We start from the raw sequence: 70906 nt of genomic DNA, 5'->3' as shown, positions 1-70906 counted from the left end.
TTGGGGGATTTTTCCAGAGAATAGATGAATTGTGGAGAGTATGTATATAGATGGGAGGGGAAATTACAGCCCCTCTCCCCCGACCAAGAGGCTTCTGGTTCATTAGGTCTCCAGACAGAGAACCCAGGAGAGAAGAGAGCCTGTTCTACCCTCTACTGAGTAAAGCACCTCCCCTGGGATCACACGGATTCGCCAGTCTCCAGAGACAGCCTTAAGGGATCTTGCCTCCCAAAATCCACTCCCCTGGGGTCCGCTCCCACATGGAATCGGGGCTGGCCCATGACTCACTGTAGGATGGAGCAGAAGTTACTCTGTGCCTGTCCCAGGTCAGTGTCTCAAAAAGGCCTGGCACCTTCTACTCCTGCACTTTCAGGAGTCCTAAGTCACGATCAGTAGTATGGCTGCCCTACGGGAGAAGCCCCAACACTCTACAGAGATGGAGAGAAAAGCCCAGTCGTCCTAAGGAAGCCGGTGAGCACAGCCTTCTGGGTATCCCCACACAGGCACCACATACGTGATTCAGCTGTCTGGAAGCTCTCTGGCGCAGTGAAGCCCCAGCCATCATGCGGAGCTAAAGATTCACCTGGCTGAGCCCAGCTGACACTCGCTACAAGAGGTAATAAAACGGTTTTTGTTTTAAGCCACGAAGTTTTGGGATAGTTTGTTACATGGCAGCAGGTACGCAGTGACTCGAGTCAGGCCATGTGAGTGGCCTTTGCTGCCTTGCATTTCCAGACCCCTCAGCCTCTCTCATTGCAGGGAAAACCAAGGGTGATGTTGCAACCAGACGCCCCGAGGGCCAGGGACGGGAATTCACCAGGCTTTCTTGCGTGGGGGGAGGTGGGGGAGTCTCGGTGGCCCAGAGGCTGAGCTCACTCGCTTGTCTCCATTCCTCTTCTTGATTGGCACTTTAATGAGGGCAGAAGGGGCTGACCCCCTGCCAGGGGGCCAGTTCATGCCCCGTTTATCTCACAGCTCCAGGCAGACTAGAACAACACTGCAGGCGAGCGGCAGGCCAGGAGCCCCCGCCCTCGGTGATGGATTGAGTGACCGCAGCGAGTTGGCAGCTGAAGTGTGTGGTGGCTGCACCGTCCTGTCAGCGTGCAACAAAGGGGCCGGCCTGGCCCTACTCACAAGCTGCTCTTCTAGGGGCTGGGCAAGAATGACAAGCAGCTCTCTCGGAGGGGCCGAGTTCCCTCCGCCTGGAGCCCCGTTTGCTGGAGAAACTGTCATGAGGTCCAGGGGTGGTGCATGGCTTTGGGGAATTCTTGGCTTACAGGGAGAGCTGGTACAGGAGACTTCTTCCTCTCTGGCTCCTAGCTTCTGGGTCCAAGATTGGGCTAGGTTCTCAGCAAATACCCTCCACCCGGGCTATGCTGGGCCTTTTACTTGCTGTGCAATCTTGAGTGAGTCTGACAACCTCTCTGGGCCTGAGACCCCTCATCTGTAAGAGGCTAATACTACTTATATCACCAGGTTCTTGTGAGGATGAAATGACACTTGTGGGTCCTGCAAGCGAGGCCCCAATTTACCTACGACCATCTCCCCAGCCTCCAGATCTCAGTCTAATGACTTGCTGAGAGCAGCCAGCGGTGGCAACGCTCCCTCTCCCCGAACTACTGCCAGTAACCATCACCAGGCACCAAACATCAGTACCACAGCCCCGCAGGGTAAGGTGAACCCATTTTAACACGTGGAGAAACTGAGGCTCAAGAAGTAAATCTGCTCAGAGTCCCACAGAGAGTAGAGATGGATCAGAAATTCCAACCCAGAGTTGTCTGGCTCCAAAGTCTATGCAGACGTTCCTGAGGCCCCAAGTTATGTGCTGGAATTTCCCTGTAAGGACTATGGGAAGCCAATGACAGCCCTGGGTGCTGCCGAGGGAGCGAGCCAAAGCTTCATTTATAGAACACACTGCAAAGCCTGACATGCTCCAGGTGGCCATCGCTCTCATGGTCCTGTGGCCACAGAGTGAACTTGAGCTCTGAGCTGGTCCCTGCGCCTCGAGGGAAATGCTCAGGGGACTTGCAGTGTTCTGGCCTCAGCCCCGCAATCCCCAGGTGTCCGTCCTCCCCCCAAGCCCATGCCCAGGACAGGGCAGTCATGGGGGCCCCTGCTGCCTGGTCCCTAGCGCTGGGGAGGGGAGAGGTCAGAGTGGACACCCTTCCTGGCCTTTCCAGGCCTCCCTGGGGGGGAAGAAACCAGTCTCCGCTGGGAGGAGACTTCACCTCCCCGTGAACTCAAGAAGGCGGGAGGCCACGCCCCCACTGAGGTCAGAGAAAGTACCAGGGTGACAGCCAGGTTCCACATGGCCCTCCCTCGCTCTCTGCCATGTGTCCTCCAAAAGTGAGCTTCTGACACCTCTCCTGCCATCAGACGAGAGGGGGGCTGCCCAGGCACGGCAGGGGCGGATGGGGCCCTGAGGGTGGGCTAAACCATGAGAGGGGTTCCCTAAACACTGACCCTGCCTTTCATCCCAGAGTCCCAGTGGCCAACCCTGGACCCAGCTGACTGTTTCTTCCACCCCAAGGACTTTGCATGTGCTGTTCCCTTTGTTGTAAAAAAACATTTTCCCCCTTTGCCTGGTTAACTCCCAGTCAGCCTTCAGAGCTCACCTCCAATGTTACCTCCTCCGGGAAGCCTTCCTTAACTGATACCCCTCCTTCCCCTCAGACCCTCAGTCAGAATAGGTCACATCCTGGTGTCATAGCCTTCAGAGCTCCACCAGCCCTTCCTTCATAAGTCAGACATGTTATATGTCACTCTCTATTTACCTGTGTGGTTGTGTGGTTAATGGTGGGCCATCTCTGTGCACCTGGGTGTCCCCCGCCCCTAGCAGACAGCCTGGCACATAGCACATGCTCAATAAGTACTCACTGACTAGATGACATCAGCCAGTGTGTGTCTCCCTGTAAACAGTGGGCTCCATTACGGCAGGGACATATCTATTTTGTTCACCATCATGTCCCCAAATTCAGCATTTTGCACATAGAAGGCTCTCATTGGATACTCGATGCATGCATGAATTTGCTGCAAAAGGAAAAATAAAGCAAGAACAACCACCACAAAATCAAGAAAACTGCCCTCGTTTGGGACAAGAGCCCCTCAGAATGTGGAGATTCTGAGTCCTTTCATTTCAAAAGAATTGTTCCACATGCTTCAATGAGCCAAGTCCGCTTAGACAATTGAGGGACAGGGTGACCCTAATGCAAACCAGGGCAGCTCTGGGGAAGGAGCAGATGTCAAAAACCACAAATTTCCCAACATTCTAAATGTTGTGACCAAAGGAAAATGTCAGGAAACATGAGCTAAAGGCAGAGTGGCTACCATATATAAAGAGCCCATAAAAACAAACAAGAAAAACACATCAAGAGTCCAATATATGTGAGCAAAGAACATGAAAAGATCATTGACATACAAAGAAACTGGAGTACAGCAGTTGGCATTCATTGAGCATTTATCCCATGACAAGCACTGCATTAAGAGTTTTACATCTCATTTAATTGTCACAGAAAGTACAAGAAAATTCAACCCACAAATGTGAAGTTTGGCGACTGTGACATGTTCTTAATTTTTTCTGTATTACCTGTGAAATGCTGTAACCCTTTTGCTTGTCCCAACAAAACTCTTCCATTGCTGTCTTCATAAAATCTCTCCAACTAAGGAGGGTTCTGCAGCGCGTCACCCATCCATTCAGGTGTGAATGGCTGGAAAAGATGTACATATTCACAACCCAGATAACTGTGTCTGGAATAAAAGTAATTTATTTCTGAGTTGTCTGGATTCTCTAGATAATGGAGTTACTACCGTATATTTAAGCTACTCTTAAAAGACTCACATAGGGCAGTTCTGAGAAATACTGGAAATATGAACATAGATTGTCCGCTTTCAGGGCAAAGACCAGGTTTTCATTTTGGTACTCTTGAAAGCACTGCCCATGGCTACAGCTCCTATAAATATGCAAATACAAAGACAATGATTGGCTGAGTTGGAAAAAAAAAAAAGGATCACAAGTGATGCCATAAGGAGGTGGTATCATCCGGTTTATGTCTGACAGTCTGGGGCTGAAGGTTAAAGAACCGGCCAAACTCACGTGCTCTGAACCACCACTAGGGGAAAGGTTTACCCTCACTAATAATCGAAGAAGAGCAGCCTGCAGCAGCACCGAGAGACTATTTTATATTTACTACCATGTATCCCCGAAAATAAGACCAGGTATTATATTAAGTTTTGCTCCAAAAGACACATTAGGGCATATTTTCAGGGGATGTCTTATTTTTTTCATGTACAACAATCTACATTTATTCAAATACAGTTAAGTTGTCTTCCGGAAAATCGTCAAAACGTACTAAATGCGTCCGTCTGGCAGACGATCTTAACTGGGGCTTATTTTGGGGGTAGGTCTTATTTTCAGGGACACACAGTATGTTAGCAAAAAAAAAAAAAAGAAAAGAAAAATGTTTTTAAGGCCACACCCAGCATTGGCAAGAGTGCAGAGAAATTCGGATCCTTACTCTGCTGCCGATGGCACTACACAGTGATGTTGCCTTTGGAAAGGAAACGAGATGACGCCCAGAAAAGAAGCCATAAAACTATTTATGTTCTTAGTCTCTGTAACCCTCTATTAGAATTCATCCCACAGAAAAGGTTTAAAAGACACAAAAGCCACAGCTGCTAAATTACATACGATTGTGCTGTTGTCAACGGCCAAAATAACAAACAAAAAAAACGGACACACCCCTATACGGCCATTAGGGAAAGAACTGTCTAAAAATACGGGACAGCCTCATGAAGGAATAGTATAAAGCCATTAAAATGACTTTTCAAGTGTGAATTTTAAAGGTTATGTGGAAATACAGAAAACCTCTATTAAAGTGTTAAGTAAAACTGTATATTGTAAACATAAGTTCAAGAAAAAAAACCACAAAACTGCAGCTCTGTACGAATTTGTGCTGAGCTGGGTCCCGAGGACCATCTGCAGGCAGGAAGATAGCGTTAGCTCGGGCAGTTGGTGAATGCCCAATATCCTTTTCTTTCGTTATGTTTTTTTCTTTCGTTTTTCTCTTTCTTGTCACGACACCATCTTTTGAATAATACTAAATAAATATTTTAAAACAATGAGCCCATGGACAGACCATCTGCTCTGGGAAGCCCCTGGCCGGGGAACTGTGGGAAAGACAGGAAGCAGAAAGGTCACCGAGCCCCAGGGAAATCCCACTGTGTGACAGCCCGGCATTAAGGAACCTGTTTCTTTGGGGGGGCAGGATGCTGATAACCCGCATTGACCCATTCTTAAAGCAATCAGCTCTCTGTGAAGGATCACATAAGTTCATCCCCCCATTCACTCATTCATTCACTCATTCAACACATCAGAACGGGCTCTTCTGTGACAGATTCAGCTGTCCTGGGATGGGGGTGGGAGCTCAGGGAAGGCCCGTGGCAGTGAGACAGCTACTGAGACCTGCTTGTGTTTCAACATTATTTCAATTTTTAAAAATAATGAGTATATATTATTTTTCTAATCAGGAAACACAGAGCTAATTTTATGTTAGGAGACGAAAGAAGGATGGCGGTTTGTGGACCCTAAGAAGAGTCTCTGAGATCAGGGGTCTCTTTGGAGGAGAGTCAGATTCCATCCCTCCCCTCCTGGGCCCACGCTCTCTGTCTTGTGGCTCCGGTCTAGGATTATGGGGTGAGGCCCACAGGGTCCACCCCAGCACCTTCCTGTCCACCGGCTGCCAGGCTCCTGATCCGTAGAAGGACGGGGTGAGAGGAAATGACTCTTACCTGTGAGGCAGAGTCCCTCTTAGGAGTGCAACTCGAGGGACCAGGTTCTCCACATTATTTGGCCTGAAATGAGATACATTTGTTGGATGGGAAAGACAGCTCTGGGTCCAGCGAAGGAGCAGGCTGCTTCTCAGAGTCCACGGTCACGGAGCGACAGACGTTGGAGGTGAACAAGAGGTCCTCCAGCCTCCCTTTCTACAGACACCTCAGGCCTCTGGGCACCGTGTGCATGATGGCAGGGCCCAAAGCCGTCAAGTTCTCGTTTCCTGCATGGGGTGTGGGCTGTGTTCAAATGTCTGTGGCGATAAGAACGGGGGCCACATGCCCACACTCTCCTGCCAAGCTGCAAGCTCAGTTCTACCCCCTGCACCCCACTCCCCGGAGGAATGCATACTCCCTAGGAAGCTGCATTCTTTTACTCTTCCTCGCATTGAGTTCCTTCCCATTTTACAGAAATCTAAACTGAGGCTCCGAGGATGAAGTCAGGTGCCCAAGTCACCCAGACGGCAAGTAAAAGAGCTGAGGCTCCATGTAGGCCACCCACTTCTACCAGGCTCATCGATTCTTAGCCCCCCATGGTGGGGAGGGCCAGGTGGTGTCCCTGTCAGGGAGGTGGGAGTGCCTCAAACTGACAACAAGAGGACAATCTACCAGGAGAGCCAAGGACATGTCTAAGGTCAACACCTTGGCCTGGCCTCTGACGCTGCCCATCAGCCCTGGGCTCCGGGCCCGCCCAGCTCCCCACCTCACCTCACATTACTCCCCTTACAAGATTGTCCCCTTCTTATCATTCTGACTTCAGCTCAGATGTCACCTCCTCCTCAGCCCTTCACTGACCACCCCAGTCATGGTCTGGTATTTGCCCTTGTGCTTGGTCTGTGTATCTGCCTGTCCATCTCTCTCACCTGCCATCCTCCCACGCTATAGGCTCTGCTCTGTGATCGTGGCACCTAGCCTGGCTCACTCTGTGTCCCTGGCACCGAGCCCAGTGCTCAGGACCAAGCAGGCATGAGTCTCAATGTGCCCATGGAGTGAACACCAGGTGACTTCCAGCCCCCACTGCAGGGTGTCCCGCGTGTCCTGACGGGATCGCCCGCCCTTCCCCTCTTGGCCAGCTCACCCGTACTTTCCGTAACGCATTTACTCCGAGCACCATCTGTGTATCCAGGCGGGGCAGCCACCAGTGAATGTGACAGTGGGAGGACACGGCCAAGTAACTGGGTCTCAGGACCTCCGCCAGCTCTTCTGCGGACCCCTTTCCTGGTCATCCTCCCTGGGTTTGGACTGGTCCCCATGCCCTCCTCTGGCACACACCTTGTAGCCTGATGGCCGGTGAGGCCCTCCTTCCCAGGGGGCCAGGCTCAGAGAGGGCTCTGGTGACCCAGGGGCAAGCCTGTTTGTGGCAGGGAGCCTCGGGCAATGGCCTGTGCTTGGGTCACCCCTTGAGCCCACATTGCCATAGAGAGGGCCTTTGCCTTTGCTCCCTGAGGATGGAGCTGGTTTCCCAAAGGGTTGCTCAGGCCAGAAACAAGCAAAGAGAAGGAGAGTTGGGTAGAAGGTTGTGCTGGAGAACCTGCCTAAACCCTTAGGGCTAATTTCGGATAGACAAGCATCCCCCGCCCCCGGTGGCCCTGTCAAAGTCAGGTGCTGGGTCTGATAGAATCGTGTGCCCCACTCGGAGTGAGGGTGTTGGGTGAGGAGAGGAAGAAGAATGGGGTAGTTGCTATCCTGCCCAAGTTTGAACTTCAGTCTGGATGAAATCCCCAAGTTTCTAAATGAGACTCTGTGACCTGAAAGCCTGTCCTGGGTGCTCTAGCCTCAGCCTGTCACCTGGGGTGGCAGTGGCGGTACTTGGGGAAAGAGGCAGGTGACAACCCCCCCGAGAGGTGACAGCCACATGCGGGAGCTGCCGCCACCTGAGAGTGGGCGAGGAGCAGGTTAGCTGGGTGAAAAGTTCACTGCGAGGGGAGCTGTCTGTTTCCCTCGCCTAATTTATCCACTATTTGGCTAACCTTGCTCTGAACCCCGGCCCGGAGACCCCTTTCCTCTCTCCCCCGCCTCCCCACTGGGCTTCCGAGCTGCCACCACCAGACCTCCCGCCCCGTGCTGAGAGGAGGGGGACACACTGGCCTTGAAGAGGCCTCAGGCCTGCGGGCCGCCCTGAGGGAGAGGCTGGCTGCCCAGCCAGCCAGTAATTTATGACCTGAACCTTCCCATCCTTAGTAACCAAAATAAAGTCCTGTTGCTGGTGAGGTCCAGGCCCCCAAACAACAGACATGGACCAAGCAGGCGCTAAGCAGGCGCTCCACCCCGCAGGCCTCCGCCAAACACACAACTGCTCCCAAGACAGTGACCTTTCCTTCGGGGGCCATCTGTCATCCTGGCCTGGGCAGGAGATGAACGTATTGACCAGCGGTCTTGGAAGAGAGGCTGGCCTCCTTCCCTGGCCCTGGGGTGGCCGCTGCCCGGGGCTTCCCTCCGTTCTGGACTCTCCAGGGCCAATCACACAGACCCCTCATTTTAGCCTCCTTTTTTCTGACATATGCCCTGGGGATGTGGAAGGAAGGAATAGAGGCAGATAGGTGGGGGGAAGGAAGGGAGAGGACAGCTATCACAACAGTGACAGCCACCCCGCGCTGTGCAAAGCACTTGACACACGTGATCTGCCATAATCCACGCGGCAGCCCCATTTTACGGCTGAAAGAGGGGGCTGGCGTGGGCCGAGTCACCCCCCTTAGGTCTGCTAGTTGTCGATGACAGAACAAGGGTTCTAACCCAGGTCGCTCTGACCCCAAAGCCAGCACTCGCAGCCGCTGCACTCACTTTCCTTGTCTCAACTTTTCATTCCTTAAAATCCCCTTTCAGAACTATAAGAGTGACCGCGTTACAATGACCAGTGAAAACACAAAGACGCATCAGGAATGAGTTGCCCCATCCCGCCCTCCCCCATATCTCAAGTGACTGTCCTCCACTTTCTGCGTACACACGAATGCACACAGACCCAGCATGCATGGGTGCGTGTGTGCATGAGGGAATCCCTCGTTTGTACAATCACGAGATCCTACTGTGTGCGTTCCTCGGCAGCTGCTCACTAGGCACAGCATGGGGCAGCCCCAGGCCTGTTGGTCCCAGCTCTGGCCATCCCTCAAATCACCCTCCTCTTTACATGTGCCCTCTCCTGCTCTGGGCCACCTCCCTCTCCCTCTGGACACTGAACCACTCCCCACTTCCACCTGTGTCCCCCCAAATCAGTTCTGTCTGGATCTGGAGTGACTTTTCAAGAATGCAAGTCTGATCATGTCACTGCCCTTGGGAGAAGGTCCCAGCTCTTGACCAGAGCCTCACCGTGTCCTCTGTGCTTTGGCCTCACTGACTCTCCACAGTATGGTGGCTCCTCTCCCTGCACCCTTTACTCCAACCGCTCCAACCTTCTTCATTGCCTGAAACACCCCTGGAGCTGGGCCTTCTCTCTGCTCCTCCGGAGGAACACTCGCCGGGGTCGAGGCTTACCCACCACCCTCTGGAGGGCCACCCCACTTTCATCTCACACCCATCACAGCTCATACCGCATCACGTGACTTGGGCCCCTTCCCTGATGAGCTGAAAACTCAGGGAGGACACGCTCTGCCCGTCACGTTCATTGCCACAGCCCCGTGCCTGACCGCAGTGGGCCTGTCACAGCAATCTGTTGGAAATTGAGTGACACCAAATGAGCAAGGTAAACCCTGCCCCCATTCTAATATTTCCCGAATCCGTGCACACCAGGGTCGCCGTGCTTGGCACTCCTGGCCCGATGGCCTCGTGCTCCCCAGGACAGGAAGTCCTGCTGCCACTCAGGGACAAAAGGCTTCTGTAAGCGGGGGTGCAAGGTGGTGCAGAGGGGCAGAGGCAGAGCGATGGTGTGGACCCCAGGAGATTTCCCTCCCTACCTCAGGGCAGCCCCATGAGGGACGGCCAGACAGGACTGGTCAACTGCCGAGCACTGGGCCAGCCAACGGCCCCCGGGGTACCCACCGATGGTCGTCGGGAGGGGCCAGGGGTCAGGAGGAGGGCCGCCAACTGCCTCTCACCACACTTGCCAACTGTCAGTCAGGGGAGGCCGAAGTCCCATTCTGGGAACTTGGGACTGCCTGGCCAGCTGTCATTCTGAAAGGCCCTGGGCAAGTCAGGAAGTCCACCAATGGTCATTCTGCTCACAGCTGATTTTGCTACCCAGATTGTTTTCCCCTCTCCCAGCTAGGGCGCCCTACTGGACTTTGGGGAACAACCCTTCTACTCTCAGTCCATATGCTTCAGGGAGTTCAATGTCCTCCCAGGCTGCAAAGACAGAACAAGTGACTCAGACGGGTCGGATCAGAGCACTGCATTTCTCTAGTCACTGTGATTGGTTCACATGCGACTCACATCAAGCCAATCAGAACCAACTCTGGATGACTGCGAGGAAACGGTTTTTTTTGGTTGGTTGGTTGGTTGGATTTTTTTTTTTGCTGCTGCCCTTGAACCTGGGAGGGTGTGAGGCTGGAGCTGAGCAGCCAGTTTGCCTTCCCTAGAACAAGATGTCTGAGAGTGAAGCCAGTCCAGAGGATGTGGGACTGAAGGACACATAGAAACTGGTAGAGAAACTGGTCCAGAGCCAGGTCCTGGAAACACTGTGTGAACTCCTGGATCTAGCCATACCTGAAACCGGTGTCATTGAGCTTTCCAGTATGTGAACTAATAACTCCTTCCTTTTGCCTAAGCCAAACTTGTTGTGGGTGGGACCAGGAGTCACTCAGGGAGTATGCCAGGGTGCCACGGGGGGGCCATCTGCTAGGCAGGGCGCCAGGCCTTGCCTGAGGCTCAGTGTGGATCCAGAGGAACCGAGACTGACAGCCACAGACAAAGAGGCTCCACATTTGTTTTCCCTGCTCCTGGCCACTGAGATGTAGGCATCCAATGTAGGCATTCAACTCCACCAACCACAAGCTTCCCCCAGCCTTTGAGCAAACAGCTGATGCAGAGAAGTGGGGCGGGCTCTCTTCCGTGGTGGTAGCAGCGGGTCAGACTGTCCTGTGACAGGGTGGGGAGGCTGTGGTCCGCCTGCATTGCTCAGCCTCTGCCCACTTGTCAAACCTGGCTTTTTGGTCTGCCAGGCTCCCAACTCTGAGCTCCCAACATCCATTCCAGAAACTCTGCAGGCAGAGTCTGTGTCTGTTGCTGGGGGCCTGGACAAAGAAACCACCAACGCTTTGCACCCCTCAGCGAGGGCTGAGGACCAGGGGGAGCTGGGCAAAAGACGGGAAGGAAGCTCCTAGCTCGGGGACTGGCAGGACCGCTTCACCACCGTTCACGCCCTCAGCAGGCACCCTGTGAGTTAAGTGTCCCTCAAGGCATCTGGCAGAGTACTAGGAACTTTTTTTGTTTTTTAAGATCTTTATTTTGTTTATTGGGGAACAGGACTTTATTGGGGAACAGTGTGCACTTCCAGGACTTTTTTCCAAGTCAAGTTGTTGTCCTTTCAGTCTTAGTTGTGGAGGGCGCAGCTCAGCTCCAGGTCCAGTTGCAGGGGGCACAGCCCACCATCCCTTGTGGGAGTCGAACCAGCAACCTTGTGGTTGAGAGCCTGCGCTCCCACCAACTGAGCCATCCGGGAGCTCAGCGGCAGCTCAGCTCAAGGAGCCGTGTTCAATCTTAGTTGCAGGGGGCAGAGCCCACCATCCCTTGTGGGAGTCGAGGAATTGAACTGGCCACCTTGTGGTTGAGAGCCCACTGGCCCATGTGGGAATCGAACCGGCAGCCCTCGGAGTTAGGAGCACGGAGCTCTAACCGCCTGAGCCACCGGGCCAGCCCTAGGAACTTTTTAGGGGTTGAAAATTGGCTAGGGGGAGCAATCTGCCATGGGTACCAGCTTTGTGCCAAGCCCTGCTAGCCCGAGAGAGCGAGAAAGAGAGAGAGAGAGAGAGAGAGAGAGAGAGAGAGAGAGAGAGAGAGAGACTGTGCACATGTGTGTCTGAGGATGTGTTGGGGCACTGGAGAAGTGGAAACAGCTCACTCTCAGGCCCACAGCCAAGGGGGCAGAGCAGACCCCCAGGAGCTCTGAAAGAAGACCCACCTTGAACATGTCTGCCTGAGGCTGGCTGCCTTGGCTTACCTGCAACCAGGAGCAAGCAGTGGGCCAAGACTTCCTGGAATCTGGCCACGCCGTGGACATGGATGGGCCAGGAAGCGGCCTGGGTGCATAGCCAGAGATGAATAATGACAAGTATTATATACTACGCTCTTTGCATACTCAGCTTCTTATTCAAGAGACCATGAAACCCAGGGGATAAGCACAAGGGCTTTGCAACTAGAATCTGGATTCAAATCCCGGTTCTGCCAGTTGCTAGCTGTGTAGTGAGCCCTGGGCAGGTGACTTCATCTCTCACTGTCTCTGTTTCCTGTACAGTGTTGGTGGGTTTCAATTATTAAATACATACGAAGCACTGAGGATGTGTCATGTACCAAGTATACAACCATTAACTTACAACTTTTATAATAAAACAAATGTAACATAATATAAATCTATTAATGTGTTAATACCAAGCACACATGCATTAATTTATGTGTATTACTCCCTTGATTTTCTCAAACAGCTCCACAGAGGCCGGGGCTGTGGATCGCATCCTGCAGATGAGGAAACAGGCTCAGGGAGGTTCAGTGACCTGCTCAAGGCCTCACAGAGCCAGAGTTTGGAATCTCAAGCAGATACAGCTCCAAAGAACAGCCTCTCCCCGTCTCTGCACGCTCCACGGCCCCCAGCAGGACTGGCCAAGTTGGCTCCCCCAAGTCAGCAGCTGGCCCTCAGCCAGTGGGCACCTGGCGTGGCTGAGAAGGTGCGGGCCCAGCCAGAACTCCCAACAAGAAGCCCACTGCCACAGGAATCCATCGTGACACTTGGGGGACATTTTGCCTCATCTCACTCTCAACATGCCAAGACTGGAAGTTCTGCCCACAGCCAGGCACTGCTCACGGTCCCAGTGTGACCTCTCCAAGCAGGATCCAGTTACATCGCAGCAGCAGCTAAGGAACAAACACAGCTTGTGTCTTCCTCCCAGTGCTTATTTCCTTTGTCTTGTGAACATTGAAAAATGAAAGGAATGATAAGGATTTAGGGGGCGGGGGAGAGGCAGGCCGGAAAATTCTGCAATGTTGGCTTAACTCACCAAGAGGGCGGCGTGAGGGAGTTTGAAACGGAGCCCAAAGAGAGACACACAAGGGGTGACCTGGCAGGCCCGAGGGAGGATGGAGGTCTTCTTGATTCCTGGCTCCTTCCTGGGGGTGAAGGGCCCATCCCTGGGGGCTGGGGGCAGGAGCTCCATCCTCGTGGGTTCCATAGCTGGTCTCTCCGCGGTCAGCCACTAAACCTCTCTGGGCCTCAGGTTCCTTTGCTAGTCAATGGCAATCCCTTCTGCTCTGGGTTGTGTTGAAAAAGAAATGAGAAAATGTGTGCAGGCCAGGGGTTCTTGACTGGACTTGAATTAGCACCTTGGGGGACATTTTTGAAACCTGTTTTGGTTGTCACGACTAGGAGGAGGGGAAGGTACTACTCGCATCTAGAGGGTAGAGACCGGAGATGCTGCCAAACATCCTCCAGGGTAGAGGACGGCTTCTGACAACAGAGGATGATCCCCACTGAAATGCCTCGTGCCACGGTGAGAAGCACTGGGGTGGCGCCTGAGGGTTCAATGATAAATGCTGCTGTGATTATTCAGGGGCCCCGTCTGGAAGTGTAAGGGAAGGTGGATGGGAGAACGGGTGTGTTGGGAAGAAGGCCACACACCGACGTTAGCTGTCTCTGGCAAAGGTCCTGTCCCTCTTCATTCAGACAGCAAATATTTACCCAGTGTCATCTGTGCCACACACTCCTAGGTGCTGAGCGGAAGTGGACCTGTCCCTTTTCTCATGGACTGTCTGGTCTAGAGGGGAAGAGACAGTCAGACAGAAGAAGAGAACAAGGAAGGAACAATGGCCCCGAATGTCCTTCAAGAGTGAGGACTGGGTAAACACAGTGTGGTGACACACAATGGGAGACCGCTCAGCCGTGAAAAGGAACCTAATGCTTAGTGAAAGAAGCTAGACACACAAGACCACATCCTGTAAGTGTGTTCCAAAAGGTGTCTGTGGTCACAGTTGCACAACCCTGTGAATATACTAAGCACATTGAATTGTACACTTTAAATGGGTGAATTGTGGGTATGTGAATTATATCTCAATGAAGCTATTATATATGAAAATGATAATAATGAGAAACAGTGAGACGGGCGTTGAATGTAGTAAGTGAAAGGCTGAGATGGAGTGACCCAGGTGTCAGGTGAGACGCCTCTGGGAGGAGACGTCTGAGGTGGGCTTGCAGGTGGAGAGGGGAGGAGCGAGCTGCAAAGAGCTCCAGGAATTCTCGGTGGCTGGTCTGTGAGCTGGGCTGGACAGGGGGCCGAGGGCATCTAGGCTTCAGGGCCTTGCAGAAACGTTCCCTCACAGCTGCTTCAGTCCAGAGAAGTCGTGACCCCTGGGTCACACAGCTGTGCACTTGGCCAGCCTCCGGGGTAGACCAAGCTGTCCTGCACGGGCCTTCCCTGTCCGCTAGTTTGGGATGGTGGCTCTGAGGGTGCTGCCTCTGAGGCCTGCTGTCCACCTGAAGGGATCTGAGTTCTGAGAGCAGGGCAATGGTCGTCCTAGCCACCCCCAGCAGTGCCTTCTCATGGGACTTCTGTGTTTGTTTTCATCCTGAGCCATGGAGAGACTTGGGTGCAAAGGGCCTGGCCAGAGCCAGCAATGGTGGGAGGTGACAGAGTAATGTCCTACCCCGCCCATGTGAGCTGCAGAACAGCAATCCCCATTCCTGATGAGGCACCTCCCCTCTGCCCTCCCCCAGCCCCTGCACCCACTGCCCAGGTTGGGGTCTTCTGAGGTATAGCTTCCTCCCACTCCGACCACAAGGGAGCCAGCCGGGCCTGGAAGGGTGCTGCTCTCACAGGCCAGACCAAGACAGTGACCCTATGTGTCCCAAAGGCGGTGGGGTCCTGACTAGGACCCACGGAGCTGCCAGCATCACATTGTCCCCTCAAGTTTCTACTGTATTCTTCACACTGGATACAGGAGAGCAGGTACATCTCGTCTATCCTGCAGGTGAGGAAAGGTAATGCCCAACTGGAGGGAGCAGAGCCTGTGGAACTCCAGCTCTGGATTTCTGCCCCCAGATACTGGGGACTCCCACTTCTTGGGGAGCTTCCTGGCCTCATGGTGACCTGGGAGCAGAGCTGGGCACTCAGGGGTCTGTTGGGTTGCTGGAAACCAAGGGCCTCAGGGAACCATGAGAGGGGAGGGGAGACAGCTGGATCCTGCACAGCCCAGGGGCAGTGGTCTCTAGACCACAGCAGGCAGCTCTCCGTTTAGGAAGCGAAACGTGTTAACGAATGTTGGTAAATCAAATCAGTCTAACAGCCCTATTCAAAGGCCACAAAGCTGTTCCCGGGCTTCCTTCTGCAAGGAGGGACAGTCACCTCCTGGCTTTGCCTGAAGCAAGGGTTATCTGATCTCTGTGTTCTTATTAACGATCCTGCCAACACTTTGGAAGGCCTTTCCTGAAAAGAAAACCCCTCTGAGGGAGAAGTTCCTGGTATGCTGTGGTGGGAGGCAGGAGGCCCCCAGGGGCCCTGAAATGACCCACCCCACCCCACCCCATCTACCCACCTGCAATTGTTCTCTTCTCTCCTTAGTCCTTGAGCAGCAGGATTTGTTTGTTTGTGACCTGGCTCCTTTTTTCTTTTTGTCCCCATCAGCCTGGGACATCCCCGGGGGCAAGGGCTCTCTGCCCCACCTGAGGGGCTGGAAGTGGGGGTCAGCCCAGAAGCTTTCTTCACTCTGATCCCTACTGGCCATCAGTTTGGTCTAAGAAAGGCAAAATATTCTGGTCCTGGGAGAGGGAAGGTGGCCACAGGACTCATTCCTGACCACTTGTCAGGCCAGAGAGCCTGGTCCCCTGGAACTATGTCAGGATGTGCTTGGGTCTGGCGTCTCCCTGGGCCTGGTGCCCACCCGTAAATCTGGTTCTCTTTGGAGATGGGGAGGAGCCCCAGGCATAGCAACTGGGTCGTTTCCCAGGGCCCACGTTTTCTTCACAGGATTGGCCCCTCAGGGGTGCAGGGAGCCAGACTTCAGTACTTGTCACTCTCCTTCGCTTGGCTGCCTCTGAGGGACAGAGCTAAGGGACAGAATTAGCTCCCCACTCTCACTCTCAAGGCTCTCCAAGCAGCCCAACCATCCAGGGGAGGGACCAGGACGGGCCTCCTGGGAATCTGCCCAAGGCTTTTTCTCTGGTTCCTCTGGCATAAGATCCAGAAAAAGACTAAAAGTATCCCAGCGGAGAGGGAAGTGGTAGGGTGGGACCAGGCCCTGCCCTGCTGTTAGGAGAAGCCCCTGGGGCTCTGGGAACCACAGGTCCCACCGCAGCCAAGGCTGCGATTCTGTTCTCAGTGGCCCTGGGGGAGGAACGGGGGGGGGGAGGGGGAGGCCTGGGCCCGAGTTCACTCAGACCCCTTGGGATCCCCACTGCGTTCCTGGCCTGCAGGCCAAATGCAACTTCATGGAAACCTCAGAAGTCAAATCCTGTCCAAAGGCCTGGCCTGTAGCCAGGCTAGGAGCACAGAGATCTGCCTGCTGCTCAAGGATGGTAGGAACGTCAGCAGCCACGACCCCCACTTCCTCCTCCTCTATCCCTGCTCACCAGAGATGGTTCTACCCCTAATTTAGCTCCTGTGAGAGCCGGGGACAGACACCTGGATGGCGGTGCGAGGACAGCAGTGGGGCAGCCCGAGCCCAGGGGAACCCCCCCTGGTCGTCCAGACGCGTCAAAGTGGGGTCATGTGCATGGCTGTGGACACACCAGGCCTGACCTCCCCAGGTTGGCAAAGGTGCCAGGAGGACCCCTTTTGCAGCTTTCTGTCCCCCGCATACTTTGGTGGCACATGTCCTCTAGGACCAACACCAAGGTGACAGTCAGAAGGGGGTTTGTGGATCAGGCAGAGCGGAGTTCAAACTCTGGCTGTGCCACTCACAAGCCCCACCATCCTGGGCGTGCAATTTCGGTGCTCTGAGCCTGTTTTCTCAGCTGCAGAATGGTCTTTCCCATACCATCATCCCCCGCAAAGGTCAGCGCTTTTTTGGCGCTCTGCTCAGCACCTGGTGTGGACCACTGAGCGGTTACCAGGTCCAGGGCAGTTATCTGCCTGCTTCCTCCATACTCTGCCTACATTCAACGTTCCCTTATGTTCTTGTGGATAACTTCTTCCACGGTGTGGCAGATTGCATTATAGTTCAACATTACAGACGACTCCTCCAAGGGGATTTTCATGCCCAGCTGCGTTCATGGCAGGCTTGACCACATGACCTGTTCCAGCCAATGAAATGTGAGCGGAACTGCCTTACATTGTTGCCTGGCAGAAATTTTCAGAGCCGGTGCGCAGGTGGCCAGGTGTGTCTACCTCTGCTACGAGAGGACATCGTTCCAGACGGAGGCTCCTGTCACTCGGGTTCCCAGAGTGAAGATGACCCAGAGCAGAGCTGCAGCCACCCTCGAAGGACAGGCGGCAATCATAAGACAAACCTTTATCGTTAGAAGCCATTGAGACCTGGGGGTCATACCTCAGCTGACACACAAGGTGGCTGTTGGAAGTCTCTAAAGGGGTTCCTGAGAGCTGTTTTTCAGTCTTTGGCTGCTGCTGGGGGCAGTGGATAATTATCAGTGAAATGTGTCTCGGGACTTGGCGGCCCTTGGTAGAGAGGCTCAGTTAACAGTGGATGTAATCCTGGATTGGCATTTCTGCACACAGACCAGACTGATGATTGTCCAGCCTCCAAGATTCATGTCCCTCTAACTGAGTGGTGTGTACATGCAGGCTTTCAGCAACCCTCAGGGACGCTCCTCCATTGAATTTGTGGCTGGTGACCTTCTCCCTGCTTGTTCCCCTGCCCACAGGCTCCGCCCCCACGTGAGCTGTGCAGAGGCTACTTAGATGAGATTCCGTGGTCCACCTGTACCCCATGCCCACGCTCAGGTAATTAAGCTTGCTGCGGCAGGGGAGAACACACACCAGGGGAGCCATGCACATCTCTCCCCACTTCTCCTTGGCTATAATTTTTCTTATTGACAGAGCCTGTGTCAATCTCCTCTGCCATTCCAGACCTTCCCATTCTTTGTTATCTCACTTCTAACTCCTGCCATCAAATCTGGCGTGGGAACCCAGGGCACCCTCTTAGCACTGGCTTTGTTGTGCCAGGGGTCTTCAAAGTTTTTGCTTCTCAGCAGCATTCCCCTCTCAGCAACCAGCACATGCGAGGTCCACAGTGGGTGCTCAATAAAGACTGGCTCTGCTCTCCCGAGTTGGTGGCTTCGTGGCTGGTGGGGCCGTGGCAGAGCAGGGGGCAGCTATCTGAAGCCTAGTTCACGAAGGTCATACCAGGGAAGTGGGTGGGTAGGAGGCAAAGTGCCCCTTAACTCATGGCTGTTGGGAGAGGCCTGGCAGAGCCAGCAAGGAACCACGTACTCCCAGACTTGAGCTCCAATTTCTCTCCCGATCTGTCTCCTTCTCACCCATTCCACTCCTGGCAGCTGGGGATCCTAAGCAGACCAATTCCCTTTCAAAGGATAGGGTTTTGAGACTGGTCCCCTCCCTTCTACTCACCAAGGACCAGGGGTCAAGGATTTCAGCAAAGGAACTCGCAAAAGCCATCTCTCTTTATTTTTCATTCCTGCCGTTCAACCAGTTTGCATAAGCTGAGGATGAGTGGATTTTGGAGGGAAAGGAGGAGTATCTGGGCACAGACCTTCCCAGAAATAGTCCATGCACATTGCTGAGGCTGGTTAGACTTGAGAAGCAATTGAACAACAATCTACAGAATTAGAAATGTACAAAAGTATTAAGGTGGCTGCTGGCTGGGTTCTTGCCTCCCCATGGGGGTCAGTTACGCCCATCAGTCCTGTGCAAAGGTCCTGGGGCTGGCCTGAGGGGCAGACAGATTCTTCTCTAGGACAGGAGCAGTCTTGCTCACCCAGCAGAAGTGTGCCAAGAGACAGGCGTGTGGGTGTGTGCCCAGGTGCCAGGGTCCCCTCAGGCTCCGTGGCTTTTGAGCGTGTCTGCGTCCTGCAATTATGTCCGCCCTTTGAAAGTGTTCATGCAGGTGTAGGTTCCTGAGAATTTGTGGATCTCCTCGAGTGCAGCCTGTGGGAGTATGCTGAGGATGTGGGGAGGAGAAAAGACGGTCAGACCAGTGGCCACACAAGATGCTGTAGTAGAGTGATGGTTCCCATAAGCTCTCCTCACCCCTCTCTCCAATTCCACAAGCCACCCCCCACCTCCGTGGAGGAAGAAGGGCGTTCACATAAGTGGATAAACGGCTATTTACAAGGTAAAGGGTGGGTGGTAGAAATAAACTTCCAAAGCCACATTCGTAGCATTTTAGGACCCATAGGTATTTCAGAGATCGATTAACTCCAAATGCCACTTATTCAACAAATAATGACGTGTGGGGCTGAGGCGTTAGGTACTGGGTGTATCCTCCTTCCGGGAAACTTCCCACACTCACGCCCAGGCCTCCCCTTGGGCTCCCCGTAGTACCAGGCTTTCTCAACAAGCCTTGGTGTTGTCTTTACTCTTTACTTGTCAAACTCGTGGGGGACCTTGGGGCAGAGATTTCACCTCTGATCCTGGCCCCTAGTACAGGGCCCAGCATGAAACGGCCTCGGTCCATTTGTTGAGTCAAGTTGAAGGGCTCTGGCCCACTCTAGGTGCAAGATGGGAAAGGCTCCCTTCCAGCCGGAGAAATCTGGAAGGTTTTCTGCAGGTGATGGTACTGCAGTTGAGCCAGTAAAGATTTCTCTTGGGAAAGGTAAAGAGGGGATGTAGTGCAGGAAATGGGGAGGAGGGTGGCCTTTGCTTCCTGTGGCAAAGTAGAACAGGAAATGTAGGCTGGGGGCTTACTGTGAGATCGCTGAGATATTCTAGACAAACTGTCTTTTTACTAGAATGTTCTGAAAGCTTCTAACAAGCTCCCTGAGGTAGAAGGTGGCAGCCTGGCTTTGTCCCTGCTGTCCTAGGGGCTCTCGGAGGTGGCCAAGGAACATCTCAGAGCAACAGTCAGGATGGACTCAGGGAGACCAAGGGCCAAATGTCCTCAGGGGGGGCCCCCAGCTCCTACCCCCTCACGCTGTGTCTCTGACAGTCCTTTGAGTTTGGAAGAGAAAGGACTGATGTGTCCCGTCGGTTATGTGGTTTCTGTGCCCGCCATTGGATTGGCTCCTTACCTGGAGCCCACCATGGACACACAGCCTGGGGGGAACCTAGCTTCCTGGGCGTTGATATCTGAGAAGGGTACTGGGGTACTTCACTTCCCAAAAAAGACTTCCTGGTCAGAGGGGTTCAGACAGCTGGGGATTGGGGACTGGAGATGGCTGAGGGCTCAGAGGAACCAAGAGTCTATGGTCATGAGTCCAGGGTGGAAGGTCTCCCTGTAGCACTGAGAAGCCCATAAAAAGTGTCCTTAGGCGGGCACCTGAAACGGCCCCTTCAGTGTGGGGCTGGGAGGGGAAAGGTTTGCTGGCCAAAGTCTGGATGGCTCTGGGGAACGTGATACTGGGCAAATTCTGGAGGAGGATGGTCTCCTCTAGAAAACCTATCTCCCCAGGTGGTCTGCCCCTGTAAATCCCACCGGAGTAGTACTATGATGTTTTTGTGAATCCCAAGCCTGTGGCATCAAGAGCCCTGTCTGTCTTCACCATTAAACTTCCTGAAGGCGAGGGCCTATTAGTTTCTAGAACAGTGGTTCTCAAAGTGTGGCCAAGGAACCCTGGGGGGGTACCTGAGATCTCTTCGGTGGTCTGCGAGGTCAAACTATTTTTACAATAATACTGAGACGTTATCTGCCTTTTTCACTCATTCTCTCACGAGTGTACAGTTGAGTTTTCCGGAAGCTACATGACATATGACATCACAACAGATTCAAATCAGAAGCAGATATAAGAATCCAGTTGTCTTCAATTAAGTCAGGCAATAAAGAGCTTTGCACAAATGTAAAACAGTGACATTCTTCTCACTATGTTCCTTTTTCTTTTTTGAAAATATATTTAGTTTTCATAGAAAAAGTAATTGATGTTAACATGGAATGGATTTGTTACTGCTATTTATAAATGCACAAATATTTTAAATATAAACAAATGTAGAAATCTTTTAAAAGCCTTTCTCAGTTTTAATTTCTAATACAGTAGATAGTAATAAATCCAACTCACAGAAACAAAAGCTCTTTGGGCTTCTCAATAATTTTTAAGATAGTAAAGGGGTCCTGAGAGTTTGAGAACCGCTGCCCCATAGTAAGGACAGGAAATCCTTGGCACACAGACCACCACTCTTCATTGTCGTGCCCATAGCAGACATGACTAATCAATCCCATGTGTACTTTTTCCTGCCTGAGGCCTCTTCCCCACCAGGGTCCACCAGGAGAAGGGGAAATGGTCGGAAAGCCTGGCTCAGAGCTTTCATCCCCAGCCCCATACCTTTTCAAGATAATGAGGGCATGCATCGTCCACGGGAGCAGGAGGAGGGCCTGATTGAGCTGCACAGCTTCCACCGTCCTCCGGGCCACCGTCTCTGGCTTCAGTGGGGGGAAGAGGTTGGGGAACCTGAATGCAGGAAGAGACACAGTGGGTTTCTCCTGGAGAAGCAGGTGCTTCTGCGGAAAGTCTCCATGGCTGTCAGGCCTTTGGCTTCTTGAGAAGACTTGGGATTGGGAGACTTGAGACCTGTTTGGAATTCTCTGCCCCCCTCCCCTTGCTGCTCCAGACACAACACGAGCTCCCCAGTGCCTCGGTTCTTCCACTGAGTCTCCCCTTGAGAATCGAGGTCTTTGAATCCAGCCCCCCAAGCCCCATCTCCAAAGCACTACAGATGGCTCCTGTAACAAGCCACTGAGATGGTGTCACTGCCCTGCTCGTAACCCCCCCGGGGCTTCCAGCACTCCAGAGCTCTGCTCACTCAGGGCCCTGCCTGACGCCTGACCCCTCTCATCCTTTCTCGCTCTGCTCCAGCAATCCTGGCCAATCTTTCAGTTTCTGTCACTTCAGTTCTTTTCTGTCTCAGGGCCTTCTACCAGCTGTCCTGTCAGCGTGGCTCCCTCCTCCCAGCTCCTGCTCAGGGTGGCTTCTGATCTCACCCCCCTGCGAATTTCCTTCACTGCACTTACACATCTAGAATGGCCTTGCCTATTTGCTGGTTTCGTTGTTAATGCCCTGTCACCCCCATCAGACTGTGAGTTCCACACGGGCAGAGGTTTGGTCGGTCTTGCTCCATGTGCTGTGTCTGGCACATAGTAGGTGCTCAATAAATGCTTGCTGAATGAACAAACACTGAATTACTTGCCTCTCCCCAAATGTATCCTGCTCATCTGTCTGGAAGCAGGGGCTCTGCTGGGAACGCCCTTCTCTGCCCAGCCTGCTGATTTACTCATTCATTGATTCATTGATTGATTCATTAATTCATATAAACATTTACAGAACACTTTCTGTGGGGTTGATGAATGAATGATTGAATAAGCAAACATCAGAGGCTTCGCATGCCTATTCAGAGGCGTCTGACCTAAGACCCCTGCAGCGATGAAGCTCCCTGTGTGCCAGGCGCTCCATGGGAATCATTCACTCCAATTTAGAGAGAAGGAAACTGAGGCCCTGGGGGGCTCGCGGGGTGGGAGGGATTCAAACCAGGCCTGCCTGAGCCCCAGGCCACTGCTCTGTCCCCGCCCTCACTCACTACTTGTCCCACCCCTCTGGGGCCTGCAGGCACAGGGCTGGGGCTGCTGGCTCTGACCTCAATCCCACAAAGGGCTCGTGAGTTGCTCTGGCACCAGGAGGATTAAGGGCGATGAGTCACCTGGGTCTGATGTCACCCTGTGCAAAGGGCAACTCCTGGGCCCCCAGCTTGGACGTGGTTGGCCTCAGAGAATCCACAGATCTCACCCCCCCGCCCCATGCTTCCTTTGCTGTCACGATATGGATGTGCCGCTAAGATCCCACAAGCCAGCCTCCGGAGTCCTGCAGAGACAAACGTGTTGAGGCAGCTCACTGAGGTTGGAACCCTATAGACATGGCAGACAGTCTGGTTTTCCAGTGCCCACCTGGGCCAGCCCTACTACGGGGGGAAGGGAAGACAGGATGGAGAGCCCAAGTTCCATGGGTTCTGGGGGGCCCTTCTGGTAAGACGCTTGCAAGAGACCCTGCCAGAGGATACTTTGTGCACATCTGCTGACAGGACTTTCTCCTTTCCCTCTACAGCGGGGAGGGTATCCAGGGAGCCGACAGAGCTCTTAACTCCCACGGAGCAGCACACACTCATGGAAAATGCGTGCGCAGCCAATTTCTATCTGTGTGGCCTTGAGCAAGTTACTTCGTTTCTCTGAGCCTCAGTTCCTTCATCTATGAAATGGAGCTAAGAGCTCTCACCGGGTTGCTTAGGGCCAAATAAGGTAGAGTTTGTCAAGTGTCTGGTGTGGCTGGAACACGGAAGATCAACCGATAACAATTTACAAATAGCAGCACTCACCTACATGGCCACGTTTGCTGGGAAAATCCATCAATCTTGTCTCAACCATGTGTCCCCCACTCTCACCCCTAGGAAGGGGCTGAGCCTGGATGGGGAGGAAGCCCGTGCTTTTCCTCTTTCAGGAAATGGGAGTTGGTTAAGCACTAATCATCCTTTCACTACTCTTCTCCCAAGCCCTCGGGGCTCACCTGCCTGACCACAGGTAAGTAAGTCACCTTGGCTTAGAGTTTGCCACTTGTCAGGCAGGCTAGCTGATTCACACACGGGAGCATCTAACCTGTGAAGCTGGGGGTACTATTACCAACCCCTTCTTGTAGATGGGGAAACCAAGGCACAGAAAAACTAAGTGACTTGTCCCAAGAGACACGGAGCTGGGATTCGGCCCTGGGCAGTTTGCACCCACACTTAGGACCACTGTGGAAAAATGACTTGAGGAAAACCTTGAATTTCCTTCTGAAAGTGGTGGAGAGGAAAACTATGCTAGAAGGAGAACGAGTAGATACACGAGTGTGAGGTCTGCAAATGTCCCGCCCACTTCTGTGCTCAGTGTCCAATTAAAACTGTGGATTGCTACTGCTGTACTTTCACTCAGCCTACATTCATTGAGCACCTCCTATACGCCCCGATGAAAAGAAAGCAAACCAAGACCTCATGGGGGGGAAAAGCCAATATGGATCATTAATAGTCATTAATCTAGCCTCCTGTACCTTCAAAGTCTATGCTAATTTGCATGTAAGTCAGGTAGAAATGTATACTTCTAACGACTACCTGAAGATATGTTCTGCTAGGAAGATTAATAACGTATGTGTTTACGAAGACATTTATTCTGAGTAAAACTAATAAGAGCAGTGGTTCATTACTGAGCCTCTAGTATGCCCCAGACTTGGCTCTAGAGGTGTTACGTGTGTTATTTTTAATTCTCCCAATAATCCCATGAAGAATATATTATTTCCACCATTTTACAGATGAGCAAAGCAACTCTTAGAGAGGTAACAAAATTGGCTCAAGATTTCACAACTGTACAGCAGCTGAGGTGTGAGCCCCAACCTGGCGTTTTGATTCCTGACCACTAAAAGCACATTCAATAATCACAGCTACGGTGTACTGAGTGGTTCCCACATGGCATGCACAACCTGAACGCCCTTCACCACCTGTCTCAAATTCTCATGATGCCCCTTTCCTGTCATTCTCATGGTTAGAAGAAGCTGGTGCATATAATGTAGAAGTCAAATCTATCATTATTTCCTGCATTGCATCAAACAAGAAATATAGTTTGGGGATCATTCCGTTTTTGTTTATTACCTATGACCCTTCACCACCGCACATCATAGCACCATTTATTGGGCACTTATTATGTGGCACATACGGTGTTCCATGCGAGATCCCATTTTATCCCGATCACAGAACTCTAGGTGTAGACATTATCTTTGCCTCCTTTTATAGATTAGCAATGGAGGCCAGAGAGGGAACGAATGGGACCTAAGGCCATACGGTACATTACAGGTGCACGTAAGCTGGTGCCCTGTGTGCCTGGCTCCACTCTAAACCAGTGGTCTTCGTGCTGGTTGATTTAACTGCTCGGGGGAGGGGTGGTTGGGCTTCAGTATTTCTTTAAACTGAGCTATAATTTGCAGACAATCAAAGGCATAAATCTTAAGTGTATGCTGTGATTAATTTCTACCTATGTAACCACAACCCAGATCAAGAAGAGAGAACCTTTCTAAAGACTAGGAAGTTCCCTCATACTCCTTCCCAGACTATGTCCCCACCTCTGCAGGGGTGGCCACTGTTCTGATGTCTGTGCCCAGTTTTGCCTATTCTAGAACTTCATACAAATGGAATCACACAGAATGCATTCTTGGGTCACTAGCTTCTTTCGCTCAACACAGTGCTTTTGAGATTCATCCCTGTTGCTTGTGTACCAACACTCTGTTCTTTTTGTATAGTGGATAGTTTTCCACTGTGTGCATTGGTACTGGGCACTGATACTTTGTCAGAGCTCCCTGACCTGAGCAGCAGGACCCTACACCAGCACAGCATTCCACTGTCTTGCAGATGGAGAATCAGGTAGCCAACCTCACAGCCAAAGACAAAGGGCTCTGAGTTATTTTTATCTTTTTGCTTCTTCCTCTGTTCACAGTAAGCCTCTGCCCTGGTCCATTGCACTGACCTGACCCTCATGCCCTGGAACATCTCGGTGCTGGTGTGGAAGGGCAGCACGGTGGTGGCGCTGACGCCTGGACAGTCCAGCAGCCCTAGGGTCAGGCTCTCCATGAAGGCGAAGGCCGAGGCTTTGGACGTGCAGTAGTCGATGGCGCCGGGGATGGCAGACAGTGCCAGCACGGAGTTGAGACACACAATGTGTCCATTCTGCAGCTCCAGCATGCGCGGCAAGAAGGCCTTGGTGGTCTGAGGGCAGGTGGGGAGGTCAGTGTGGGGCAGCCATAGCTTCCAAAAGCCCCTCTACCCCTCTCTCGGGGAGAACAGACCATCCTGGACACACACACTACTCCACTGACCGAGCCTTCCTGGGACGGGAGGAGCTTGAGGGCTGCCTGCTGCAGGGCACTGAGTACAGATATCTCCTGGGGCCAATCATTCCTCTTGTCCAGTCCCCTTGCCCTTGAACGTCCCTCCCTGGCTTGAGCCCAAGCCCCGGTGAGCCTTTCCCACCTCCCTTACAACACCCAGGCTCCCAGGAGGGAAGGAACATGTCACTGTCACTCCCAGGGCTGGGTCTGGCCCAGGATAGCCCTTACCCAGAACTGGCCCAAGGTGTTGATGTGCTGGGATTTAAGGAGGGCGTCGTCGTCGCTGTCCATCAGACTCTTCCCATGGACCACGGCAGCATTGTTCACCAGGATGGTGATGTCGCCCACCTGTGGTGAGAGGGGTTGCAGGGCCTTAGGGCAGCCAGCCCCAGTGGCCTGCACCGGAAGGGGCGGAACTTGTGGCTTTGGGCAACCACACTGCCTCTCTGAGCATCAGCCTGGATTTGTAAGATGGAGCTAATGAGCAGACCAGAGTTGTTCTGAGGATTAGAACTAATTTATGGCACAGAACACATTTCTAATAAGTGAGGCTATTGTCACATAAAAATAGTTAGCATTTACCATGTGCCAGATACTGAACAGGGTAGTTTTTGCTCTCTTGGAGCTCACTGATACACTCAGTCTAAATACATGGCTGGAGTCAGGAGAAGGATTTTCCCAGAGGGCCATGGGACATTTGTCCCCCAGGGTCTAGGATAGAAAGTCACAAGGTCTAAACTTCCAAAGAGGACAACAGGTGATTACTTCTGTTATGTAATCAACCCACATCCCCAATCCCCCCCCCCCCCGCAACACACACATTCATGCACCCCCAAGTACACACACATATGCCCATGTACGGGCATGTGCATACACACACACTAACACACGCACATGCAACCTGGGCCAGTTTCAAAGGACACTCCCCAAAGATGGCCTTGAAACAGCCATTCTGCCATAAGCAACACTGTCTCGCAGGCCACGTGAGAATGTTCTTTTTGGCCAGCATTTCCATGTCTTGCTGAGCTGAGGACAGACCCTCCCAGGCTATGTACCTTCTCCCGGACAGCTTTGGCCGTCTGGTACACCTCCTCCCGGTTGCCCACATCACAGATGAAGTAGTGGCACTCAGTGCCCATCTGTCGAATTTCCTCTGTCGTCTCCTTCAGGCATTTCTCAGTCCGGCCCCAGAGAACGATCTGGAATGAGAGAATAACAGCATTGAACAGGTGGTCACTAAATAAGCCATTGCAAATCAATGAGTGCCTTCAGAAATTCAGTATTCATAGTAATTTGCCCAAGGACTGGTCTCTTTGATTCCATCCAAAGAGAATATGCAAAGCAAATTAGCAATATGATTTTTTAAAGGGACACAGCCTTTTCTGAAGTGAACCAATAGTTTCTGAGCCTATTTCCTTCTTTCTTTTTTTTTTAAAGATTTTATTGGGGAAGGGGAACAGGACTTTATTGGGAAAGAGTGTGTACTTCCTGGACTTTTTTCCAAGTCAAGTTGTCCTTTCAATCTTAGTTATGGAGGGCGCAGCTCAGCTCCAGGTCCAGTTGCTGTTGCTAGTTGCAGGGGGCACAACCCACCATCCCTTGTGGGAGTTGAACCAGTAACCTTTGTGGTTGAGAGGACGCGCTCCAACCAACTGAGCCATCCGGGAGCTCAGCAGCAGCTCAGCTCAAGGTGCCGTGTTCAATCTTAGTTGCAGGGGCACTGCCCACCATCCCTTGTGGGACTCGAGGAATTGAACCAACAACCTTGTGGTTGAGAGCCCACTGGCCCATGTGGGAATCGAACCGGCAGCCTTCGGAGTTAGGAGCACGGAGCTCTAACCGCCTGAGCCACCAGGCCGGCCCTCTGAGCCTATTTCTGACCAATCAAGTGACGTGTTATTTACAAGTCTTTCTTATAGATTCCTTCCAGCAGAACACCTCTGGCCAGCCCAATTCCAGTTTTCCTACATAGTTAGAAGCAATAGCAGAGCTCTTTCATACAATGTTCCAGAATGTTCTCAGGAACAAGCTGGCCTTCTCCACTATTAGGCCTAGAGCCAGGTTTATGAACACCAGCGGTTAGATCGCACTGGGAGGTTCTGACCACCTAGCTGCGGTCACAGTCAGTCACACTTGGAAGGAGGGCCAGGAAGAGAAGCAGCCAGGCTCCCGCTGAGAAGGAAACTGCCTCACCCCCCACCCCAGGTAATAAACTCGGGACTCATTATGCCAGAAGGTGAGCCTGGCAGGACCAAGAAATGGATTCTTAAAGGGGGTTAGACAAATTTATGAATAGCTGACCATAAGGGCTCAGCAGAGAAGTGTGGCTAATTCTCAACTTTGACCTAAGCGAGAATGACACACCTCCTCATGATGTGTCCTTGGGTCCAGAGAAGTCCCTGTTGGTAAAAGGGTCAGAAGCCAGGGGGTCAAGGGTGGGCGGAGGGGGCGGCGGGGAATAAGAACCCTCAAACTCAGCTTAATTATCACAGACGGAGGCGAGGCCAGGGCTGAAGACAATCAGAGAAAGGAAGAGATAAAAGTCTCCTTGGGGATTCGTCTAATGGGTTTCTATTTTTGTTTCTTCTCTTTCTTTTTAAAATTATCAGTGACATTTCTCTTTTAAAAATAAAACCCAACATGGAAACTCCAATGTGTGAAACCAGTACCAGGAATAAATTACATGTCCAAGTCCATATTTTCTTACTCTAAAAGCAACTAATGAGAAGAGAAAGGCTGTTTGGGAAGGCAATTTTTTTTAAGTGGGAAATACAGACGGAGCACCAATCACACCAGATCAGAATACATACAACTAGTTTCTCTATTTGCTTTGTGACTCGGTGTAGAAAACAGTCACACCAATAAGCAGTTATGTGGGCAGTAACAGTTTATCAGCTGTTTACCTTGAAATCTTAAGCAGAAAGGGCCCAAATAGGTATAGCTTGATGGGACACAGAGGGCTGCTGGTGGTCTCCAATGAATTAGATTTTTTTATTCGAGTTTTAAAAACTTTTGAAATGTTTAAAAAAGAAGATAAAAGTGTTTTCTCAACTGCTGAAACACCTCTGGAAAAGCCCAGTTTGAAAATCCGCCTCATCCAACCACTTACTTTAATTGAAGTCTTGAAATACAGGAAGGGTTTTTAATGGAGAGGACTCCATCAGTGGCACTCCGTGACCACGAAAGTCCAGCAAGGGCAAACAGACTGAAATTACACAGGCTTCCAGAGACAGTTTCTTGTCTGTGGAACTAAAAACAGACCTAGCATGGGTTCCTCCAGGAGAGGCTGGGGAGAGTCATTTAATGGAGAAGAGAAGAGACAAACATCTGTTCGAGGAAGGCAATTTGGTGAAGGTACCCTCCACTCCACCAGAACTCACCCTTGCCTTGTAGTCACTGTCACCCAAGTTTCCTTCCATCTTTCCCGATCACCCCATCTGTCTGTCCACCCATGTTTCCTCTCATCCATCCACCCAAACCTACCTTCTTTCCTTCCTCCTCCCTTCCTTCCTTCCATCCACCTACCCAAACTTTCCTTTCCTTTTTTCCTTTCCTTTCCTTCCTCCCATCCACCCATCCACCCACCCATTAATCCCTCCCTCTCTCCCTCCCTCCTTCTACCAACGACACTCCATCATCCATCCATCTAATTTCTGAGTATATCTGCCCGAGCTGAAGGTAATCCATGGCCTCTTTCTCCTGCTCTGGTCACTGCTCAACCCCATCTCACCTCCAGCTCATATGGGAACAGGACCCTGGGGCTTGCATGATTCCTTAGAGTCTCTGAGGCGGAGAGAGGTGCCTCTGGGGACTGAATTTCTGGACAAATCGACAGAGGAGAAGCTTAAAGTTGGGGGCTTGTTGGAAGGTACAAGGGTCCAGACATCTGGAAGCATAAGTGGTCACCTCAGAGGGTCTGGGGCAGCAGCCCATATGCGTGCCCTTCATTCTGGGGACCTTGGGTTCTCAGCACAAACAGGTGTGCATGGGGTTCCAGCAGAAGGGGCACCAAGGGCCTAGGGGCTCCTGGCCCAGATTAACTAACTCTCTCTGGCCCTCCAGTTCTCAGGTAGGGCAAAGAGGACAGGGGACTACGGCCCCACCATGGTGTGCCAGGAAGCCAGAAGTCAGGGCACCAAGGAGGCCAGCACTGGTGACCCAGCTGGAGGGACAAGCTGGAGAAGGACATGGGCTGGGGGAAGGGAGGTGAAGCGAAGGCTTGGCCCCACTGCCTTTCATGGGTGGGGCTACACCCTGGCTGGACCCTGAGGCTTGGCCATTTCCTTTCAGGGGTCTGTGGAGGACGGCCCTGCTGGCTGGGGGACTGGCCTCCTCACATCCATGCTCAGAGCCCCACCTCTCCCTGGGCTCTATGACAGGTTTGCTTTCTGTCCTCCTCCCCCAACCCCACTGGGCTGGGAACCCTGAGGGCCTTGATTCTGGCTTCTTCATTTTCATAGCCCAGTGCTCACCATGTGCTGTTTGGTGAGTGAATGAATGAAAGTTCAGGATCATAGGTGGGATGGGGAGCGAGGCGGTTAAATGGCCTCTCTAAGGCTGAGACCATCCCATCTTCCTAGACTGATCCATTTAGGGTCCCAGAACATTTAACACAGAGTCTACTTAGACCAAGAGTAAGCGAGACCCGAGGTTCCCCCAGACCCTCAAAACCACCCTGGAGCTGAGCTGTGAGGTGTGGAGCCAGGTCAGAGGCTGGGAGCCTCGAAGCCAAGCAAGCGGTCAGCCTCAGAAGAAAATGAAGTTCAGGGGGGTATGTGTGTGCCTTGCTGTGTGTCTCTGTGAGTGTGTGTGTGTGTGTGTGTGTGAGTGTGTGAGTGTGTGTGTGTGTGCGCGCAGCCTTCTGCTCTGCTGTGTATTTCCTCAGGCCCTTGGCAGACGCTCAGTGTCCCCAAGAACCAGACTGGGCATGTTCCCATTTAGGACCTGGGTGCATCTCCATGGTGATGGGGTGGCCAGGGGCTAGTTCCCTGGGGATGAGAGGTGAGGGAGAGAGCTGAGTGAGGGGAATGGTTGGAGCTACTGTGGCCACTGTCCTTTCTTGGCTTCTCCTCCAGTCCCCTGCTCAGACCTCTCTGGGGACCGAGAGTCGGGAAAGTGGCAAGTCCAGCTCAGCGGGACTGCCCAGGTGGCCCCTGCCCTGAATCACCTGGGGTTGACCCTGGACAGCTGACAGGATAAGAAGTCCACCCAGAACCAGAATGAGGGTGAGGACTGGGCAGGCAGGAGGCAGGGGTCTGAGAGGAGTGTGGGGAGGGGGCAGATTTATGATCCCTTGGAACCCAGTACGGCCTCCTCTTAATTAACTCCCATGACAGGGAGCAGCTGGGGGTGGGGGGTCAGCGGCCCAGGATTTACTTTTAAGCTGGGTTTATAAAGTAAGGGCTCAGGGTAGCTCAGCACCTGCTGGCCGCCCTCCCCTCTGGGGCAAACAGGTCGCCTCGTGACAGGCGAGGAGGAGGGAAGACCTGGGGCCTCCCAGGGGAGGTGAGGTGGGCCCACACTGGCCATGGCTGCCCTGCCCAGCTAGGGCCTCCTAGCACAGACGCAATTCCTTCCCTTGTCTCCCTGAGAGCCACCCCCACAGAGGTGACAGTGAGCCTGAACTCCTGTGCGGCCCCCCAAGTTGAAGGCTATTTATTATCCACTTTTTATAGCTGAGGAGACTGTGGCTCAAAGGAGCTAAGTAACTTGCCCAAAGTCACACTCAGTGGGTGGTGGAGGCAGGATTTGAACCCAGAGCCTTTGTCTTCCACAGATGCCCCCACGAGCCCCAAAGCATGGTGGGATATTCTGAGCTTTTAGAATTCTGCTCCCAGTTTCCACGTGTCCTCGCACAGCGTTCATTTCCACCCAACCCTTCTTCTGCTTCATCTCGCTCCATGTTCTCAGCAATCCCATCCATCTGCTCACCAGGACCGCAGAGGGCCAGCTGTGGGCTGGGCGCTGTGCCCAGTGCTGGGATCCAACAGAGAACAAAACAGACATGGTTCCTGCCTCGGGGAGCCCGTGTTCCAGTGGGAGAAGACACGAAGGAATGAGAAAACAGTCAGACGCAAAGTACTGTGAGTGGGATAAGGAATACACGTGGAACTTCATTTAAATTGGGAGCTTTACGAGGCCACTATATTACCGTGTTTCCCCGAAAATAAGACCTACCCCGAAAATAAGCCCCAGTTAAGATCGTCAGCCAGACGGACACATTTAGTACGTTATGAAGAATTTCCAGAAGAAGACGACATGACTGTATTTGAATAAATGTAGATGGTTGTACATGAAAAAATAAGACATCCCCTGAAAACACTCCCTAATGCGTCTTTTGAAGCAAAAATTAATATGAGACCGGGTATTATTTTCGGGGAAACACGGTACGTCCATCGTGTAATAAGGAAACTGCAGCTCAGAGAGGCTAAGCAACTAATGAGGTCACACAGCAACTGAGTGACAGAGCTGGATTTGAACTGAGGTTTGTTTGTTTGTTTTTATCACCATTCCCTCTCCCAGTAGAAGAAAAGCCATTTCCTCTCTTCGTGGGGTCTTGTGGGGATTTAGCGCACAGACGCTGGCACCCACCGAGTGTTCAGTATGTGCTCTCATTATTTTCCATGGGGAAGAAGAGCTGAGAAACACACAGCATGGCCCCTTGACGTATCCTCCTCTACAGCCATTAGATTGATGCGTGTTCGTGATACGAAAAAACGCTCAGGGAGCTAACGTTCAGAAGAAAGGGTGCAGCCGTATCCCTACAGCATAACCTCAACTCTAAAAATGTGACCAGTTAATGGAAGTCACCAGGGAGCATAGGGACAGTTGTTTCGGGGTGGAATCATGGCTGCCAGTTGTTTGCTTCCCTGCGCTTGTCTCTAAAGAACAAGTACCATTATGGTGGTAAGACAGGAGGGCAGCACTAAGCTTTCCCACAGGTCATTTACACACAGGTAACTCAGCAGTGGCTCCAATCCCTGCGGCTCCCCAGCCCCCTGGAAGTGCCTCTCCAGGGCTCCCATCCATTGTGAGGTGACTATTGGCATCTCCCTCCCCATCTGTTGAGTGGATGAGTGAGGGAGCTGGCTGGGCCTCCAGAGTTCCCGGTTTACCCTCACTCATTACATACTGCGCTTGGCCCTATGTGTGCTGTCCTCTCCATTTTGAGTTTACAGCCTATCTCTTGGAGGGCAGCAACTAAATCGCACCCCTTTTGAGTTCCCTGCGACCCTACTGGTGTCCAGAACAGGCTGTTTTTTCTTTGTTTTAAATGCCAAGTCTACTTGTGGACTCCTGTTCATCCTGCAGAACCCTGCGTGAATGTCCCTTCAGTCCCAAAGCTTCCCTGGCTGGTCCTTCTATCCTCCCTACAACAACACTGTAACAATGGCTAGTATCTACCGAGCACTTGCTGGGGGCCGGGTACTGTGCTGACTACACCCATGTGTTTTCTTCTTCCATCCTCACACTCCCACCAGTGGATATGGTTACTGTCTCCATGTTATGGGTGAGGTTCAGACAGGGAAAAGGACTTGCCCAAGGTCACACTGCTCACAATTCACAGAGCAGTGTGATTCAGAACTCACGTTCCCAACCGCCAACACGAACCCTTGTTTGTACCTCTACTAGTGCTCAGATGCCAGCATGCTAGGGCCTGTTTGTGAGTCCCCTGCCTCCCGGACAAGCTTGCAAGGTCCTCCGGAAAATCCTACTCATCTCACCTCAGCATCCAGCATGGCCCAGACACCAAGGAAAACCCAACAAATGTTATAACATGGCACTGGCCACAGGAGGCCTCTAGAAAAATCTGCCGACCAGAGAACAGGCTCTTCTCTACCCAGCCCTGCCTCCCTCGCCCAGGGGCTCTCACTCATGCCTGGATTTGGTGTTTGTTGCTGGAGTTCAGAGGCAGAGCACAGTCCCACCAGTGACATGAGCCGGTGGGGGGGGGGGTCTCTGGGTGGGTCCCCGGAGGAACAGCTGTTTACAATTGGCAGCCCTGGAAAGATCCAAGACCCTGGGTAGGTCTGGCAGGCCAGCTCATGTCCCAGGGGCCCCGTGTTCTGGACCAGAGTGGTGCTGAGTTGGCTTCTCAAAAGGAAAGAAAATACCCACCAGAGACCCCAAACCACGTGCAGGGTGGGTGGGGAGTGGGAAGGTTGCAATTTGGAGGGTGCACAGCTCTCCACCCAGCACCTCCAGCAAGGGGGTGTTAATAAAAATCCCTCCTTGTGGCCAGATGAGAACAGGCAAGCAATAAAACTGCATGTGTAACACTCTAGATTTAGAGCGGGGGTGGTACCAATGAGAACTGGGTGAGTGGGTGTGTGTGTGCGGGCAGGGGACACTTGAAACATGGACACACGCTCTTCATAGGTACGTGTGTAGTGTAAGTTAAATCTTGAGCTCTCCCCTCTTTCCCATACCTGTCTGTGTCCAAAAAGAGACCCCTCTCTCTTGAGTAGGGTGGCCTAGAACACAGGCTCAGGAGCTGAACTGCCTGGGCTCAGGTCTCTGATCTGTCACTTCTGGGTTACATGAACTTGGAAAACCCACTTAACCGCTCTATAAATTAAGGTTATTAAAGCACCCACTTTGAAGGGTGGTTGGGAGGATGAAGAAAGAACACGATAAATGCTAACTATAATTAGTGTTTATTATTTTTATTAACCCAGGAACAGAAATAGATCCCTCCTTGCTTGCAGAAGATCTCACCATCCCCCAGAAAACTGGAGTTGCTGGGGTAACGGACACCTGGAAGTCCCCAACAGGGGCGTGTCTGCCTCTAGACATAGCCTTAATTGGGGCAGAACCACAGAATCTCAGAGACCTCTCCATTCCCACGCTTCCACCTGACCTAGCAGACCCTCCTCTGTCCACACACCTGGCCCAAGAAGGCGGAGACCGGCGTCAAAACTGTCCGACTGCAGAGTGGACTGCAGGTTGCCCATTAGGAGGACTTCTCAGTAAGAGAGGTTTCCACACTGAGCTCTGGGGAACCCTAGAACCCTTTTCCAGTGAGGACCCTTAGGGGCTGCCAAGGGGTGGGGGGCTTGGTAGATAGGGTCCCAGGTCATCCAGAGCCGTGGGACTTGTATTAGGCTTCTCGACCAGTCATTTCTAGACAAAGATTCTGATGCTGAAAAATAATAAAGTCTCAATGCTACCACCCTTGATCCATGGCACTCTCTTTTCCAGGACCCAAGCCGCCCCTGTTTTTCCAGAAGTTTTTTTTTTCTAGGAATAAACTCCAGTTGGATGCCTCTCGCTCTCACCCATTGGGAGTGCCAGCCTGTCACCCCGCACCCACACCCCACAAGCCTACCACCCTTCTTCCAAAGGGTGGATGGATGACAGTGATGGGGTACCGCCTTGAGACATTCCCAGACTTCCTAATCTTTCTACCTTTCTTCCTGGGAGCCCTGTTTCCAAACTCTAAATGGCAGCACCTTGCCCTTCATGCAGCCTCAGGTTCATTACCTGTGTCCCACCGCTGACCCGTGAGCCCAGCAAGTCAGAAGTGACAAAGCCACGGGCCTCTCTGTTAGGCTGAGCGTGTCTCCCCCTTTGCTGACCTTGCACTGTGCGCTGCTCACGCGGAGGCAGGACTTCCCCACGTAGCTGTGAGTGGTAGGCTTACACTGGCTTCATCCCCGTGGGGCCTGCAGAGAATGTTCTGGCTGCCGCTGGCTCAGCTGTAGGAGAGAACTGTTATGAAGCTCCTCAGCTAGATGGGCTGTCCTCCTTCCACAGGTCCCTGACCACAGCCTGGAGCTGGACAGAGACTTCCTCCCGGCTGACGTCCAGCCTGGAACTGGCCCCCTGGGAGTCACAGGGATAACGGTAAGCACTCACTACCTGCCTGCACCCTGCTGAGTACCTGCGGCAGCCTCTCACCTGGTCCTGATAGCTGCAGGAGGGAGGTACTACACCCATTTGATACATGAGAAAACTGAGGCACGGAGGGGCATGCGATACACCCAAGGTTACTCAGAACGTCGTGGGGCCAAACTCCAACTTGCTCGGTCTGATGCCCAACCTGTGCCCTTGGCCTCTGAACTCCACCTGTAGAAGCAAGGTGACGCCATAAAAGGACACATCCATTCACTGCACAGGTATCACAGAGCACTTGCCACATGAGAAAGACTGGATGGTGAGGCATCCAGCTCCCAGGGAAGGAGGGAACACCACTGCCCTGCCGTGGGGCAGCGCAGACTTGCTGGCCAAGTGTCTGCTGACTGGGTGACAGTGATGACCGTCACCCCACTGTGGGGATCCTGGGGGCCTTCATGGCAGAGGGAGAACTGATGGGGACAGGAGGTGCCCAGCTCCTTTACCCCCTGGAGACTCTCACTGTTCCACATTGATTGTTTTCTCTGATCCTACACCCAACCCGTCTGTCTGACCCCTGGAAGCCAGAAGCTGACCACTTCTTGCCTCCTCTGTGGCTGCCACTCTGGGCTCAGATCCCACGTCCCATCAGCTGGACCACAGCAATGGCCCAAACAGGTCTCCCTGCTTCGACCCTTGCCCCAATGCTCCTGCCCCTGCTAGCCTAGTCTCACCATAGCAGCCAGAGAGATCTTTGTAGAATGCGAGTCAGACCTTGCCACTGTGGACACAATATCCCAATGGCCCCCATTTTACCCAGAGTGAAATCTACAGTGTTCACCATGAGCACAGGGCCCTCCGTCCCCATCTGATCTGATGAGTTCCAGCTCTCTGCCCTCGGCCCTGCCCCTCCCAACCCAGCTCACTTATCTCGGGGCCTTCGGACCAGCTCTTCTCTGCTCTCTGCCCCATGTGGGCCCCTCCCCACAGCCTCTCTTCTTACAGGCTCTGCTCGAGTGTGGCTTTACCAGAGATGCCTTCCAGTAAAATACCCTTCTCCCCGACAGACACTCACTTCCCAACCGTATCCCTGCTTTTTATAAATGGTTCATTACTGGACTTTATTTTTTGGAGCAGTTTTAAGTTCACAACAAAACTGAGTAGAAGGTACAGAGATTTCTCACACAGCCCTGGCCCCCCCACATGCACAGCCTCCCCCAATATCAATATAAGCACCAGAGTTACAACTGACACATCGTCACCCCAAGTCCACAGTGCTCATTAGGGTTCACTCTGGGTGTTGTACGTCCTTAAGGTTTGGCCAGATGTGTCATGACACGTATCCACCATTGCAGAATCATACCGAGGCGTTTCACTGCCCTACAAATCCTCTGTGCTCTGTCTATTCCTCCCTCCTTTCCCGCAGTCCCTGGCAACCGCTGGTGTTTTCATTGTCTCCATAATTTGGCCTTTTGCAGAGTGTCATATACTAGCTGGAATCACACAGTATGGAGCCTTTTCAGATGGGCGTCTCTCACGTAGTCATATGAGTGTCAGTTTCCTCCATATCCTTTCATTGGCTTGATAGCTCATTTCCGTTTATCCCAGCACCTGAATGTTCCACAGTTCACTTATCCATTCACCTACTGAAGGGCGTGTTGGGTGCAAGTTTTGTCAATTCTGAATAAAGCTGCTGTACATGTCTGTGTGCATGGCCCTTGCCTTTTTACTTCCCAGATCTCTTTTCCGGTCGCTGAGACACACGTCTCCCTCTCTGTTGGGTGCCTCATGTGCCCGAGGCTAGAGGGCACCCCCTTAAGACCTGATACCACCGCCACCTGCCAAGAGCAGGTGTTCAGAAACCAAGTGTGACAACCGGGCTAAGTCCCCATCTCTTCCCTGGGTGTGATTCTTGTGAACTTTTTTGTTTCTGGGACCACTGGGAAAACCCTCCAGGAAACGGTCTCCAAAGCTGACTTGTACAGAAAGCGAACAACTTCTCTCTTCCAGCCAGAAACCCATGGGCTCATGTTTCTCCTCACAAATATTAACAGCCCAGGAGACTGGCCCAAGAGTTGGGCCTCCTTCCCTCTGCCCTCCGGCTGCACTTGGCAAAACAGGGGGCGGACGGCCCAGAGTCACTGGCTGAAGCCCCATGACCTGTGCCCCGGTTCCTCCCTCTGGACCTCCTGGTGGAGACCCCCAGGTGACCTAGAGCTGAGGGTGCAGAGGAGGGGTGAGGACAGCCCGCATTTACAAACCATTCTCTAGCACGGCGCACATCTTCAGTATTACTACCCTGAGAAATGGGACCCTAAGTCCAGCGCAAGGATGAGGCTCAGACAGGCTAAGTAACTCCACGGGCTGCACTATCAGAAGTTTCAAAGCAACACTTTGGAGTCCAGCTCCAAAGCCAAACTCCTTCACTACTGCTGGTCCTGCCTCCCTCCCTCGCTCGTATTTATTGGGTGGTGACTGTATGCCAGGCACTGTTGGAGGCCCAGGGATACAGAAAGTAAATTCATCACACTCTCCTGGAGTTTACATTCATGTGTGTATGTGGGGAGATGAGCGACACCCACACAAACTACATAATATATAAAGGTGGCCAAAAGTGCATGGAAGGTAAGGGAAGCTTCGTAGGGTGGGTAGATAGAGTGCTCATGGGCTGGGGGTGGTATTTAGATGGGGGCAAAGACAGGGAGAGCCTCTGACAAGGTAACATTTGGGCAGGGATTGGAGGGAAGTGAAAGCAGCAGCAATGCACACATTGCAGGCAGAGGAAACAGCCAGAGCAAAGGCCCTGGGGTGGGGAATGAGTTTAGTATATTGGGGGGCAGCAAGGAAGCCAAGTGGTTGAGCCAAGTGGGGGGCTGTCGCCATGGGGGCTGGGGGGCTTTGAAGTCTATTCCCAGTGATGGGAAGCCCTTCAGGATGGTGAACAGAGACATGACAGCCTTTGGAACAAGTTTTGAATGCTGAATTGGGGGTTTGGAATGGGGGTGGGAACCAGGGCAGTGGAGAGCTGCTGTACTGGCAGGCAGGTGTCAGATGTGATGGAGACGGGGCTGAGGCACTTGAGTGGAGGTGATACAAGAGGAGAGAGTCAGCATGGCTGCAGGGTTGGGCTGCCAGAGGAAGAGGACCCCAAAGGGTTTGGCCTGAGAACAGAAAAACGGGGATGCCATGTACTGAGTCCCTGAGCCTCCCTCTCCAGGGAAGGGCGGCTTTGGCAAGTCCCAGGTGTGGAGAAAAGACAAGACCCTGCCTTGGATCCCCAAGTCCTTCCAGCTTCCAGAACACTGGGTGTAAGCAGAAGGAGGGGGCGGGGTGGCCCTGAGTGAGGAAAGACTCCCAGGTGACCAGGGCACCCTCCCCAAACAGAGGTAGCTGGATGCAGGCCAAGCAGGCCAGCTGCCCACCTAGTGCCCTGGTAAACAGGCCAGTTTCCAATAACAGTGGCCACCCCAACCCTGCCCCGGACAGCAAGGAGGCAGAGGCCTGTTCCCTGCAGGGAGGCAGGTCTGCCGCTCACGTGACGGACGTGACGGGGTGAGGGGGTGGCAGGAGGAGCCTCTCCTGGAAAAACCTCAACGGGTCTAGCAGGAGGCTCCAGGAAGTCTTTCTGAAAGTGGGCCCGGGGGCAGGCAGAGGGTGGGGGCCTCGGGGGTCTCGGGAGGGAATGGGGCGGGGCGGGGCTGGAGACCTGGGTGGGGACTGGGCTGGGATCCCATTTGGCGGATTGGAAAATGATGGAAAGGGTAGGTAGATAGGGAGGAGGAGGGGTAGGGCATCTGGTAGGGGTGCGGAGGAGGAGGTGTGGGGGTAGGGGAGGGGGAAGGGTGGGGAGCAGGTCGGGTGGGGCTCACATGGGGAGGGGCGTAAGGAGGGGCGCTGCTGGGTTGGGGCTGGGGTTGGGGCTCAGATAGGGGGATACATATGGTAGGGGTGGGGGTTGAGGAGGAGGGCCGGGTTGGGGTACGGGGTGCACACAGGGGAGAGGGCGGGGTTGGGGTTGGGGTGTGCATGGGGGCTCCAGCGTGGATGGGGGGTGGGGGTACCCCTCCCGCAGCAGGGACCGCCCGCGCTTCCTCCCTCCAGCCGAGCAGTAAACAAACGCGGTGATGTCACGGGTGCCGCTGACCTGCGGCTGAACCCAGAGCTGTAAATGAGATGCAAGGTGCCAGCAGCCTCTGGGCCGCGCAGCCTGCAAGCCACACACGCTCCTCCACGCCGGCCTGAGGTTACCCCAGCTGCACACACGGACAGGATGCTGCAAACGCCACCAGACATTGCAACACGCAGCCAGTCTGCTGGCCGCAGCGTGACCCGTCCCACCGCCCCCCTGGCGGGCACCGGCCCAGCTGGAGCTCGGCCTCCATCCTCTGGGGTATCCTTGGGGGCTGGCAGCTGCCACCCACCTGGGGTCAGCCTCTCCAGGAAGGACCAGTGCTGTGCCTCCTCAGGGGGCCTCCAAACCCCAGCTTTGGGCTTTCTGCCCACCACACTGGGGTGCACTCAGCCTGACTGCACTCAGCTTCCTGGGAAGCTCATTTCTCCTAGCACTGGAGACCTTTCTCCAGGTGTAAACAGATGCCAGAGTCCCCAACAGCTGCTCCCCGCCTCCACCACGCAAGGCGCCACCCTTTATTCCAGGGAGCTGTCAGGCTGGCCCTGGACTGCAAACCCTTGGCAGCGGCCATTGTCTGAACTACCCTTAGTAATGGAAAGCAGCCTGGTTGGGGCCAGAACTCTGCTCTGGGTTTGATTTGCTGTGTGACTTTTGGATGAGTCACTTGGCGTCTCTGGGCTTTACCATCTCCCCCTGGGGAAGTGGACAGAATCCAAAGTGTCCTCCCCATGCTGGTGTGGGGAAGGTCACAAGTGCAAGTAACCGCAAGAAACCCTCACCAGGCTCCGAGGGTTCGCTGAAAGCCTTAGGTGCAGTACCTGGAATAGTGAGAACTTGGAGATGCACGGAGAAACCAACCCAGGCCCTCTCCTCACCCATTTGCCTCCCAAACTTGGCCTTCAGGGTTCACAGTGAGAAGCTGGGGCAGTGGAGACGTGAATAAATAGTCCCCTGGGCTCAAGGACCCCACACACTGCCTCCCCTGCTTGGACCTCACCCACTGAAGTCCTGGTGGGTCGAGGGGGAACCTAGAAATGACCCCGGGTCTTTAAAAAGCGCCCCAGGAATGCAGCAGGCAGAGTTTAACGCCAGAGCCAATTCTAGCCTCTCTTTCACTGAAGTTAATATTTAAATCCCTCTCCCTCACGCCACCCTGTTTTATTGTCTTTACAGCGTTTTGTCACTGCCTGAAATTTTAATAGTAATTTCTTTGCTTGTTTATTGTTGAGCCCCCTCCCCTGGCGCGTGCGCGCACGCGCGCGCGCGCGCGCACACACACACACACACACACACACACACACTTTAGAATGGAGGCTCTCACCCCAGCACCTGTCACGGTAATCAGGTGCCTGCTGAGTATGTGAACCAATGAATGAAATCATTTTGCCTCCCCTGTGAAACGGGGCTTCCCGTGAGGGGACCTCAGGAGGGTAAAAGTTGACCAGCCATGCGGCATAGCTGTCACCAGTACCAATCACATCATTTGCGTGGCGCCATGCAAAATGAAGATTCGAGGCCCGTAGTTCCAAAATTATTGAGACTTTCAAGACAGTAACATTAGGACATGAACAAGTGCAGGACCCTGCTGAGCGTAGGGTCCTGTGTGACTGCACAGGTCGCACACCCAGGAAGCTGGCCAGCGCGATGACGCAGAGGGTGCCCAATAGCAGGACCCGGGGGACCGAATGCCATGTCACGAGCCTGCCACCCCTTTCCTGGGCAGCAGGGCCACTTGGTGATGCAGGATGTGTAACACACCCCAAACAGGCAGCTGACAACAGCTAGCTAACTACGAGGGGCCTGCACACCCACGCTACCCAGGCAAAAAGGAGAAGCAGTCATCACGGAAGCATGTTAGAGTTAGGGTCAAAAGTTATAGAATAGTCATCGCCACAGTTAGATTTATAGTGAACCCACAACCCCTTAGCTTCGGTTCCACAATCCAAAACTCTAAATTTTTTTTTTCTTTCTTCATTTGACCCATACACCTAGGCAAGTCCTCAAAGGGCTGTGGACCTGAGCTATTGGCCCATTTTAGAGACGAGGCAGTGAGGTCCTGGAAATATTAAGGGTGCGGCCAGGAAGCAGCTGAGCTGGGACCCAAGCCTGGCAATAGTCTAGATGCTGCTGGCAGAGAAGAGAATATAGCTGTTGTTTTGGGAAAGGAAAGACATACTGTTATCAGGGGAACTCTTTCCCTGAAATTTGGAGGTCCCTGTGCTGGTGTGTCTTAGGGAGACCCTCAACTAATTAAGCATAATTTATGCACTGGCCTTCCAAGGACAAACTTTAAATTACTCGCAAGCTGTGCCAGGTAACTATCTATCCTACAGCTATTAATTAGGAATTGGTTGAATCTCTGCTAGACGAAGGTCAAACACCATGGAGTTGACCCTTCTGGCTGGCTGGGGCTGTCATCCAGCTATTGGGCTGAGGATCGAGCCCACAGGGCTGAGGGATTCAGGGGAAGCATGGGACATTAGGACAGGAAATGGCCTGGTCAGCACATCCCGCAAAGGCCAGGATGCTGGGAGCAAATCCGCATGGACCTCAGCCCAGGAAGCTAGGGGTGGTGAGGTTTCCCCTTAGCCCCAGCCCTGAAGACAGCGATTTCATTGGTCCACAGAGAGTCCCCCTCCCTCCCCCATCTCTCCACCATCAGGCTTCCCTCCCCTTCCATTCTACCGGTCTTCTCATACATCCTGTGGAAACCCTTCTTTGGCTCCCTAGTGCTTTCCCAGTCAAGTCCCAACTCCACCCCATGACCAACAAGCTCTGTGAGGTCTGGCCCTGCCCATTTCCCACCACTCCCCACTCATACTTTAGTTCTAGCCAGCCCAGACTCTCTGGGATTTCTCAAAGGGGCCAAACTCTCTCATCTCCCATCTTCCAGACACGCTCTTCCCGTCTGGGATATTTTCCTCTAGCCCTCACCTCATCCTTGATGCCTCACCCTAGCCCTCACCACTGCCAGCCTTCCTTCCCCAGAAGCTAGACGGCCTGGGTTCAAATTCCATGGCTCTGTGTGTGCTGTGTGACGTCAGGCAAGTATTTGACCTCTCTGAGCCTTAGTTGTCTCATTTTTTAAAAACGGGACCAGTTCCTACCTCATAGGGGTGCTCTGAGAAGCAAATCAGATTGTCTCTGTAAGTCACTTTGAATGTAGGAAGACCTTTGTTAACGATTCAAAGACTGGTTGGAAGCCATGCTATGTGCTCTTTGCTGCCTCCTGCCACGGTTTGCTCCATCAAAGCCCTCACCACACCATCGTGTCACTGAGGGCTACTGGTCCATCTTCCTAGCTAGATCGAGGATGGGACCTGGAACCGTGTGTGTTTTTCCCCTGCAATGCCCCCCTGGTCTCTGTGACCGAGGAGAGCCCCTCTGTATGCCCTTGCCTCCTGGGGCATCTACCCCCATAGGAAGCCCAGAGTTTCCGGATGGCCCACAGTTTTCTCTTCTGTGGAGCATATGCCCACCCAGTGCGGGGTCAAAGTCTCCCGTTCCTGTTTTGCTCTCCAAGGACAAACCTTCCCTGATGACGTTTTACTGCCTTAGTCACACTGCCAGCTGCTCTGCAGCAGGGACTGTGACATCTTCCATCCCTAGTCACTCTGGGTGGCACCTGAAATAGAGCTTTGTATTCAGCTGGTGCTCAGAGCAGATCCAAGTGTCATTTTCTGAGCCCCTGGCTGGCATAGTCAGCAATCTCCTGGATTCCTCCCGGGGGCCCTGGAGGTTGACCGTAGCACTGTCAGCTTCATAAATGAGAAAAGTGGGCTCAGAGAGAGTGGCTGGAAGAATAATGGCCTCCCCCAGGATACCTACTACATCCTAAGCCCCAAAACCTAGGAATATCTTACTTTACATGGGAAAGGGGGATTAAGGTTGCAGATGGAATGAAATTTGCTAATCAACTGACTTTAAAATAGAAAGATTATCCTGATTACCCAGGTGGGGCCTTAGCAGTGGAAGCAGACAGAGAAGGGAGAAGGAGATTTGATGGTGGATGGTCAGAGTGAAAGACAGTCTTGCTGTCTTTCAGATGGAGGAAGGGGCCGCGAGCCAAGGAAGGCAGTCAGCCTCTAGAAGCTGGAAAAGGCAAGGGAACGGATTCTCCCCGAGAGCCTGCAGAAGGAATGAGGCCCTGACACCTTGATTTTAACCCTGTGCGACCCGTGTTGGATTTCTGTCCTCCAGAACGGTAAGAGAATACATGTGTGCTGTTTTCAGCCACTGCATTTGTGGCAAGGTGTTAGAGCAGCCCAGGAAGCTCATACGGAGAGGTTGGGGGACTTGGTTAAGGCCTCGAGCCAGAGGAGCTGGGATTGAAACCAGAGTCTGTTGGCTCCAAAGTCTAAGGGCTCTCAGGGGCATAGCAGCCCCTCCCAATGCTAACCTATCGGTATTACTTAAGACGAATCCTTTGTCATAAAGAACGGCCCAGAGGCTGTTGGAGATTCCACCAGAGGCGTTGGAGTGGACAAACACGATCCATAATCTGACCATCATGGCCAACGCACACCAAGTACACATTTTGTGCTCAGGTCTTGTGATACATTATCTCCCAGAATCCCCATCTTACAGATGAGGAAACTGGCTCAGAGAGGTCTAGTAACTTGGCCTGAGCCACTCAGCAAGTGAGTGGAAGTCACCGAGCATACCAACTTTGGTTTGTTGACTCTTGGGCTCAAAATCGGAAATCATTATTCTATACTGGCTCCTTTAAGGAAAACAAACAAACAAGCATGGGTGCGTATGCTCACATGTGTGAGCGTATGTGCACACACACATATACACATCTGTCAACACAAAGGCTCCAGGGGGCCCCCCACTCAGGACAATGGATCTGCCAGCTGAGGAGGCGTGAGCCTCAGAGGGCGCAGTGTGCCCAGCCCACACTGGCCCTGTGCCCCTGGAGCGCCTGGAGAACCCGCCCCCTCAGTGTGTGTTCACAGAAGTTGCCTGGAGAGGTGAGGTGAGACTCCCCCTCTCTGCCAAGTGAGACGTGAGGACATGGGCTATGGGAGCCAAGGGTGGCCTGACTTCACATGGGTGTGTCTGGCAGGATTGCCTGCCTGCAGGAAGGTCATGCTGCCCTCTGTAGTCATGCTGGTCCCAGCTCCCCACGACGACCTGCTTCGGGGCCTGTGAGACGTCAGTCAGGGCCGGCTGGGCTGGACTGCGTCCCCCTGGTCCTGGGAGCTCTAAAGGACCCCAGAAACTCCTCCTCCCACTTTGGAAGGACCCGGTATCAGCTCCCTCTGCCTGCAGCCAGAAAGGAGGGAGAGCGGGCTTCTCACACCCGGGGAAATCTTACCATGAACAGGGACCCAGCAAAGGGGCTTCCTTGACTCTCCTATCACAGGGACCTTAAATCTAGAAAAAATGACAACGGGGGTCTGTTGACCACATGCTAGGCCACCTTGGGTGGCTGCTCATTTAGTCTCTTTGAACTATAAACTCCCTGAGGGCAGGGAGTTTTCAGTTCAACGCTGAAAAGTGCATCTGATCTTTATACCTGTGAGTGTCAGTAAATGACCTGAAAAGGTCTGCAGGACTACACCTGGGAGGACAGCTAAAAGGCAGGCCTGGATCTCCTGGAAGTTTCCCCTTGAGATGACTGACAGCTGGATTGATCCTTCCACAAGAAGGAGGACTGGACATCTGCTCCCAATCCCCTTGTTCCTGGTAACAGCACCCCAATTTCACCCACAGGAAACCACCTCCCTACTCTCAAACACCACGGTGTGGCTGGGGCTGGTACACCGCTGGTTCAGAGACAGCCTGTGACCCACAGCTGGCCAGTCAGTCATTGAACCATTATGAGCGATGACTTCAGGCTCAACCCAGTCACAGCCAGGGAGACTCAATTCCGGGACCCTTTGGAACGGCTGAGCAGAGGACACCAGTCTGTCTGTCTACTGGACTGGGAGCTCGGGGGATTTAAGGCAGCAAGGGCAGATGTGAACAGCCCCAGGACAGAGAGGCCCTGCCTGAGGAGAGAGAGTCCTGACAACACTGAGTCCCGGAAACCATGCCTGGAGTTAGACCTCCCCATGGACCTTCTGGTCGGTCACACGAGTCAATAAACCAATCTAAAGGACACCTCTAGACCCAGCATCAGAAAAGCTGTAGTTGACGGTATTTGACCCATTTAGACCACCTGGCTGCTGCAGGAGTGCACTGCACAGATTCCGCTAGGGGCTGTCAACGTGATCTATTCTGTTCCATAGAATGATTAACTGAGAGGCAACAAAATTCATTGGTTCAAGAGCAGATGCCCTGGGTTCAAATCCTACTTGGTTGCTTACTAGCTGTGTGATCTTGTTATTGACTCTCAGAGTCTTGACCAGTGAAAAGAAGTGGATAATAGTACCCACGAAGGCACTTACTATGGGGAGTAAATAACTTTATTATTTGTAAAGTGCTCAGAATGGTCCCTGGCACATAGTAGGTGCTTACTAAACATGGGCTCTAACTAGCTATGATGGGTCAGTCATGCATTTTCTCAGGCAATAAACATTTACTAAGCACCTACTGTGTGCCAGATACTGTGCCAGGTGCCTAGACTACTCGGTGAGTAAGAGGATGTGTCCCCTGTCCCCCGAGGAGCTTACAATCTTTTCGAGAAGACACATGGCAACAAGTAGCTGCAAAGCATGGTGAGTTGACATGTTAACCCATGACTTTGACCTCACCACAGCCCAACCCTGACCAGTTGAGCTACTTGGATGCAGAAATGAAAATGACTAATGCCTACGTAGGGGAAGTTGGGTGGTTGTAAGGGCAGCCGGGACCAGAGCAGATGCCCAGCCCTGGACCAGCCTCCACTCCTCAGCCACAGAAGGGCCTGCACTGGACCAGCCCCTGCCATGAAGAAAGGGCTGTTGTCACCCATCATCTCAACAGGCTCTGAGACCTCCCTATGGGGAGAGTGATTCCCGCCCATTGGCTTCCAGAAAGGGTCAAGAGCTGAAATTCCCGAGGGCTTCTGTGGCACAGGCAGAATTCTCCCCTTCCTTCCTGGGGAATCCCAGGACCAGGGTGAGTCGGTCAGCACGTTCCTTGCTTTTGCCCCTCTTGCCCAGCAGAACACCTGGTCCAATAAGCAAAAGGTCCAGAGCTGGGGCTAAGGGTTATCCAGTGTACCCCCCTCCCTGAATGGATGGAGCCATCACTGCTTGCAAATGTTCTCATGCTGAATTTGGAGGTTACGTATGGTTTTTCACTGAAATCGTCACACCTTCATTTTTCAGACGGGGGAACTGCAGCCCAGGGAGATAAGTTACTTGTCCAAGGTCACACAGCAGGTCGCTGGGAGGCCCCCTAGAATTTATGGGATCAGACACTGACTCCCAGCAGCCCTGGCTGGCACTACGAATGGCATACATGCTCTGGCTGGTGGGCTGGCTTCTACCGCTCAAAAGACCTTGGCAGCTGGGACACTGCCTCTGGACCAGCCCTTGACTTTGGGGCTGGAGTGGCTACGTCACATTTTCCAAAGGCTGGAAGCTGAATTTGGACTGGGTCCCTGTGGGGAGGCTAATTCTTGGTTGAGTAATTAGGGCTCCCTAGTGGTGGTGGAGGGGCCCTGGCTGAGGGGTGAGCAGGGCCTGGAGTTTCACACGCCTGGGATGGGAGCGGGAGGCCCTCTCCTGAGGGGCGAAGGCACAAACTAAGAGGAGGACCCTTTGTCCACAAGCTTCCTCACCTTGGAGTGAAGAGCCAAAGGTTGAGGACCAATGAGAAGACACTCAACAGAGCCAAGTAAGGAAGATTAAGTGGGGAGAGGAGGGTGCCCTGAGTAATTTCCTAGCACAGTTATTTTCAAGCCTATTCTTTTTTCTCTTTATAGCAATGCCACACACACACACACACACACACACACACACACACACACACACACACACACACACACCCCTTACGTGGATTTCTAACTATGAAACAGAAGTGAAGCTGATCTAGTTAAGGGGAGGTGGGGGCCCCTCAGAAGCCTATCTGCTCCACCTCCCACATGGTCACACCTTTGCGCAGCCCCTGGGGGCTCTGGGACCCATTTGGGAAATATGGGTCTAGAACCTCAACTGGTGTTTGGGGGCTGCCTTGGAGGCTGTCAGGGTTCAGATGGGTCAGAGGTCTTTAGAAGCGGGGACATGTAGACAAGAGACAACGATCTACAAACACCCCAGGAGTATGTTTCCGTGTGGACAAAAATGACCATAGGGTTCATCGATCCAAATGCTTTTCTACCTCCTTTCCTGAAAGGCTACTGAAATGGAATTCAGGTCACATTCCCCACAGCGGGGAATGGCCAACAGTCAGAAAGGCTTAGGCTGGGGGGCCTTTGCCAGGCTGACTGTATTGGCATTAAGCACCACCAGGCCACATATCTGCACTGTCCACCCTGGGCTTGCCCCTGGCTTCTAGGTCGCACGATACCAGAGGGTCTTCTGCCTGTGACTTGAGCCTCAGTCCTGGACCTGACTCCAAGCTTCAAGGAGTTAGATGGGTTTTGATCAGATCTAGTCCAAGCCTTCTTAACCTGGCGTCTGGGGCAGGCATGAGGGCATGGAAGGGGGGGGGGGGAGTGTCCGAAGACCCCTTAAAAGTATTAAATTATATATCGTTGTGCATTCTTCTTGGGACAGGGTTTATACTTTCTTCAGATCCTCGAAGGGCTCTACAACCAGCCAAAGATTAAAACTTACTGCAACCTCAGTGGCCACCCTCCTGCAAGAAGTCTCCTAAGATTTCCTTTAATTTATAGTGATCTCTCCTTTCTGTGTCAGACCTTTCAGTCACTTCAAAGGATCCAGCTTGGTGACCTCAGGTTTAGCTGGAAGGAGCCAGCACTCACTCATCCCTGAAAGCTGGCTCCCTGCATATTTGAGGTGCTACCCTGGTTGTCACATGGATGAAATATGGCTGTGCTGGTTTCCTGCTTATCAGTTAGTTGTTTAAAGCAAAGCCTGATAACCAATGACTACCTCAATCCTCTGGCAAGTATCCCAGTCATTGTATGCAAATATTGCTACTCGGTGCTTAAAAAAATGTTTTTGTAAAAGTAAATTTAACTACATCCTGGCCCCATCCTGTTGACTCCCGTAATGCTTATCAGTCCTCTCTCCAGAACCCTCTGTGTACTAGGCCCCATTATTTAACAGCTTGTCTCTTGACCTCTCCATAACCCTGAATGGGGTAGGCGGGCCAGGCTGAGGGGATTTATTCCTGCGGGAAAGGCCCTAGTTTTGAAGCTATGAATCCTGGGTTCAAAGTCCAACTCAGGCCTGGGCAGCTCACTTGACCTGCATCTTAGCAATGGGCTGCTGACCCCACCTTCCTCTGGGCATGGGCAAAACAGTGAATGTGCAACGCACTGTCCAGTCTTGCACAGTACCAGTCATGCACAGTACCAGGAAGTACCAGTCACGGCACCACAGTCATGCAGTGCCACATTCATGCACTGTACCAGTCATGTAGAGTACCGCCGTCTCGTTAGTACTATATTCAGGATAATACTATAGTCGCATGTAGTACCACTCATACAATATTATAGTCACGTACAGTACAACAGCCACGTGTTATACCGCCATTACATACGGTCACATACACTAACTTCTAGGAGCTCAAGGAAGCAGTCAGCACCCCTATCCTTAGACCACAGGGTCTAAGTTACAGCTGACGTTCAGAGCCAAGGATGTGAACGTAGGTCTGCCCTTCACCCTTCCATCTCCTCCTCCTGTCATCTCTCCAGCACCCTGACAAACCCGGACAAACAACTGACATAACCTGACATAACCGCTGAAGGACCCTGGTGAGCTCATGCTGAGAAGGGTTTCCTTCTTTTAATTTTTAAATGTTGGTAGATTAACGCTGGCGTCCTCCTCCTGGCCCCTGACCCTGGCTGGGTCAACGTCCTCACTGACGTCACTCCGGTAATGACTGTTCACAGAATCCAAGGGGTGAAGGGGCCTGGACAGTCACCCAGAGCCGAACTCCCCCGGCTGACCACAGCCTGCTCACCTGCAGAAGCTCCCAGAGCGAGAGCGGGAAGGGGATCCCAGGATGGGTGCCCCGCCTATTTCATGCTCAAGGACCTGTGGCCCTCCACGCGCCCTGGCCTAGGTCGCATGCCTCTGCGGTACGGGAGGCAGCCGATTCCGTCTCCAGCCCCCTAAAAATGCCCACAGGTTTACCATCCATCCTAAGTCATGGCCTCTGATCCTGGTCATTCCGAGCGTGCTCCTGACACCTGCCAGCCCCCGCTCACAGTGTTGACCCGTACTGACCACAACGCCGACCAGAAGTCCTTCGACAGAGAAGAAATCATCGCCTTCACTCCGGGTCCCAATACAGCCGCTTTCATTTTATTTTTAGGGCAATTAATCATTATTCCTTGCTGGAGTGCATTCTCATCGGTCCAAAGCATCAGAGCCTTTATCAATCTGGAGATGGTCATCGCACCAGGACGTCAGGGCCCCCTGGAGAGAACCTTGTTTATGGGGTTCCCTGCAGCAGCTCCAAGGCCTAGCTGGCTGAATTAAAGAACAAATCCAACATAGTCCCAATTCCCCAGAGCCATGTCACCCTCGAGTTGGGCGGCATTTTTCACCCAAGACATGAGCAAGAACAGATCAGGCCCAGGCTGACTGCAGGTCTCCCCAGCAGACTCCGAAGCCTGGGTCCTGGGTGACTCCCACCCACTCTCCCAGCGGCACATCAGCCTACCCCGATTCCCCCGCTGACCATACACTTCATTTGACTGTAAAGATACCGGAGGACATGTCAGCGTCAGCACCTTCTAAAACCAGTGTTCTGGAGATCACTGCTGGGCCCTGCATGCCTTAGCCAGCTCCCCCACCCCTGCTCTGTTTTCCCACCCCTGCCCTACTCTCCCAGCCCTTGCCCTGCTCTCCTACCCCTTGCTCTGCTTTCCTACTCCTGCTCTGCTCTCCTACCCTCTGCCCTGGTCCCCCACCCCTGCCCTGTCCCCTGCCCTGTTCTCTCACCCCTGCCCTCTCTCACCTCTACCCTACTCTGCTACCCTGCCTTGCTCCCCCACCCCTGCCCTGTTCCCCCTCCCCTCCACTGCCTCTCACTTAACTCTGCTTAGACCATACTGGCCTCCTTGCTGTTCCCCAAATACCCCAGGTACCTTCTCTCCTCAGAGCCCTTCATCTTCCCTCTGTATAGAATGCTGCTCCCTCCTTTCCTGCCGTGGCCTTTTCTGTCCGCCTTGCCTCATTTGTTTTCTCCTTCGTCCTTACTATGAACTAAGGTACTATCTCTTTTATGTATCTTGTTTATTATCCATCTGCCTGCCCCACTAAACTGTTGGCTTTACACAGTGGGGATGTTTGTCCGCTTTACTCACTGCTGTATCCTCAGTGCCTAGAATGGTACCCGGCACACAAAAGGGGCACCATAGTTTTATTGAATGAATGAATGAGTCCCATCAACCATTCGTCGGCTAACCTGTTCTGGTATTTCACACTCTCTTTGTGAGAATCCGACCTGTCCTCGTTTCCAGAACGCTAATACCACCCTCAGGAGCACACATTGGAGAATGCCACACCTACAGAGATTCACTTGTCTCCAGTTCAGTGGTTTCAACTGTTTCCTGGCCTGTGTGGTTCATCGGAATAATGTGTCAAACATTTCCTTTCAAATATCTCATACATTTGGTATATTTTCTTAGATTGTGTCTTCTGAAGGCAACAGGAGAACATCTTATAACATTCTAGGTGTGGTCCTGCTTTTGCCCAAAGACGAAGGAGAGGGTGTTGGGTCTGGAATCCGTCTTCAACTGGTGCCCAGAATATGCTGGACGGTAGCGGTGGCATGTTGGGACCAGGCCTTCAGGAACAAACGGCAGTGATTGCACAACCAGATATCTTTCCCGGAGAGAACAGGACGGCGAGGGGCAACCTCATGAATATGGCTGCGATGATTTTTCTCAAGTGACACCTCAACCAATAACAAGACGGAAACGGACCAGAGAGGTAAGCATGATGCCAAAGAAATCAGAAGGGCTCCGTGCAGGGGTCAACAAGTGCCCCGGGCTCTGAAAAGCTGGAGTTCCAGAGCACCTGGAGTCTGAACAAGAATTAGCAGATATGCTAATGAGAGGGACTTGTTGACTCAGGTTCTGTGTTACTGGATCTAGGGAGCATTCTCTGGAGCCCAAATACACAATTTGGTGATTTTAGGATGAAAAAGAAAAACAGGAAGTTCTGCTTGATATGCTGGTTGGGCAATTTGCCCCCCTTCTCCCTTCAAAGCAACAGGTTGAAAACATGAACATCTCCAAGAACTGAAATAAATCCACGGCAGATGGCTACCTGGGGTGGGGGTGGGGGAGTGGCCTACCCACCCAGGGCACATTTCCCAACTGAGAAGCGTCTTTTTCATTCAGTGGAATCTGATGACTAGCAAGAAAGGCTGAAATCAGCAGCACTTAGGACAAATGGGTTCTCTTGCAGAAGTCTCCTCTTCGCAACTCAGGGAGCTTTCCTGGGATGCTGATCTACAATACGAGGTTTTCAGAGCAGGCCAGGATCTTAGCAATTATTGTGTCCCGCCTCTCTCCATAGCTGTGCTTTTTAGCTGCAGCCTGGAGCAGGTAGCGACTTTCCCAGGGTCTCAGCAGAGCCCAGTCTAGAACCCAGTCTCTGGTCTCTTAGCTCCGGTGAACCAGGCCAGAGGTGGCAATGGCCCCAGATGTGGCCTGGCTTTGTTCCCCAGGGGAAGAAGGTGGGGCCATAACAGGGAGGTGTTTGTCTATTCACCAGACAGCCCAGATTATAAAGCCCATTGTCTGAAACCCAAGGGCCAGATGCTACAAGCAGAAAGACTTTCTCTAGACCCACAGGTAGGACAGGTAGTTTACCTTCCGACTCCCAGGCCAGGTCAAATGGGAGCCCAGTACATTTCCTGGAAATTCCCAACAAATGCTGTATTCAGGATGAGGATGGGAGAGACAGGCCACTGCTGTCCCCCAAGCCACCCCTACCTTTGGGACTTCCATCACACATCAGTTGTTTAATACAGATATTTTACTTTGGGATCCACAAGATTATCTACCTGAACCCCTCTGCTCTCTTTCTCCTTTTTCCTATTCATATCAACACTGGCCTAACTCAGAGTCTGAGCGCTTACCTTCCTAGCTCCCTAGCCCACCTTAACAGTATTTTCTTTATTTGCCTTCTGCCTCCCTCCCCCAATTTCAGCCAGGTATACAAGCCTTTGGTCAAGTGGTTTCTTGTACCTCAATCACCCTTCTCACATCCCTTCTGGTTGAAACTCTGGACCTTCTTCAAGGCTCACTCAAACGCCACCTCCTTCATGAAGCCTTCTGTGAGCTAGACTAACAGTTCCACTGGGCTTCCTCTGTGTAGTGTCCCCCCAAAATTCATGCCTACCTGGAAACTCACCTTGGGACCTTATTTGGAAACAGGGTCTTTGGAGGTATAATTGGTTAAGGATCTCAGATGAGGTCATACTGAATTTCGTGTGTGCCCTAAATCTAATGACTGGTGTCCTTATAAGAAGATGAGAGGACACAGAGACACACAGAGAGGCAGGGAAGAAGTCCTCGTGAAGATGGAGGCAGAGATCGGATGCTTCCACAAGCCAAGGAACACCAACCAGGAGCCACCAGAAACCGGAAGAGGCAAGAAGGGCAATTCTCCCCTAGAGTCTCTGGAGGTAGTGAGGCCAGCACCTTGATGTCAGATTTCTGGCCTCCAGAACTGGAAGAGAATACATTTCTATTGTTGTAAGCCACCAAGTTAGGGGAAACTTGTTATGGCGGCCACAGGAAGCTCACGGACACTGAATTTGTGCCTTGACTGTGTAAGCACCTGGCTACATCTCTGTCTTTATTCAGTTTTGTTGTACCCACCTCTCCTCTCTGGGTCCAGAGCGGGGCATCAAACACCAGACAGACACCTCAGGCAAGTTCGTTGAACTAAGTTCTCAAAGACCATTGTCAGGGATAGTTGGGCCTGGGCCTGCCCCAGTGCCAGAAATGGGAAGGATATGGGATTTGCTGAATGGATGTGATGAAGAATCGGAGTTGTCAATTTAGATAAAGGGTTGGTTCCTGGCTAGCTGCTTTAGGGATAGGGCCATAAACCCATGTACTGTAAATTCAATAATAGCAAGGCAGATGTAATTCTGATCCAGTTGTCATACTACCTCCATGAAAGGGGTCCCAGTCCCAGCTCTACCCCTCCTCGGTGGAGGGATTGGGCCGGCCGTGGAATGTGGCTTCTGCCTGCAATCATGGCCCAGGCCTCATATCCAGCCACTTCCTCATACTGGACCAAAGTCTGGAATAGCCACTGCAAATACTTACAAACAAACAGTCCACTTCTCCTCCCGAGGGCTCCTGCTAAAACCACGTCAAGGTCAAAGACTGGAGGCTGGGCCAGCTGACTAGCCAGGAGCCTTGGAAGGAAGAGGGATGGGCCCCAGCTCTATGAATGCTTTCGGGGAGGAATTGCAGGAGGACATAGAAAATAAAAAAGGAGTGTAGTGGCCAATATCCCAGCCAAAGCATTCCCCTTAAAGACCCCAAGCATAACTGGCCCTGCCGTGGCAACCTCAGTACGTGGTGGGGAAGGAGAACTGTCTCCAGGTGCGGAACTTTCTAATTCCTGGAGCCTTTGTGACCCTTTAAGAGAAACCCTCATTTGGGTCACCTTTGCAGCCTAAGGCACCCTACTGCCCACAAACACTGCCAAATCCTGTTTGACTCAAGGTCACTGGGCAAAACTGTCACTCCCCCGCAAAGTAAACAGACCTTTCCTGCACATGCCAGCTGCTTCCAGAGACTCAGGTCTCCCTCCTTTCTTTCTCTTTTGGGGGGCTTTCCCCTCCAGGGCCAATCTCACCCAAAGCCAGGCTGGAAGGGCTCAGATGCAGCCTCTATTTCGACCAAAGGGCGGAACGTCGTCTGTGGTTGACACCGTTGCCTGTCTAACACCACTGCAGGCTGCCTGGCGGCGCCGGCCTCCCCAGCTGTCTTCAGCCGTGTCAGGAGTCCACCGTTCACACAACCCACTCCAGCACTCCCTTGTAAAGTCCCCACCCCGCCACGCTTGGCACTTTGTCCCCAAGCCCACTGGACCTCCAAACACTCCTAGGTCTGGAGGTTGTTCCAAGACCCTCTCACTGGCCCCAGAGAGACTCAGACTTTGGCTGATAGCCCGGGTTCCAAATTCTCCACCGTGACAGCAAGAAGATGGCTCATTAAAAAGTAGCTCAAGTAATTGGTCAGATAATTATGAGTTCCAGGGAGCACTCTGGGAATCCCGACTGGTCCGATGACTGAACCGAGGGAGAATGGCATTGGAAATTTCATAGTTCCCCATGGATGCTGTGTCGGGTGACCTGATAACCAATTTAAGACATATTTCTAAGTGGCTTGGGTTTATTCCCTGGAAGACATGGTTTATTCCCTGGAAGGCGTGGCTCCCAGTGCATGAACTTGCAGGGCCCACTCTGCACTCTTCTACCCTCCTCCCTCAAAGCCATATACTTCTTTCCATTTAGGCTTGTTTATGGTCAGTCAAGTTTTTCCAGATTGACTAAAGGAGCTCTTCATATGCCTACTGCAGCCAGTTACAAGAGCAGTAAGAGACCTAGGACTTGGGCCAGCTGGAAGAGTCAGTAGAAAGTTTCGGTGGGATGCAGACAGCTAAGGAATGACAATCACACGCGATTGTCCCAAACTCCATATCCCCCTCATCAGCCATCCTGATTCCCTTCCACAAAGGACTTTGGGAGCCCTTCAATGGGGCATCACCCCAAGGAAATGAAACTGCTGAGAACAACTGTTACTTCTCCTTTTTCCATGTGTCCAAGGGTTAAAAACACTTCCGAACTCCCCTTCCAACTGCAAGGTCAAGCAGCTGTCCAAACCACCCAAGGAGAAGCAGGAGACCCGGACAGCTGACCCCCGCTAGCTGGGCCAGGACAGGCCCCTACCGCCGGTGCAGGAATAGTTAATGGGCGATCAGCTCTGGCTGATAGCTGAGGCTCCAAAGTTCAGTCCCAGTCTGCGCCACCCCGGAGGAATTGTAAATCTCAGGGCAGTATTTAACAAAACAAAAGCAACCTGGAATTACATGCAGGTTTGGTTTTCTACAGTACATATTTACTTAATCTCCTAGGTATGTGGCTCCCTGTCAGATCAGCTGGCTTTGCTGGCCCTTTCGTTCCCCCCCACCCCCCCTTGCTCTCAACAGTTTAAGTTTCAAACGAATTCCCTGTTTTTGCTCTTCCTCTTCACAGGGTTTGCTGGAGACACCCCGGCCGGCCCGCCTCAAATCTCTCTCCATTGCTCTAGTCACTGGGTGAGTCAGCCTGGCTTGGGTCAGAGTTGGGTGACAGCCGGCTCACCCTCCCCACTCTCGGGCACCAGGTCTGGGAAAACTGGAGGAAGAGGTGCTGGGGCTACCAAAAAGTTGAAAGCAGAACTTGGAGGGATCCCCTCTGGGGCTGTATTTGGGGGGAGGGGCAAGGTTGAAGGTGAGAACAAGGGCTCTTTATCAACTGCTGGTTACCCCTGTCCCCTTCTCTCCAGGTTTCCAGACACCTGGGCCTCCAAGTGCCTGTCAGGCCAGGCCAGACCATCCAAGACAGACCCCACCTTTTCAAACTCAAAGCAAGTATCTATCCCCTGTCTTTGAGCCTCCAGAGCGGCAGCAGCCCAGGTTGGGGCTGGCAAACGGGTTGCCAAGGAAAATATGAAGCGCCAGCTAGCAGGCAGCTCCCAGCTCTACCCAGGAGCGCACACACCCTGCACTCAGCAGGGTGGTGGCAAAGAGGGGCAGACGAGAGGGGGAACACAACACCTTCCTCCGGGAGGAAGCAATGTGGGACATGGGTGGGTCTCCTAAGTTTCGGGGTGGGGGGGTGAACAGCCCGCCAGTCCGTCCCGGATCCCCAAGGAGTGGATCTTCTGACTTGACAAAAAAGACAGTCCGGTACCCGGGAAATTTACAATGTGAAACTGACTAGCTCAGCATTTGCGGGTGGCGCAGAGAAGTCGGGGGGCCGGCGACCCTGAGCCCCCGGGCGCGGGTGCGGGCGGCGGCAGCAGGTGGGCGCCCGCCCGCACCGTCAGCCCCCACCCCCGGGACTCGCAGCTGCCCCCGTACCTTTCGGGCGCCGCGTTCTGCGAACTCGCGAGCGAGCTGGCGCCCGATGCCTCTGCCGCCGCCGGTGATGAGGACGTTCTCCCGCGACAGGTCCCGCAGCTTGGCGGGCACCACCAGTCCGAAGGCTGCTTTCGCCACCAGATAGACCATCTGCAGAGGGAACACCACCAAGGCGCCCAGCCATTTCCACACCATCCTCCGCGCCGCGGAGCCGGGCAGGGCGGGGGGCGAAACTCCCCGGGCCGAACAAAACAGGAATTGAAAAAGAAAACACCGCCGACAATAATAAACCGAATCAGGGGAGAGAGGCGTCCCACCTGGCCACTCTTGAAATCACCTCTTCCCAAATGCAAAGCACCGGGTGAGAAAAAGAGGGGGGGAAAAAAAAATAAAAGATAAATTCTCCTCGGGAGGAGACACAGCGTCTCAGAAGGTTGGGACAGTGAGAGGGGTGGAGGGAAAGCCGGAGGTGGGAAGTTCTAACAAGAAGTTTCTTGCCCCGGCCGCCTTTTCGGCTGGGGAATTCTCAGGTAATGTTTACAGGCTGACAGAGGAGTTTAGGCAGGGGAAGGAAAAAAAAAAAAAAAAAAGGCACCAACCACACGCGCGCACCCAGCTACAGTCCCGCGGTTTCAAAGTGCAAGATACAAAAAAAAAAAAAAAAAAAAAGCTGTTTCCAAATTGTAGCGCCCCCCCCACCCCTTCTCCAAGAAAAAAAAAAAAGTGGGGGGGGGGAGTGATTGGAGCTCCCAATTTCAGCCCGCGAACGTCTCCCGACTCATTGCTATGCTCGGGCTCAGGAAATTGCTTAAAGGCGCTCTGATTGCCAGCAACGTGCAGGAGAAGTGGGGGGTCCGGGTGTCAGTTTCTTTACGTGCAGGGCTCGCCCTCGCGCGCGCCCGCTCGCTCCGGCTCCCTCCCTCGCGCTCCCCGCAGAGGCTGGGAGTTGCCGCTCGGTCCTGCTCCCTCTCCCTCCCTTGTTAGCATTTATTGCCTCCTTTTTGTCCTTTCCAACTTGGAGAGGGCCCGGGTGCGGAGCGCGCGTGGATGGGACGCCCGAGGCTGCGCCGCCTTATTCATTCGCTCCCGGGGCAGCAGCGGCGCAGAGCTAGAGGGCGGCCCGTTTCCCCCCCCCCCATTTTTTTTTAATACCCAATTAAGTCTGATTGACAGTTAAAGTTGGTCCGAGGCTTCACTCGGGTTCCTCTGAGTGGCGGCGGCGGCCTCCCCTCCCCCTGCGCTGTCGCGGGGTGCGCGCGCGGGCGCGCACTCGGCCTCGCTCCGGCTCGCGCTCTCCCGGGGGTGGCTCCCCTCTTTGCAAGCCGGGACTTGCCGGCTGTGCCTCTGAGGGCTGGCAGCGGTAACTCGAACACTCTGGAACCGACTTCTGCGAGCCGGCTCCCTGCTCAGGACATTTCTCCTAGCCCGGGACGCGGTCTCCCCGAGTTGGGGCGCCCCGGGACCAGGTGACCGCCCCTGTGTTCGGGGCAGGCCCGGGGGTGGGGGCGGGGGTGGGAGCACGCGCTTGCCTTGATCCCGCCTGGTCGCCCAGGGTTTATTTTAGGTCATTTGGTCACCCCCTGCCTGCAGGTAGGACCAGGAAGCCACTTTCGACCTTTGCCCAGACGTCTTCTGTCTTCACTTAGAGTGCACTTTCTAAAGCTGCTCCGAGTTCCTCACGTTGACGGGGGAACAGCTGGGGAGCAGGATTTTGCTTTGAGGGAAAAGGGTGGGCAGGGTAAAGGAACCTCTGCCCCCAAGGTGCCAATAAAATCCCCATAAGATTAGCTGGGAGCATATTTATTACTCATCTGGGCTAGAATTACCTTGACTGACAGCAATTTCCTTAATAACAAAAGCCTGTAAACAAACGTCCTAAACCTGTGCCCCTGTGCTGTGCAGGGAGCCACTTCTCTCCTTAGGTCTCCTTGGGCTCCCTAGCAGGGCACCCACCTTGTAACCTTCTGCCCTCCCCCAACAAGCACGTCTCCCCTGCTGGAGGGTGGGACCCAGCTATTTAGAGCTGTCTGTTGCAGGAAGTCTGGGAGGTGAGTCACTGAAAAGCAGCCCCACTCAAAAGTGCTGATGGGACTTGTCTCCTGCTACCCCTGATGGTCCCAGGCCAGGAGAGAGGGTGAGCCAGGGAGCTGCCCTGTAATCCTGGGCAGCGGCTCTCCGGCAGGAGACTTGTTCAGCTGGGGAGTGCTGGGCCTCACCCCCAAACATTCTCATTCAGCAGGGGCAGCTTCGCTGGAATTGGCATGTCTTACGTTCCCCCTGATAGTTCTGCTGAGGATCCAGTGACAAAGTCGCTTGAGAAATACTAATTTGAGAGTGGATGGCTGGATTTTACCTCATTCTGGGCTGCAAAGACCTTTTAGTTCTGGGAGATGTTCTGCAGGGAGGCTCTTCCTTCCAGATGATTTGGGAAACTTTTTATCTGGAGAGCCTCTGGAAGAGCAAACAGGGTTTGGAAGAGGGGTTTGGACAAGAGAGACCCTGCACTGAAAGTTTATATTGTGACATTTAATCCTCCCACTGACCTTGCAATGGGGATATCATTATCCCCATTTGCCAGGTTATCCTGCCAGAAGGTGCAGAAGGGAGGGACCCACGTCCAAACCTGATTACTCTTCTCACCGCACCCCATTTGGGCAGGAGAGGAGGAGAGGGGTGCAGGATGAGGTGCTCTCCTGTCTCCGTCTAACCCTTCAGAAGGGTGGCGGAAAGGCAGGCCATTGCCTTCATCTGACTCCCACGCCACGACTAAAGGCAGGACTCTGGCAGAGTGACTACCTCCTCTTACCTTGGAGGTCCGTAAAAATGGAAAAGAAATCCTAACCCTGGAAAGATAGGCCCTTCCCCATCCAGTGGTGCTTGGTGTCTGCCAGGCCCGCCAAAAAGATAACTGGGAAAGTCTAGAGCTGGAACCCGGGGCGCGCAGGCTGTTCTCATCTGTTATCCTTGAGGCCGCCTAGTGGCTGGATGCGAAACTGCGCCTCCAAGCGGACCCAGCCTCCAGCCTCCTATGTTCCTGCTAACCCCCCAGCCGTCCTTTTTCTTTCAGGCCTAAAAAGGCTGGCAAAGGTCATAGCCTCATTTCCCCACACACCTACTGCTTTATGGGGAGACTGGAGGACATGTTAGGCAACTCGTATACGCAGCCGCATGGTCACCTAAGTCCTCTGGTCCTAAGCAGGTACCCTACACCTAAGCAGGTACCCTACACTGCCCAGATGCCAGGCCAGCTGGGTAACCACTAGGTCCTACTTACATTTTCGATGGGTGTGTGTTTGAGTGGGCAGGAGGCTGAGAACCCAAACTGACCTTCAGCATATCAGGCCCTTTACACACGTTCTCACTTAACCTCACACAGCCGAGGAGGTAGATATCACAGTGCCCATTTAATGCAGGAGGAAACAGAGGCTCAGCAAATCTAAGTAAGTCACGCAAGGCCACACAGGGGGCTACTTTTACCTCTCCCACCCATCAGGTTTGGGGTAAAATCAGGAAAAAGGAACATGTCAGACAATCCTAAAAGGAATTGGGGTTGGACCGTGGCCAGGAATCAGACACCTTTTTTCTCCTCGTTCTACCTTCAGGATGTGGGTTTTGTGGGCCTGGCATCCCTCTGAGCCCCAGGCCTCGTCCATCATCAGCTGCCTGGAGAGGTGCTGTCACCTTCTCTGTGCCCCAACCCCCAAGTTCCACGTGAAGATGAGGGTGAGGGGTGCTGGGCCGGGGGGTGCCCAGCTCAGCAGGCTGGCACCGAGGGTCCCTGTGGCCTGGCTTCAGTGAGAACACATGGGACACGATCCTGCTTCCTTCTCTCCCTCCTCCCCCACGTCGCATGTCCTTCCCTCTTGGTACCCCCTCCTCCCTTAGTTTCCTTTGAGGCAAGGGCTGGGGAATTTAACGCCAAGGCAAAGTTTGAAATTTCACATCCCAGCCTGGGGAGAGGGCCCCACAGTCGCCACCCCCCGCCCCCCAAATGTGAAAGGAGCCTTTGTGGACTTGATGGAGGAGGGGGGCAAGCTGCAGCCTGAAGAACTAACTTTTTCCATGACTCAGCCTTCCTGGCCCAGGCGGCATGGGAGGTGCAAGGACCCAACAGGGCAGGCAGGAGCCACCTTCTCGCCCAGGCAGCCAGTCCCAGGGTTACAGGTGGGCCCCCAAGAGAGCCTTCCCTGTGACCTACTTGCTGGCCCCGAATGGGCCACCAGGCTGTAAGCAGTCTCCAGCCCTACCCCGGGGCCAAGTCCCATCTTTTTTTAACTTACTATTGCACCCTCAGTGCCAAACAAACGAATGCTCATGTGTGGTCCTTTACTGGGCACTTTTCTTGTCATCATCTCAGCTGAGAGCTGGAAAAATAAAGGGGTCTCAAGCCTTGCCTTCTACTTCTCTGAGGCTTAGAGAAGTTAAGAAAGTCATGCAGCTAAGAGGTGGAGGTGGGATTTGAACTCTGGTCAAATGCTCAGCTCTGTCTGCTTTACCCATGAGCGTCTCAGAACCCGGGGAGCTGCCAACGTGCAGGTTCCTGGGCTCCCAGCCTAGACATCTGGAACCAGCATGCTGGGTAGGGGGACAGGAATCTGCGAGCAGGCAATTGTTCTAGAACCTCCCTGTGCTGCCTGTCCGTGGCACCTCCTATTTCCAGCCCTGCATGAAGGCTTCCTTGCTCCTTTCACCCCAGTGTAAGCCCCTCTGTCCTTTGCACTTGGATGTGTCCTGACAATGAACCCTCACTCAAGGGCTCTTGGTGGGTAGTTAGTTCTCCTCAGCTTCACAGATACCTAACAGGCAAGAAAACAAGACAGAGGAGCAGAGCTGCCTTCACTCACGCATTCAATGTGTCAGTCAGTCAACTGAGGCATCTACCTGAGCAGCCCCCATAGGGGCTGGGGGCCATCGAGGGGGGAAGGCAGGATGGGTCAGAGCGGAGAGTATGGCGGTGATTCTGGCTTTGGGGTCGGGGCAGCTCTGGTTCAAATCCCAGCTCTGCCACTTCTCCGCTCTGATTTCCAGCTCCCTCATTGTAAAGGGAGGATAGTAATAACGATATGATTAGATACTTGTAGAATCCCATGCCAGAGCTCAGTAAATACCTGCTGTCATTTTTATGGTGGCGTGGTCCCTGCTGGCCAGGGCCCGTTCATCTTGCTGAGGAGCCAGTCTCCTCACCTTCATTGGTGTTCCTGGGCCGCCCCAGGGCAGGTCAGGACTCACTGGACCCACCAGCCGGGCTGGGCACTCCTCATTCTCCCCCACCCCCGCCTTCCACCCCACTTCTGCCAGCACACTTTCTCCAGGACCTTTTCTTGTTGTCTGAGTAAACCCCTATTCATCTTGTAGGGTTTCTTTTAGCTCATTGGTATTTTATTCCAGGAAGCTCTTCCCAGCTGCCCCCTCAGTCCCCAGCGTTCCTGTCCCCAGCCGAGGCTGGCTCAGGGGTCCCTTCTCTGGGCTCCTGTATTTCCTTCCCTCCCAACGTGATCAAACTGTACTGTTCCTGCTGGTTTTCTCATGGAATTTCACATCATGTTGGGAGCTTCTCAAGGGTAGGGGCTGGGGGAGGTGTGTGACCGTGTAGTGGCACAGCCCGGCGCTGTGTGAGTGGATTGATGCTCCGTGTCATCATCTTGTAATTGGTGTTTTGTCTTTAACTTGTGTTAAGGTGAAGTCGGACCCGTTATACCCCAGTGAAGAAACTGAGTCATGGACACAAAACCCAGGGAGCAGTGGTAGTGAAATCTTACAAATGTGTATCTCCCTTCAGTCACTTACTCATTTGCCAAATATTTACTGAGCAATTACTGTGTGCCAGGCCCTGTGCTGTATGTTGGAGAGACAGTTAAGTCCCTGCCCTCCTGGGGTGGCATTGCCAGGAGGTGAAGAGTGCCAGGAAGAATACAGGCAGGGTGGGGGGGCAAAGAAAGATGGGGGTCATGGGGGACCACAGTGATGGGGGTAGGGGACAGTGGTGGGGGTGGTTGGGGGACAGAGATATGAAAGTGGGTGGGGGTCAGAGTGGTGGCGATGGGTTGGGCAGCTGTTTTCATCAGGTGACCAGGGAAGGCCTCTCTGAGGTGACTGACACTGGGGCAAAGACCTGAATGGAGAGGAGATTGAAACCCGAAGCAAGCTGGGTGAAGAAACCAGATGGAGGGACAGGAAGTACCACGACAGGAGTGGGGGGGATGCTCCGTGGGCTGGAGCAGCCAGTGGGGGAGGGGTGGGAGTAGGAGGAGGGTGTGGCTAACTCACTGGGGCCTCCATGCTGCCTGAGCTCCTGGACCAGTAGCATCAGAGTCACCTGGGTACCTGTGAGAAATGCAGAATCCCATGCGCCACACCAGACCGTCTGAGTCAGATTCTGCGTTTTATTTAACAGGAACTCCAGGTGCTTTTTGTGCACACTGCAGTTTGAGAAGTGCTAAGGTAAGGTCCCACAGGTCACGAGGCTGTAGGTTTCATTTTCAGTGTGACAGGAGCAGAGGGGAGATGGATGGGATCTGTGTTCTAGAAGCAGCTCTCAGCTGCTGGGCTGAGAACAGCCTGTAGGAAACCAAGAGTGGACACGGGGACCGTGGTGAGGAGGCCCTGTGGGACATTCAGGGAGAGATGGCTACAGCTCCTAGGCAAACCACGGGTGGACAGTGACCTGGAGGCCCTGCTGCCTTGAGCACCCAGCTCAGGGACATCCCAGGAGGTCCCTTCCCTAAGAGACTGATACTTGGCATCACACACACACACACACACACACACACACACACACACACACACACCTTGGCTGTCTTGGACAATTGGTTACTTTGCCCTGAGCAGAACAAGCCGGCAGTGTTGAATGAGGGGGTTGGATTTGGAGAGCCTCCTGGTCTAGTGGAAATCAGTGTTCCATGAAGTTTGAAATGGGCTGCCGGGGGGAGGGGTCTTTGTGGAGATGGACTCCTGGGGGGACATAAGCTGTGTGAGATGGCCAACCTGGGGTGCCAACCCGGCTAAAGGAAACAGAGAGGGGAAAATAGGCTTCAGACGGGTGGAAAATCCCCGTGGGAAGGAGACACTGGTCTGCAAAGGCTGGAGGTGTTTCAAAGCCTCATAAAACACCTTCCCTTTGTAACACAGAACGTTTGCCAGGAGAGTCCCTTTTCTCCTTGGAGAGGCCTGGCTAATAGGATTGGAGACATTAAAACAAAAAAGGAAGAAAACCAAAGCAGGTAAAATGGCTCCATTCCCTCCATGAAAACCTCCCCACACAGCTGAGTATGCTCCATGGAACTACGTCTCTGGTCCTCTCCAGGCCAGTGTACGTGTACAGGCAGGCTTCCTTTTCATTACTGTCCCCAGTCCCAGGCTGTGGCAGCAGGGAGGTGGGTCCTGCAGGCTCGGTGTGAGTGGATGCTGGGGTAGGCCGTGTTTATTCTGGCTGCTCAGGTCGGATGGAAATGTAGGCCAGCGCCAAGGCTGGGAACGTGGCAGGAACACAGACAGGGGGTGGAAGGGAATGCGGGGGGTGGGAGTGTAATCTGAGAAACTCTGGGCCAAGGCCAGGAGGGCACCCAGGGCCTCCTGGTTGTCAAATCTTCTAAATCGGGTGTGGAATCTCCGTGTGAGATGGTTCTGGGGTTGGAAAGGCTGGGGTCAAATACAAGCTCTGCCATGTAGTAGCTTGAGCAGGTTATTGGCCTTTCTGAACCTCAGTTTTCTCATCCCTAAAATGGGAATTTTACCACATACTGAGATGCTGTCTTTGAAGGGCGCGGTGTCTGGCAGGGAGAAGATGCCCAGTGGGCGTTCTTTGTCTTCCTCCTGGCTTCCTGTCCTCAAGGAATGCACTATCTGGGATGGGGTGGGGGCAGGTAGGGAGCCTCAGTGACAGGCCACTGTCTAGGGGGTAGGAAAGCGTAGGGAAACTTGAGTGGAGGGGTGTGCAAAGCCTTCCCTGGAACGGGAACTGGCCTAGAACTGAGGCCAGAGGAATGCTGAGTACTTACCCTGGGCCAGAAGTCAGCAAAGCTTTTCTATAAAGGGCTCTTCTGGCCATACAGACTCAATAGACAATATGTAAATAGATGATACGTACATAGACAATATGTAAAACGTATAGATAGGCCCTCTCTAATGAGCATGGCTGTTTGCCAATGAAACTTTATTTATGGACACTGACATTTGAATTTCACAAGTCACAACATATCATTCTGTTTTGATTACTTTTCAACCATTTAAACATGGAAGAACCATGCTTAGACTCGCAGACTCTGCATAAATAAGCCGTGGACCAGACTTGGCCTGTAGACTGTAGTTTGCCAACTTCTGCCCTAGACCACCACTGTCAAGGCAGGAAAGGCCAGTCTTTCAAGACCTAAGACATCAATGAAGCATGAGCCTCAGAAAAGCAGAATCTGTTTTCTTGCCCTTTCTGGAAAAGGATTCATAGGGACGGACCCAAGATCACCTCCATTGTAAGAAGGGGAGGATCAATGGGGAGACCGATTTCGTTGAAAAGTTATAAAACAACAAAAAGCAGTATGACCCGAGTCTAATGATGGGCTTACGTCATCACAATTAGCGAACGTACCGCATGTTCACCACACCCCGAGTGCTGTTTCTAGCTCCTCAAATGTAATATCTTAATCAGTCCTACCAGGTGAGGACACAAACTTCCAAATGTTGAGTCAGTGGCCTGCAACCACAGGCCTGAACACTTTCAAGCAGGAGGTAGAACCCTCGGGGTCTAACTTGAGACCCTGGTGTCTCCCCTTCATTGTCTCTCAACAGCGGACCTCCCCTAAGACCTGCTGCGTCTCTGCCAGTTAGTATGAGGGCTCTCAGAGACTGCAGGGAAGGCCCAGTCTCTGTCTTCAGGTGCGGAGACAGACGTGAGGCCCTTGGCTTTGCACTGCATCCCAGACACTCTGGACTCATGTTTCCTTGGCCACAGCTGGCCTGCTCTCTTAGCGCCTGCCAGCTCTGGCGCCATTGTTATAAAATAAAAGCCCCATTAGGGCAATTATTTCTGTGTCTTAGTGCATATTGCACTCATCAGTTTATAAAAAACAAGTAGGAGACAAACAGAAGTGCATGTATTTGTAATGTGAAGATGATATCTCTTAAATGTAAGAAATTTAATTATTATTTTACTTTTTACTGAGCACTTACTAGGCACCAGGTCCTGTGCTTCACGTGAATGATGAGCCATCGCAGCCACCTGCTGAGGGGCACTTGTGCCATCCCCATTTAACAGATGAGGAAACTGAGGCCCAGAGAGGAGGAGTAACTTGTCCAAACAATGCGGTTTTAAGTGGTGGTGCTGGGACATGGGTGAAATAATCAGATCTGGATGTCGTGATGTAGCCTGTCAGGTGTCTTGAGCTTATGTTGGGGCAGTCAATTCCAAGGAAAAGAATAACAACCCCCCAAACATGCACAGCAGTGACAGTGTTACACCATTAAAAATTTAGTCTAAAGAGCAGGGTGTAATTGGGGATTTTATACAGTTTTTTTTTTTTTTTTAAGTTCCTGGGAATAGAAATCTGTTTTCCCACAGTTATAAGAGTCAAAACCCTTGAAGTGTTAGGATACAAATTTGTATGGCCAGTACGATCCCACTTTTGGAAAGAAAAAGCTTAAAGTACGTGTTCATATTTATTTAGTTACCCTTTGGTTGGGATTTACTGTGTGTCAGGCAGTAGTGCATGAAATGCTTCAGATTCATTTCATTTAATCTCAGTTAATCAAAACAGTTCCCTTGAGGTGGGATCTGGATTCCCTGGTTACATCTGTGGAATTGGGGGTCAAGCAGCTTGGCCAAGGTCATGGGGCCAATGAATGGCAGGTATGAAATTCAAAGTTAGCCCAGTTTTACTGCAAAGCCCCATTCTCTCTGCTTCTTTCTCTTCCTGCTCTGGAGCTCTCTCTCTCTTTCTCTCTCTCTCTGTCTCTACATGAACGCCTCACATGCACACATGCTCACAGGCACAGATGCATGCACTCAGGGGTGCGCACGTCCACACACAGAAGACAGAGGACACACGTCAGCATGTTCACCGTGGCTATGTCTGTATGATAGCAGTACATGTGATGTTTAATCTTTTTTTCCATATTCTCAGTGTTCCATAATGAGTTTATATTACGAAAAACCCAGTCAGTGATCTTTTTGTACAAGTATGCTTGTTTTAGAGTCAGCGAGATACAGAGGTTCTGGTGCTGGGGCCACAGAGCCCCTGACCACGGGCCTCTTAAAAAAATCTGCTGAAAAATCAGACAGGGGAGCCAGAACCTTTGCTTCTTGGAATTGCCTAATCCGTCCTATAATACCTTGCTTTGTAGGAAAGTTCTGTGCACAAATCCTGTAAAATCCCATATTGTAGAGCTGACACTGAGCCTACCCAGAAGAAAATCTGCTAATGATCACTGCTTTCCAGGAGCCTGCAGAAATGATCAGACATGTCACAACCCCCACGCCTGCCTCCTGTCTAAGCCCTTTCTAATAAGGACTCTTTTCATGAGTTTATAAAAACACTTTGTTTGGATCATGTTGGGTCTTTATTTCATCTTACTTGAATGCTGTACGTCTGTGGGGCCAGGAGGGGCTGAGGCTGCCTCTGAAGTTTTGGGACCCAGAGGAAACCACAGATTTGTAAATCCAGCAGTGGTTACCCCCCTCCCCCAACTGGCCCCTCCCTAGGGGCTGGGCCCTCTCTGCGGCTGCTTTGGGGGATGGTGGAAAAAGTGGGACAGAGTTGAGTACAAATATTGGCTGCCACATCTGGAAGTGGTGCTACCTGGGAGTGGGTGCTGCCCAAACAAAACCCCAAATGACTTTGGGCAAGATAGGTAAGCATGCTGTGCTTCCATTTCCTCAGACTGAAAATGAGGGTTGTATTAATTACCTTGCTGGGCTGTTGTAAGACCCTAGAGGCTGTTTGACACCCCATAGGTGTCCTTTCCTTCCTCCCCTGCCCCCACCATATTGCCCCTGGATGGTTGCCTACTGCCTTGGTTTTTATAGCTCAGTGTTTAAAAGTTTTTAAACTGTAGGTCTGAAAAAACTTACAGACAAGTTGCAAAAATGGAATAAGAATTTCTGTGTCCTCTTCACTCATGTGTTAGTTAGTATTTTACATTTGCTTTACCTATCCATCCATCCATTTATCCATCCATCCATCCATCCATCCATCCATCCAGCCATCCATCCATCCATCCAGCCATCCATCCATCCATATTCTTTTGAAAGTACGTTGCAGACCTGATTGACCCATAGTCCCAAATACTTGAACGTATGTCTTAAAAACAAGAACTTTATGTTACATAACTACAGTACTTTTTAAAAAAATCAGAATCAGGATGTTGACATTGACAAAATACTATTATGCAATCCACAGGCCTTATTCAGATTCTGCCAATTGTGTCACTAACATCCTTTATAACAAAAGACAAACAATTTTTTTCTGGTCTGGGATGCAGTCCAGAAGAACATGTGGGACATAGTCGTCATGCCTCTTTTGACTCCATTAATCTGGTCTTCTACCTTTTTTTGTTTCTCATGACCTTGACATTTTTGAAAAGCACAGGTTGTTATGGGCTGAATTGTGTTCCCCCTTAAATTCACATGTTGGAGCCCTGACCCCAGTACCTGGGAATTTGATTATATTTGGAGGCAGGACCTTTAAAAGGGTGACTAAGTTAAAATGAAGCTCTTAGGGTGGTGCTAATCCAACCTGACTGGTGTCCTTATAAGAAGAGAAAATTTGGACACAGACCCCAGGGATGAGCATGCACAGGGGAAGACCTTGTGAGGACACAAGGAGAAGGCGGCCATCTGCAGCCTTCTGCAGGACAGAGGGAAACACCAAACCTTTATCTAGAACTTTCCATATCCAGACTGTGAGAACATAAGTTTGTGTTGTTTAAACCGTCTTGTCTATGATATTTTGTAATGGCAGCCCGAGCAAAGTAACACACACTTGTGATTTTGTAAACCGTCCCTCAGCTTGGTCTCAGCTTATTCTTGCCATCTCAGATACTTCTAGATGCTTCCTCCAACTAAAATAAAGAGCTCTTTCTATGTCCCAGCTGTGCTAAGGGTATTATGTGCACAATCCTCAGAACAACATATTGAGGTATATACTAGTGTTACACCCATTTTACAGATAATAAAAACTGAGCACGGAGGGGTTAAGGTTACACAGCTAGGATGTGGAGGAGCCAGGTGGGTCTAGGGAAGGTAAACTAATTTGAATAAATACACAAAACACAACAAAGGAGTCTACTACCATAACTAGTGTACACTCGTAAATCAGGTGCAAATGTCATATAGTTTGTCTCTATGGAGACATATATCTATATTTCAAGGCTCAGTCGACTCAACACCACTTCTAACAAAGCTACTCTTGGAACTGCCCCCCCCACCCACCGACCCATTGGCCCTTCTCCCCCTTTTTTGAATGTGTTAGAATAATAACTATCACTTATTGGGGGTATGCTAGTTTCTGTTTTAGTAGATTTATCAATAGAGTTCATCTATGCTCACAACAACCCAATATAACAGGCAGGTACAAACCCAATTTACAGATAAAGAAACTGAAGACAGAGGTGAAATTCACTTGTCCAAATCTTGCATCAGATTGGGAGCTTCTGGAAGGTATGGGCCGGGCAGGCTTTATGGGTGTGTGACCTACGCAGTCACACAGGCCCCACACTGAGAAGGCCCCACACAGGGTTAAAGCTCTACTGTTGCCATCTTGAAGTCCTTCATGATTTTTGAACAAGGGGAACGCATTTTCACTTTGTGCTGGGCTTCAGGGCAGTAGCCAATGTCTGGCTCCCAAGACCTCACACTACTCGTACTTTGGCTCTGCACCCAATGATGATGGCTATCAGAGCGCCAGGGACATTTTGTTGCACATGTTTATTTACATGTTGGTCTCCCTCCCCAACGAGAGGGCCAGAATGGTAGTCTGAGTCATCTATTGTCCTCAGCATCCAGCACAGAGCCTGGCACAGTGGAGAAGTACAGGAAATGTTTGGTGAATGAACGGACTGGTGAATGAACCAACTACTGATTCAACCAAGACAAAGTAGGGCCAGGCCCCAGGATGGAGGTTTTCCCCACGGATGGCCTGGGAGCAAAGCAGTCACTTGCCACTTTTTGCCTCTCTCCTGCCCTGGATTCAGACTCAAATTAACCCCTGGTCCACAGGTGTGACAGCTTAGGGAGAAGGGAGAGAAGAAGGATGTGGAAAGGAAGGCTGCCCCTATAGAGGAAACAAAGCCTTCTGTTGTGGACAGGGAAGTGCCCGCTACTTTGCATAAAAACAGGAGCTGCCCTGGACACACCAAGCTTCAGGCACTCCCCAAAGGCAGCCTGGCTTCAGCAAGCATGGTCAGCTTCCTTGCTGGACTCAGACAGATGCTCCTTTAAGAAGGTGCTGAAGCCACCCGGAGAGCCCCTGATGGTCAGAGGCTGCAGAGTCAGCCAGTCCCTCCTCATTTCTACCTATCCTCCTGGCCCAGGTTGAATGTCACCTCCTCCCAGAGGCCTCCCAGATTTCCCCAAGGTAGAGTGATTCATCTCATCCTGTGTGTTCACCATCCTGGGTTTCTAATGAGTTTAAATGATGGTTTTCAGCTCCCTTCACAGGAATTATACCCAAGATGGTGAGGACACAAATAATCAACGTGTATATTAGATTCTGGCAAAGATCCCGCAAGTAAGAATGAGTGTAATCTACCTAACCCCCGCAAGCCTCCAACACTCCGTCTCTACAAGCCTCACTCGCTTGCCTCTTCTGAGTCTTTGCTCAATGTCACCTCCTCAGTGAGGCCCTCCTGGCAACCCCATTAACC

General features: G+C 52.5%; 1 protein-coding gene across 1 annotated transcript; it reads right to left on the bottom strand.

The window, feature by feature from the left end:
* Nucleotides 1–18508: 18508 nt before the first annotated feature.
* On the bottom strand, nt 18509–58297 carry DHRS3 (dehydrogenase/reductase 3). Its single transcript, XM_081056089.1, has 6 exons — nt 57056–58297; nt 26974–27117; nt 26147–26266; nt 25558–25796; nt 21350–21475; nt 18509–19035 (listed from the first exon to the last, which is right to left on the bottom strand). Exons 1-6 carry the CDS (start codon nt 57248–57250, stop codon nt 18951–18953), a joined length of 909 nt encoding a protein of 302 aa, XP_080912215.1. The 5' UTR covers nt 57251–58297; the 3' UTR covers nt 18509–18950.
* Between the last annotated feature and the right edge of the window lie 12609 nt (nt 58298–70906).

This window comes from Rhinolophus hipposideros (assembly GCF_964194185.1).
Source record: "Rhinolophus hipposideros genome assembly, chromosome: 8".
Taxonomy (NCBI): domain Eukaryota; kingdom Metazoa; phylum Chordata; class Mammalia; order Chiroptera; family Rhinolophidae; genus Rhinolophus; species Rhinolophus hipposideros.
This window is presented reverse-complemented; position numbering and strand designations above follow the sequence as displayed.

Coding starts and splice junctions, on each gene's coding strand:
- DHRS3 (XM_081056089.1), bottom strand. CDS start 57,250: ATGGTGTGGAAATGGCTGGGCGCCTTGGTGGTGTTCCCTCTGCAGATG. Junction 26,267..26,973: donor CCAAAGCTGTCCGGGAGAAG/GTACATAGCCTG, acceptor CTCTCACCACAG/GTGGGCGACATCACCATCCT. Junction 25,797..26,146: donor ACACCTTGGGCCAGTTCTGG/GTAAGGGCTATC, acceptor ACCTGCCCTCAG/ACCACCAAGGCCTTCTTGCC.